This window comes from Gossypium raimondii, chromosome 2, assembly GCF_025698545.1.
Source record: "Gossypium raimondii isolate GPD5lz chromosome 2, ASM2569854v1, whole genome shotgun sequence".
NCBI classification, from domain to species: Eukaryota; Viridiplantae; Streptophyta; class Magnoliopsida; order Malvales; family Malvaceae; genus Gossypium; species Gossypium raimondii.
In genome coordinates, this window is record NC_068566.1 from 5,805,696 (window position 1) to 5,872,023 (window position 66,328).

The 66,328-nt window shown below is 32.3% G+C and overlaps 4 protein-coding genes across 6 annotated transcripts; 3 read left to right on the top strand and 1 right to left on the bottom strand.

The window, feature by feature from the left end:
• Positions 1-10,449: 10,449 nt before the first annotated feature.
• Positions 10,450-11,492, bottom strand: LOC105787852 (heavy metal-associated isoprenylated plant protein 23). Its single transcript, XM_012614420.2, has 2 exons — positions 11,170-11,492; positions 10,450-11,077 (listed from the first exon to the last, which is right to left on the bottom strand). Exons 1-2 carry the CDS (start codon positions 11,327-11,329, stop codon positions 10,776-10,778), a joined length of 462 nt encoding a protein of 153 aa, XP_012469874.1. The 5' UTR covers positions 11,330-11,492; the 3' UTR covers positions 10,450-10,775.
• A 7,868-nt stretch (positions 11,493-19,360) lies between these two features.
• Positions 19,361-24,090, top strand: LOC105787853 (uncharacterized). Its single transcript, XM_012614421.2, has 9 exons — positions 19,361-19,634; positions 19,737-19,765; positions 19,881-19,927; positions 20,719-20,784; positions 21,542-21,582; positions 21,985-22,121; positions 23,090-23,180; positions 23,353-23,424; positions 23,526-24,090. The coding sequence occupies exons 1-9, from the start codon at positions 19,555-19,557 to the stop codon at positions 23,761-23,763; spliced, it is 801 nt and encodes a 266-aa protein (XP_012469875.1). The 5' UTR covers positions 19,361-19,554; the 3' UTR covers positions 23,764-24,090.
• A 9,577-nt stretch (positions 24,091-33,667) lies between these two features.
• LOC105784983 (uncharacterized) lies at positions 33,668-37,965 on the top strand. 2 transcript variants are annotated; one of them, XM_052625241.1, is made up of 5 exons: positions 33,668-34,032; positions 34,599-35,978; positions 36,510-36,683; positions 36,799-36,950; positions 37,086-37,965. In XM_052625241.1, the coding sequence occupies exons 2-5, from the start codon at positions 34,628-34,630 to the stop codon at positions 37,542-37,544; spliced, it is 2,136 nt and encodes a 711-aa protein (XP_052481201.1). In that variant the 5' UTR covers positions 33,668-34,032; positions 34,599-34,627; the 3' UTR covers positions 37,545-37,965. The 2 variants fall into 2 exon arrangements, with proteins under 2 accessions (XP_052481201.1, XP_052481198.1); XM_052625238.1 differs by having other exon boundaries at positions 33,669-34,032; positions 36,510-36,704.
• A 1,369-nt stretch (positions 37,966-39,334) lies between these two features.
• Positions 39,335-43,680, top strand: LOC105787854 (uncharacterized). 2 transcript variants are annotated; one of them, XM_052625244.1, is made up of 5 exons: positions 39,335-39,697; positions 40,344-41,674; positions 42,230-42,442; positions 42,535-42,686; positions 42,822-43,680. In XM_052625244.1, exons 2-5 carry the CDS (start codon positions 40,372-40,374, stop codon positions 43,290-43,292), a joined length of 2,139 nt encoding a protein of 712 aa, XP_052481204.1. In that variant the 5' UTR covers positions 39,335-39,697; positions 40,344-40,371; the 3' UTR covers positions 43,293-43,680. The 2 variants fall into 2 exon arrangements, with proteins under 2 accessions (XP_052481204.1, XP_052481202.1); XM_052625242.1 differs by having other exon boundaries at positions 39,336-39,697; positions 40,341-41,674.
• Positions 43,681-66,328: the final 22,648 nt, after the last annotated feature.

Consider the following 66,328-nt stretch of genomic DNA (forward strand, 5'->3'; position numbering starts at 1 on the left):
ACTAAGACATTAATTAATCTACTAGGTACCAATTTTGGGCATTACGAGGGTGCTAATCCTTCCTTGTACGTAACCGAATCCCGAACCTGTTTTTTTTTAATTTTGTGGACCAAGATCGTTGTTTTAATAAAATCAAATCGTTTAAAACAACCACTTTTCGAGGTGATCCGATCACTCCTCATCAAAAAGGATTGGTGGCGACTCCCGTTTTCGTTTTCGTTTTCAAAATCCAAGTCGACTCCGTTTTAAAAAATATGGTGTCACCAGTCCTATTTCTAGGATTGCATGTAACTCCACTCAATTACGCTAGATCTACTCTTAAACAGGGACTATTCCTCCTCTTATTCAAACACATCAAACATGGATCAATAGTCTAGAAATATTAAACCAAGAATTAAGCACACGTGATTGAGAACAAGATCTAAGTCTTTATTGCATAAAAATAGAAATCAAATAACAAAATCAATCATAGGGTTCATCTCCCCATGGTATTTAGAAAATTAGTTCATGCTAGCAAATAAAAACATCCCAAAAATAGTATAACTACAAGAAACAAAGAAATTCATAAGAATCTCCAAAGAAATCAAAAGGAAATCTTCAATCTTGACAGAAATCTACTTCAGAATCAGCTTTAATGGTGTTTTTCAAGTTATTTTCTTGAGTATTCTATGACAGCTCACTCCCCTCTTCTTATTTTTGTCATATATAAGTCTTAAAATACCCGAAAAACCTAAAAAACGTGTTTTCCCGATGGTTTGGAGTGCGATTCACAATTTCTACACAGTTTGACCCATGGTCGTGTGGCAGCCTGTGTGGCTCCTAAAACTTGCTCCGATTTTCTGATTTTTGCTTATTTTTTTCTCCTTTTGCTCCTAAATGCTCTCTTTAGTATAGAAACACGAATTTAAAAGATTATAGCATAAAATTCACCATTTTAAATCCAATAATCATCCAAAAACACATTAACAATGAGGCTAAAACATGTTACGTTTGGCATTTATCACTAAATTTTATAAATCTTCTAGCTATAGTTTCAACCCCAAAAAAAAAAGCAATTCCTTAGCTTCTCAATTTCACAAATCTCTTAGCTTCTCAATTTCACAAATCTTCTTTCTTTTTCTTGTTTAATCCTTATCATATCTAATCCTCAAGAGACTAAAAAAAAGAATGTAATAAAATCTGAAGTTACATTTTCAAAACATGGAAACATTCTCATTAGAAAAGCCAACGAACTCTCTATTTTCCGTGACATGGATGTTGCACTAGTCACCTTTTCTCCTACCGGTCATGTTGTTACAAAAAAATTCATCAGGAAAAAGGTAATTAAAAATTTAACATCTTTCAGGTTTTTTTTTCAAACATTATAATTTCAAAGCGCATAATTTTATCTCTACTTTTTTGTGGTCATTTTTACTAGAATCGGAGCAGTGCTTGATCGTTATATCAAGTTACTACCAAAGAAAATAAATCAGTTTGAAATTTAATTGCATTTTAACAATTTTTATTTTTTTTTTGTTTTTCACTATCATGTTGCTAATTGGTTTGAATTATGGGTATTTTTCAAAATTAATGGTGAAAACAGGCATGTAAGGTGCTTAGAGGTAACGTTTTCTAATTCTTTTATATAATTTTTTAGTTGATTTTGTGAATTTGTTGTTGATTTTTCTTGAATTTATTATTTTGATTACATCCCATGAAAGTTAAAAAAATTAGAATTGGACTACATTACTGGAGATGAAAACAAGTGGTTTCATCTCGATAATCAATTGTTTATTTTCTATCTACTTTCTCTTTTATTCAAAATTTTAAACCATTAAGTCTGAATATACTTACTTTTTATTAATTGAATAATATCCAACTAAACCAATTCACTCAACTTATAAATTTGCCATTTAAAACTCAATTTTAGATAGTCATGTTGATGAATTTGATTATCATATTTCTTATAAAAATTTCATTACTATATTATCACACTGTTTGGGTATATTTAGTTCTATATTTAACATATTTTGTTTTTTATGTATTATTACCATATTAAAAGACAAAATTGAGGGACAAATTCAGAATTCTAATATGCGTTTGTTTTAACAAACATTCTTTTCAACTATAAATAATAATTATAAAATTAATGGATGTTCACACTATTTTACAATAATGATTTACTATAATATGTTTTATAATTATAAAATTAATAAATGTTCACTCTTTTTGCAATTATACAAATAGCTGAAAAATTATCAATCAAGAAAAGGATGATGAGAAAATAAATATTTTGTAATGATCAAACTAATTTAATTATCAATTTCTTTTATCTAATTCAATAGTCAGAAAATTTAAAATAGTTTTGAAAACGTTAAATTAAAAGATTAACATTATTATTCATAAATCATAATTAACTCATAATTTTTTCTTTCATATATAATTATATAGATAATTATAAACATTAAATTTTCCTAATCACACCTTTGCATTTCATTTATATATATAATTATAAATGGGATAAAATTAAAAATATTTTCCGTATTATTAATATTCTTATTCATATATAGACCGTTAAAGTTTTTATCTAGATCTCAACTGTTAAACCGTTAAGCCGAATATACTCACTTATCATTAATTGAATAGTATTTGCCTAGATCGATTGACTCAAATTACAAATTTACCATTTTAAACTCAATTCTGTTGAAACTAAACCTTATAACTAATTTCATATGGTTTTAGTTCTACAATTATTTTCTAATTATTACTATTTTTTTCAAAGAATAAAAAATGGAATATATTATTGCATGCAACCATAAAATTTTTCAATACTAGACTAGTGATTGAACCAATTAAGCCATCGATTCATTGGTCTAATTGATTCAATCAATCAGGTGATTCAATAATATAAATCATTAAAAAATAATGATAAAAAATATTAAAACCAATTCAACCAGTTTTTACCCGATCGAACTGGTTCGTTTCGATTCTAAATTCAACTGGTCCAAAGCTTTTCTCCAAACCAATACCCTTGTTCAACCTATAAATCCAGTCTGATTTAGATAACATTGGTGACGATTTAGTCTTTGTACCTTAATCAACTATCAAAACACTAAAATATTCAGACCAAACTTTAATTCACCTATAGAATAACTCCGTAAATATTCAATAAAAATGTAATACACATGAATTCAAGTATTTGATTTGTTGGATCTAATCAAGTGTGGGTTTTAATGGTTGTGAGCCTTGAGTAGGAGGGTGAGGTCATGGGTTCGAGACCTTGAGATAACTTGTGGTAGTTTATTTTGCCTCTCACATGGGTTGGTTATTTAGTAGAAGTGGGGTTATGTAGGGATTCTGTTTAGTGTCTGGAGGTTGGATAAAGAGGGGAGTTAGGGGGTTAGTTGTTGGTTAGGATTAGATTTTTATTTTTTTTATTTCTTAATTTGAAAATAAAATAAATTTTGATATAGCCAAAAATCCCTCCCTTTTTCCTCATGTTTCTTTGTATTTCCTCAGAGTTTTTTTTTTCTTTTTCCTTTTCCATTCTACATGTGAGTTATTGAAAAGAAATTACCAAATTGGTCCTTTTCTATTATTGGTCTTAAATGCCTTACTTTTCCTTGTTCATGCTATTCAATTCGATAGAGGGGTTCGATTGTATTGATTGCTATTTGATTGGTGTAAATCTCGTTTCTCTTCCCTTGTATTCTAGAATTTTCTTCCTTGGTTTTCGAGTGTGTTGAGGTGTGGTGGGTTTTGTATCGATGTTAATCAATTGGTTGGTTTTAGGTGAAGCTCACGAAACAAACAACTTACCGGTGAATTAGGAGTTGTGCGGGTGCTGTTCACCATCAAGGGTAAGTGTTTCATGTTGTTTTGGGGGATTGTTAATGATTGAATGTAGGTTCAACTAGTGTTGTTCTTGCGAATTTGTCATTTGGATTTGTTGAGATTTTAGTTAATAATTCGTGTGAATTGTCAATATAGGTACTGGAATACTTGATTGTTGATTCTACATCTGATTTTATCAGGTGTGCAACGAGAAACCTGGAAAACAGCGAACGGCGAAAGTCAAAATTGGGGCTTGTTGATGCCACAAGGCCCTGTGCCAAGCCGTGTGGTAGCTCGTGTACAAAGCCGTGTGTGACACATTAGTCTAGGCCAATTTGGGTCATGTGGACCACACAGGCGTGTGTGGGCCATGTGCAAGGTCATGTGGGCCACACGTGTAAGGTAATTTGAGTTGTATGGGCCACACAAGATTGCGGGCCCAAAACTCAAAATTTTTCCCGAGGGAGTCCAAATCGACTATGGGCCTTCCGTGGGGTCGGTATGTGGTTATATAAGCTATAAAACATGAATTTTGTTAATCTGTTGGTATGAAACCTGGCATAATTAATGTTTAATATGTAAGAATATCCATGTCTTGTGATGTGATAATACTCTAAAATGACATACTTTTATGTGTTAATTGCATATATATTTTAAGTATGATCATACTAATTTTGGCTTATTATGGCTTTTTATCTTGTAGGGACTAAATTGAAGACAAAAGAAAATTTGGGGGCAAAAAGCGTTAATTTAAAGATAAAATGGGTCAGCATGTGAAATAGGAAAGAAGTGGTGCCGAAAATACAAAGTGTGAAAAACTTAGAGGCAAAAATTCAAAGAAGAGATTTATGAGCAGAAGACTCTATTTAAATTCGAATTTTATTTTTAGAATTATTATGATATTATTTAGATTTAATTTCAGATTATATTCTTATTTATCTTTTAGAGTTTAAATAGGAACAAATTAAGTTTTCTATGTACTATAAATAGGGAATGGACATGAATATTGACTCATCTTATCTGTAAAAAACTCCTTCCCCCAAGGCTCTTAGCCTTTTTGTTCCTTTTATTTTCTAATAAAATTTCATTCCATTAAACTTTTTTTTTTCCCGAAAAGCACGAGCCATTAAACTCATCTAGCCAAAATTTGTCAAGATTTCGCAAAAAATGGTCCATGAGGCTTAGAAACCGCACTTAGCCTTCTCAACGAGTATTCATCGTTTGTCCGCATTACTAGACTAACGCTTCCGTCCATGTCCTTCCAAAAGTGATCTTTTCATCTTGTGCAAAAGAGGCCGCTTTGTATGTTTTGAGAAGGTTACATAGTCGGTTCGTTAACTTACTGCGTCAGAGGTTATCGAGCCCAAGATACAAAACGGCGTGGCATTCGCCATTGAAAAATGGCGATCTAGTGTAAGAAGGTCCCACAAAAGTGATGGTTGGCTAGAGTCAGGTTCCTTTAAATTGTAAGTCCAAAATTCTAAGTGGAGCTGGTGGTCGTAGGCGTCCTCTTCCACTATAACTAGCTTATTCTGTCATGAGAAGGATCACCTAAAAGCCCAGGATTGAACCCAAAGAGGATCGAGATAACCGAAGGCTGGAATTCCTTAAACCGAAGAATCATTTTTCTCAATTTTGTTTCTTTTTACAATTTCAATTTCAATTTATACAATTTCAACTTGTCCATATTTTTAATTTTGTCTTTTTATTTTTCCTAAGTACGCCGTTTTTCTTGGGCACAACTATGCCCAAGATTTCGAGGAACAAGAAATTATAGCAATCCAGTCCCTGAGGATTTGACCCTACTTCTATTATACTATTTTTTTCGTTATTTCATAGGGATAGGTTATTTTTTGTGCTTTCAACGACACACCATGATGCAATATGTATGATCTATTATGTATAAAGCATGTTCTACATCTGTTATACAAGCATGTATGATATGTAATTCCAGTATCTTTTATATCTGACTATGGGATGGGACGTATGTTATGTGGAGGAAGTGTTCTGAAAGAGGCGTTATCTCGCCCATTATAATGGCAACACTGCTGCAAATATTTTGAAAAGTGTCATGTCAACACTCAGTGGTGTGTAAGGCTGGATGGGTCTTTAGTACCCTATATGGTGTGTTGGGATGGTCAAAGATGATGTGTAGCGGATGGGGGTAGGATTGTAATTTGTATATGATTCTGGTTTTGTATCAGACATTCGTCAGTATCTGTTCTACTATGTATTAAAATTGTAATTCTGTTTCTGTTAAGTTACATACTGAGTTATAAAAACTCACTCTCTGTTTGTCTGATAATTTCAGGTAACCCTCAGACTTAGGTGGGTCGGTGTGACGGGAGCTTGGTTATGTCCACAATTTCGTAAACTATGTTTGCTTAAATTTGACTTATTTAAAAATTTTGATTTAAAAGTTTTGTAAGTTTTGGACTCTCTGGACTTTTGAGAATATTTTTGGATTTGGAATTTTATTTTGGGTTTTGGCATGACATTCGATAAAATGATTTTTTGAAAAACGTCTATGTTTCTGAGATCAACTATTTTTAAGAAAACAAACTCGGTTTTCCAAAATATAACGTCTTAAGAACTTCTGCTGCAACTTATTGGATTTATTTAGAAAACGTAATCAATTAACGGTTTTTAACTATTAAGTATGACAAACATTTTCAATTAAAACGAGCTTTTAAATAGCGAAGGTTCACGATGTTTTTCAAAAAGCGAAAGTCATATTTATAACTAGTTTACGTAACATTTCCAGATTCGGCCATAATGTCTAGGCCGGGTTTGGGGTGTTACAAAAAATACTTACGAGCTCAGTTTACAGAAACAAGGTCTCGATACCTAATTTTTTTAAAACCACTGACTTTCAGTACAAACCACTTGTACTAATCATTCTATTAGTAGAATTTACTAGATCAAAATGCACTTACACACTGTGGAGGGGGCTAATAGGGGCGGCTTAAAGATGAGTTTAGGGAGGCAAGTAGGGTTGTTTTAGGGGGTTAAATCAACCAGCAAAGTGGCTGGAAATCTTTAGTAATGAGACGACACAACTGTAGTGAAATTCCAGAGAAAAGTGAAAAATTTTAGAGGAGGAAGATGAGAGGGGCGACAAGATGAGTGATTAAACAAAGGAAAGATTTGAAAAAGCCAAGAAAAAGTGATATAAATACCTAGGGTTACTAGGCTTGGACGGCACAAAAGTAGTAGAAGGAGAAAAATTAGCAAAATTTAAGCTAATTTGCAAGGGAAAAGAATCAAACTCAAGTCCTTGAGCTAATTGCACTGTCTCCTTATTTTCTTTTGACCACTAAACCAACTACTCATCCTTGAAACAGTGTTACATTTTGTAAAAAAAATTGGGATGTTACAAGCAATCTTCAAATTACTAAGCATCTCTAATCCCTTTAATTCCTTATTATTAAATTTATCAATGGCTTACGAATTAAGTGGGTATAATAGAATCGTGATGGGTCGTAACTAAATTCATTGAGAAGTTTATTAATATGACTTGCATACTCGCAATTCACTGCACTTCTTTATATATTTAATTGCATTGTTTATTTACATTGGTGCACGCACATCGAAGGGCAATCATTTTCCATAGCAATGAAGCATATCGCCATCGACCTCCACTTCGTTCATGATCAAGTACAGGACAAGTTGGTTGTAGTCAAGCACCTTCACTCCGACCAGGTCACTAACATTCTCACCAAATCATTTCCTCATACTTCCTTTGATTGCATAATCAAAAAGTTGAGTGTTGTCGATGTAATCCCCAACTTGTGGGGGTGTAAAAAGATGCATGAAGAATTGATCTTCCTCCCTTAGTTACAGCCTTATCTTTAGCATTAGTTTGATATTTTGTTTATGTTTTTTGTTCCTACTTTGTTGCCTTTATTCCATAGACATTTCCCAATGTCCCTGCTGCAATATGATGAGAGGCTATTCCTCCCAACTCGCACGCACTCCCTTTCCAAAAAAGACCAATACACCAAGGACTACACTTAGATTTATTGGATTTGTTGCTAAAATATCGGTATTAACCCTTGAATTCAAAATAAATTGAACCCAACATGATCTTGATAAATAATAGAAAATTATTTGAATTTAAAATGATTAGAACCCAAAATAATCTAAAACCATAATGACCCAACTCATAATACTTAAACCTCAAAAATAAATTATAAGAATCCAAAATAATTTGAAATTGAAATTGGGTTAAACCCAAAATAACTTGAATCCAAATTTAACTGAATAGGCATTATCCTTAAAATTTTAAATCAATTCAATAGATAAAAACTAAAGCATCCCAGAATCACCCCAACATGTTTAATTAACAATTTAGCCTAACTACCAACTTAAGCAACTCACCCACTAAAAGACATTAACAAAGGAGTCCCTCTTATGCTGGTTGGTACAATTGTGAAAACAATGACTAAAGACATTCAACTTAGGATTTATTGTTGTTATTTAGGACTAGACTTTTTTGGCCCAATTTGAGCTCATTGGTTAGAAATTTTGTATTTTTTTCTAGGATTTGGTAGTACTTTTTTTTTTCTTGTAAACTAAACCTAAAGTCACTAAGGTATTAGTAAGTTTATATTTTGATCACTCAATTTCAAAAACTTACAAAATAGTCATTAACCTATTTGAAAGTTTTCATTTAAGTTACTGGGTTGTTAAAATCATTGCTATGTGGCTTTCTTTGTTCACACCATTTACACCAATCGAAAGCTCTCATTTTTTTTCTTTTCTACAATTCAATTTTTTTATGCAACAATTTCAAACGTCACGAATTTGTGAACCAAAATCTAAACAGTTTTCTTCCACGATCTCCAACACTGATAGTCAAATCGACTTGAATCTAAGGTATGTTCTTCTACTTATCAATGGGTATTGATCTACCATACCGATTGTTGAATCGTCGCACAAAGCTCACTAGCCAGACTTTTGAAAAAAAAAACATAATAGCCCAATGACTTAAATAAAAACTTTCAAATAGTTCAATAACTTAAATGAAAACTTTCGAATAGCTCTGTGACCATTTTGTAATTTTTTGAAGTTGAATAATCCAATTTAATGACCTTAAAGGTAGTTTACCCATATTTTTCTAATGGAATTTTTTGGGGCGTAATTAACTGATCCTCCATGTCTTTTTTATGATACTTAAAGATTAATCAGTCAAAATTTATAGTTATCCCTCTTATCAATATGATCTACAAAATTTAGATCCCAATCATTTACTTAAGATGTGTTTTACTATTGGATGAAGTTAGATGAATTTTCACTATTATTTGAAAAAAGAGACCAATTATTGAAGCAGTCTAACATCAGCCTGTGTATATTGATAGACAGTTAATTTTTTTTATCTTTATAATTCAAGGGATGAGACTCAAGTCAGCATCAATAGGAAACATGTTAGGTAAATACTAGTACTAGGGCATGGTGCACATGCTACGAGTAAATGCTGGAAGAAGAAATGATATGATGGCCAGCTAGGTGGGAAATTGATCTTTTATAAGCTGCTATAAATGAACTTTTCATTATCATCAAATTAAAAGCAAATACAGTATAACTTCAATAATTCTATTCACTTAAGCCTTTCTACTCATAGGAAGAAAATAGCCAGCCTTTACGCTTCCTTTGGATCCGAGAGCGGGCTGAGCAAAACTGAAACCAAAAATTATAAAGAAAAGGAAAAAGAAAAAAGTTTGATTCTCGTATTGGTTGTGTAGGGGAAAAGAAGGCACAAGCACGTGCCTTCCTTGGGAATTTAGTTTCCTTTTCTGTTTTCGTCAAGTGGAAATGCCCTTTTCCTTTCCCTCTGCACTTCTTGCGAGCCATATTTATTTGAACATTCAATATTAATAACTAAGCGAGTTAAAATCACAAAATAAGTTTAAATTAAGTATAGTAGAAAAATTAGATTGTATTTTATTTTTTTACTTAAAAAGTAAATAAATTAGCCCCATTAAAGAGTAAATTAGTTTTTTATAAAAAAATTTCTATCTATTTTTACCATTAAAAACTGAAATGATTGACAAAATAACCAAACAGTTACATATAGCATGTCACATGTATCTCGTACTGATATATATGAACTAGTTTTTAATAGTAGAAATGGATAAAACTTTTATAAAAGAATCAAATTTATCTTTGATTTAATTATTTTTTAATAGAGAGACAAAATACAATATAACTCGTATTTTCATGTTATTTTTACCCACGAAATAATGTATGTTATTTCAATCCCTATAGAGTCCTTAGGAATGCTTGTCATGCTGCACTCAACATTCAATTTATGTCTTTTGTGTCCAATGGATAGCTTCTTAAGTGGAAGTGTAGGCATTGAAACTGGACGAACATGCAAGTTAATTGGGTGGTCCACTTGCCATGTTTCATCTGCTGACGAAACTGAAACCAACAGACAAGAAAATATATATATTTTTCAATAATATTTAACCATCATCCCAAAACAGCAGCCAGCTTGCTCCCATTTACAAAAGTTTACCTATCTCGTCCCAAACGGATATATTTCAGGCTATGTTTAAATTTTAAATTTTAAATTTTAAGAATTTTCATATATTTAGAAGGTTTTTGGAGAATTCTATCTTTATACACCTGAGCTTGCCAAGCCAAAACTAATTTCAGGGCATAAAATTCATAACATTAAATTACAGGCAGTAATAAGGACAAGAAAATAAAGCAAGGCTGCAAATACAATGGCTGTACCTCACTTCCCTAACCCACATTGACAAATTGTTATCATCATCACCCCACCCACCCAAAACTTGCTCCTTACAAGACTACAAACAAACCAGGACCATTTTGAAAATTAAAAAGAAAAAGATGAACTCCCTTTGATTAGTAATAACTCGACAATCTTGTCATAATATCTACCAGGAAATCCAACAGAGAAAACCAAAAAGAAATAGTAATATGAAATTGCAGCTTCACATGACGGAACATGCATTTGGGTTTTCATCACTGAACATGGTGATGTAAGGATCTTCATATCTAGTGACGGTAGCAGTGCTGCTTACATTGTTGTCTACTTTCCTAACATAACCAGGAGGTGCCTTCTTGTCATAAGCAGTAACAGCGTAAGGTTGAGCCACCAGATTGTAAGGAACATAAGGCCAAATCTCAGCCTTTTTCCCTGTTGACTTAGCTTTCTTCAACACTTTGTTGGCTTCAACATATCCCGTTACAGTCACCTTCTGCTGTTTCCTGTTTATGTTCACCGATTTCACTCCTGCAAAAAAAAAAAAAAACATTACATTTCAGTCCTCCACCCCCACCCCCCAAAAAGAAAGGAGATCAAAAGGAAGAAATATATGTATATACCATTCAATGAAGAGAGGGCTTTCTTGACCTTGAGTTCACAACCATCACAGTCCATCCTCACCTTCAGCTCTACTGTCTGCAATTGTTTTCTCTTCTTGTGTTTATGACCACTACTGCTCATTAAATCAGACAAATACTCCAAAGTGCCTGAAACTCCCATGTCTTTTCTTTGGTTCAATTACTAATGAAGGATGTCTGGCTTCTGCCTTTTGAAATATGAGAATTTATGTACATTTATAAGCAAAGAAGAATGAAGCTGCAAGGGAACTTCCCTGAAATATAATAATTTAAAGGGGGATTAGATTATAACATCATTTATTATTACTAGTTTTATAATGCATAAAACTCATACTTATATAAACTTTGCTGTATCTAATATTTATATATAAGAAACACATACATACACAAATTATTGGTTCTTACTTGTATATACCTTCAGTTTGATTTTTTACATTCATCAATAGTCAAAGAGAAAAAAGTTGTGGGTCCCTAGTGAAAGGAGCAGCAACAAAAGTTATTTTAGAAGGATCATTGCATGATTTTTTATTTATTTATTTTCCTGTTCATTGATATGTCTTTTAATTACTGTCAAAAGCATGATTTGTTCTTAACAAGGACACCACTTTGTGCTTAGCTTTGGAGGTAAGAAAATTTTAAGACATTTTGCAAAACTGCCCTTGGGCTGTTTGGTATTTACTAATTTTGGATAATGTTTATGGTGGTTATAATAATTGGTCGGAATTTGGATGTTTTAACAGATATAGGACAAGCAAAGACAATATGATCAATGGCTCGTGATTTGTCCCATTGAATAATATTGGTAAAACATCTCTTCGCTCTCTTTCAAAAAAATCATAGCAATTTAATTCTATCAATTTTAAAAGTGAGCAACTAAGAACAAATACTCACAATACTAATGTTTTTTCATCAATTATACATATTTGTATTGGTATAATAATAAATTTAGCCTTCAAAGTTTACATGTTCTATCAATTTGGTCTTGATTTAACAAATTTATCCTATAACATTTATATTTTTGTCAATTTAATCCTAATTTAACAAATTTAGCCCACAACATTTACACAAAATAATTAACATTAATAACTAAATTTATTATTATACCAATAAAAATATTTTAATTTTTTAGTTGCTCCTTTTTAAAAGATAAATATGGTGATGTGTGGAATATTTTAGTTCAGCATTTTGATTGATTGTTGGTCAAATGATGCTTGCTCAAGTATAGTAAAAATATAGAAAGTTATTTTGTCTAAAAAACGAGTTAGCTCAATTAGTTTGTTTATTATTATTTTTACATGAGATGCAAGATTTGATTTTTTTCTTTATAAAAGATAGATTAAATTAATGGAAATTTATAGAAGATTACACTATACTAGGAAGATCTTCATGTAGTACTTGAAGGATTTTATCCGGTGGTTGTTTGAATATATTTTTGCCAAATCATCCGCTACTTTGTTGTCCTCTTTGAACACAAGTGTTAATCATATCGTCTAATCTTACTGAATAATCCTGCGTCTGTCCAATTACTTGAATTTCTTAAATAGATTTTTTACTATATGTCTCAAAGGTCACATTCTTCATGTTAAAACTCCATGTAATTTGGAGCCTATCCAAAATATGATCGACAAACAATGCCCAATATTCCTTATGAGCCCCGCAATCCAAAATTTATCATAATCATGAATAACTCCATCCGCAACAGCATCCCTAGAATTATGACACAGAGCAATTTTTAATTGTACTAATTTTGAAAATCACAAAAGTTTTCTCTCTTCCGTAAGCATAAGTTGATAATTACAAAAGACACAATAACATAATAAATCTTTAAACGATACAAATCAAAGAAAATGAAAAAGGCCCTTTAAATTTTTAAGAAATTTAAATGAGAACAATGGTATCGCTGTCTTCAATTTATATTTCTTAAAAAAATTATATTTAAATCTTTGGACTCCGGTTTGATTTATAGACAACCCTAATTTCTTATTAATTAGAAGAGAAAGGTAATTGGTGAGGTAATAGTGGAATGTCTTCAAGGGCGAATACTGGGCAACAGGGAAACAGGTAACACGGCTGTGCTGTTAGGTGAGACCCTTAGATTTTTCTCATATAAAATAAAAATAAAGCATTGCAATGTAATGTCTCCCAACAACCAAATGATTTTGGCCTTCATAATTAGTTTTTGTCCTAATTACCAAATTTAATGCTATAAGAACCAGGCTAGGTTTAAATTAGAGACATTAAAAAATTAAATAACATAATAGTATGATTAATCATTAATCATAGACTACAAATCATGCAGCTGTCTTTGCATTGTTTCCCCACCAGTCTCTTGACAAACATAGATATATACTAATAATTAATGTTATTTATTTATTTATTTAAAACCACCCAACAAAAATCAAATAATTGATGCAATTCCATGAAAACAAAATTGATTTGCTGGCATGCAATAAAATTCACATTTCTTCCTTAATTTTGTCTTCCTTTTTTTACCTCTGACTTTCTTATTACATCAATACACCATCGTCGGTACCTAACGAAACAATTTCATCAATCCATTTTCATGCTCTCACCTTGGTCGCACAATTTGCAAAAGATGTATTGAGAAGGGCCCTTGATGATACTTATCCATCTAACACTCTTTTTATTTAGTCTCTTCAAGTTGACACACGTTACTAAATTACTTACTTTCAGAAAATCTTAGTGACGTGTTGGTGCAAAGATGATGAGAGTCATCTTCATCATTTTGCCATTTTAGAAAAGTAGCAAAATGAGGAGGGATATAACCTTCACTTTGTTATACCCCTGGCTTGAACGTGTGCAGCTTAGAAGGCACTCTTGGATGGCTCTTCATCTTATTCCATGTAGTGGTCGTCCAATTGGTCACGAATTCATGACTAGCCATCCGCTACATACTGTTTATGGGGATCACTAAAAAATAACAACCTCGTACTACGTCAGCAAAAGGAATGTCAGAGCAAGACTACACAATACTATGCTTGACAACAATAGATATATAACAAACATGTTACCTAGCCGACCACACGAGCGGGCCACCATCTCTATTGTCGATGACATGACAATATCAAACAAGGGGGCCTCCCCCTATATATACCCCAACACACGAAGAGTAAAGGATCTTCTTCTCCTCTAAGCACTCCACCTAAGAATTTAAACTTGCAGAGCTTCCCCTTTCTCAAACCTTCCTAAGTTCCTCATCTTTCAGCTCTCCACCTGTCACAAGTGAATCGACCTCCAACCAACTACCACCACTTTTTTCTTCCAATCTCCTCCTTGTTAAACACAAATATCAACATACTTTATGATGGTTAATTCTTTATTTGTTGATGAAGAATCGTTTTGCCCTCAACCGTAGTACCATATGATATATCATCAGATTATTGGGTTTACTGAGCATGTAAAGATGTATGCATTGTAAATGTATGAATTATAGATAATGTTTTTCTTTTTTGTTTTGGGTGGTTAGATTGGAATTTTATTTTATTCTTTAAGGGGAAAAGAAACAAAGAAACTTGGGGAGAGGGGAAAGAAGTAGGAAAGGATACAAAAGGAGAACCAATCATGCTATTTCCTAAATAATTATTAAAGTTGTATTTGATTTATTCTGTGAAAAATCCAAATTCTTTCCTACTTTCCCACTCAAACGCAATTAAAGATGAGTTATATAAATAGGGTGGTGGATTGAAAGCTTACAAAAAATTGAAACATAAATAACATGCACACGAGTAGCAACATCATTATCTTAAAGCACTACTTGTTTCTTTAATCTTAAAAAGACAAACTTTTCTTTGGGTTGGTTTATAATTTATATATATGCTTTAGAAAACTTGTATCCTTCTCTTTTCTTTCGTTTTATCAAATTATGGTAGCTCAGTGCACGAGCATTTGGGGTTTGGTATCACCAAATTTTTGTATTATATTTTGGATTGTTTTATTTTCTCTATTAAAAAATATTAAATTAACTCCCGTAAGAGTAAGCCAAACAGGCCCTCCGTTCAAATTGTATTGTTAAATGTATGTTTTGGTGTTTATATATAAGGTATAGTAATAAATTCATTCAACCTTTACACTTTTTTTTAAATTCAGTTTTAATGGGTCGGTATTGTTATTTTTAATAAAAATTTATAATTTTAAAATTTTATAACTTTTGTTTATAATTTTATGATTTTTAAATGATTTTTAAATTTTAAAAGGATTTAATTGACTTTTTTAATTTGTTACTAAGACCTTTTGACCTTTTAGTCTTATTAATTTCAAAAATTTATTTTACTTCCAATAAAAGAGCATGGATCAAATTAAATATATGTGTAAAGATTGAGAGCTAAATTTATTATTATACCTTATATATAAACACCAAAACATACATTTAATGGAGAGATTGTTTTGCTCCTCATCTAACTATTTTTTCAATAAAAGAGACTAAAATACAATCCGAGTTATAATATAAGAATTTTATGATACTTTTACCTGTTTTTCCTTTTAAAATTTTTATAATTTAAAAAACATTTCACTAGTCTAAGTAGCTTTTTTGGGTTTGCTTGTATATATGTTACTTGCATTTTTTGAAATTTGTAGGTGTTTATGGAATTTGTGCTAGGTAATATTTGCTGCACTTGCGGTTACAAATTTGCTTCGATTTGTGCTCCAATTTGCACCTTCAATTGCCTTTGGCGGACTGCTATCTGCTCCTAGTTGTGGTTGCCATTTTCTTCAAATTATTGCTGCCATTGATGCTATTGTATTTCCTGCCTAAACTCCTTTACTTCACTACTACCAATTATTTGCTTTAAGGTTAGTTTATTAATAGATTTTTTCTTTCTTTCTATTAAAAAGAATTGATGTTGTTATTGATTGGTTTGGTTGGATTAGAATAATTAAAGTTATTGTCGACTGAGTGTTAGTTCGGTTAGCATTGACATTGTTACCTATACAGAAAGATGTGGGTTCGAACGTGCTGAAACGTATTTATCCTCCTATTTAAGACTTGGGAGGAACTATAGTTAGTTCTAGGTTAATTTAATTTAGATTAATTATATTGTTAAGGTTTATTCTATAGGAAATACGATTTAGATTAGTCTAATGTTAGTTTTTGTAAGAAAATCAATCTTACACATCTATGTTTTGCAGATGGCTTGCTTATTTTTGTGAAAGGTAGGGTGGATTCTATTGTAGGAGTTAAGTGCTTAATAGAGCAATTTTATAAAGTTTTTCAGGATTGCAGTTAAATTCTTCAAAGAGTGAAGTGTTGGTCGGCTGGAATGGTTGATTCACAATTGCAGGAAGTTAAAGAGAGGAGTGGATTTAGCTTGGGTCAGCTACCTGTGAGATATCTTGGAGTCCTTGTTACCAGTTAATTTACGGAGAAAGCTTGTGCACCCCTTTTAGATAAAATTTCTTTCCTACGCAAGTAGAGTGCAACTTATTCAAGCTATACATTTTAATGTACAGAACTTTTGGGTTAGGCACTCTATCCTTCTCATAGCAATAATTAAGAAGACCAATCAATTGTGTCAGAAATTCTTATGGGAGAGGAATGGAGTTAATATGCATATTATGGGCCGGGCCGGGTCGGGTTAGGTTTGAAGCAAAATTTTAGGTTTGCTTTCTAGATTTGGGTTCTGCCCAAAACATGAGTTTAACATTCTGTCTAAGCTTGACTTAAATTAAAAATGCTAAATCCGAGTCCAACCCACTCGTAATAATTTTTTTAGTTTATTTTTTTATATAAAAATATATTAAAAAAATATAATATATCAAATACAATTAAAAAATTTATGCTAAAATAACACTAAGATAATTGCAACTTAGCAAGTAAATATCTTTAAAATAGTAGCAAAACAATAAAATATTATCAATATATTAATGAAATGGTAGCAGAACAATAGGAAAAAAAAGTTTAGGCTTATTCAAGTTGGGCCGGGCTCAGGCTCAGACCAAAAGCATCCTACTCGAGGCCTAACTTATTTAAAAATAAACCTTATTTTTCGTTCAAGCTTATTTTTTAAACCTGTATTTTTATTCAAACTCTCTCACTTTTCGAATAAATGGTCCAGGTCATGATCAAGTCTAGAATCAACTACTGAGTTGCTATATGGTTTGTAAACCGAAATGAGAGGGAGGTCTTGGACTTAAGGCCCTTCTAAGTTGGAATCAAGCCTGCATTATTCAACACATTTGGGCTGTTCTAATGCAAGCGAGGTCTTTGTGGAACTGCTTGGATAAGGGCATATGTCTTGAAAGGGAGGAGTTTGATGCAAATATCTTGCACGCAAAATAGTAGTTGGAGCTGGAAGAAATTAATGAAACTAAGGCACTTGGTATAGGGAATGGAAACATAGAAAGGCATTATTTAGTTGGTAAACTGAAATGAATTAAGGCCAAAAGCTAGGAAGGTTTTGTGGAGGAAGTTAATCTGGTTTCCACTTTACATCCTTAAACATTCAATGGTGGCTTGGATGACAATTCTAAATAAGTTGCCAACAAAGGATGGGCTACTTGCATGGGGCTGGACAGTTGATGATAGGTGTCAACTATGTTTTGTGAAAAAGGAGACAGAATCATCATATTTTCTTTTTTGTGTGCTTATTCAAGAACAATATGACCGATGATTTTGCAGGTGTGTTCACTTCATAGCCAAGTTATGAATTGGGATCAGGGGCTGCAATGGACTAGCACCGAACTTAAAGGAACAGCATTCTTATTTCTTAGCCATATTATTGAGATTGGCATGGTCAACATACATTAATTCAATATGGAGGGAGAGGAACCAACGACAGTTTGGAAGTGAGCAGAGATCTAAGAATGCTCTGCTTGAGGAAATTAAAAAGGTTATAAGATTGAGACTAACTGGGGTAAGAATTAGCATGAATAATCTTATTATTAGCCAGCTGTATATTGTATAAGTTTTTTTTTTTTTTCTATAGAATGCTCCGTTTGTAACATGACACTCTTTTTTGTTAATTAAAATTTCATTTAGGTACAATTTACTTAAAAATATATAGGGTAAATGTTTATAGATCATCATTGTTCTCGTAAAGAGCTAAATTTTTCAAAATGGCCAACTAAGAGTTTAACCTTTACAGAAGTAAAGTTTAGAGATTAACTTGGATAAAAAAGTTCAAGCTTTAATGTAAAACTAATTACTAAATTTAAGGACTAATTTAAATGAAAAAGTTCAAAACAAGTATCATCAAAATATGGAGTTTCAACATTTATCCACATTGACAAATATTATTTACATTGGAGTAATGTATCCCGACCAAAAGTTAAATTGTTACTAGAATGTAGAATTTTGACTAAATCTGTTCATGAGTCAAGTTACTTGTCCATACTTCCATCCAAAAAATAGGTTTGAATAAATTTTAAGTCTCGTTTTTTATATGGATTGAGCCTTGGGTAAGGATTTTTTTGGTCCGAGCCATGCCCAATCCAAAAATATTATGTTATAAAAATATTATATTAATTATATATGTTAAATAAAAATGATATATATTTATATTAAATCACTAACACAATAACAATTAAACCCATTATCCAAAACTTAAAAAAAAAAAAAAAAAAAAAAACTTACCCAGCTAAATAGTCTATCCCAAAATATAAAATTTTAAAATTATATTTAATATAGTAAAATATAAATACTTTTTAATGTGTTTGAAAAATTTTATTTTAGCATTTTTTAGTACCATCGAACAAATCCATTGACACAAATACTGCATGGGAGAAAATTGAGTTATTTGGACCCGAAGGATTGATCGGACGAACTACTAATTTTTGGATACGAGATATCCATCCTAATCGCTATGGACACATTTGCCCAATTGATATGTTTGAAGGGATCAATATTGAACTTATCGGATCCTTAGCAATTCATGCTAGGATTGGTCATTGGAGGTCTCTAAAAAGTTCATTTTATAAAATCTTTGATAAAAAAAGTTATTTATTTTTTAAAAAATATATTTTTAAAAAGCTATTTATGTTGCAAATTAAATATAAACGGATCAAATCGAGCCCAAATTTACATTTTCTAAATTGACTCAAACTTGAACAAAAATAAAAAAATTTATTTTTTGAATCAAACCGAACTCAAACTTAAAAAATTAATTTAAATACCTTCCATAACCCCAATTCAAACTTAACTCGGTCCATAAGCACCCCAAATTTTTACATATCACACCATTAGCTAGGTATCTACTGCTTTTTTTCTTTTTGGGCCGAATCGGTTTAGGAACTAGTAGGAGCCGCCGCCGCCACCGACCCGCCTAAGCAAAACACAAAAGCCCCCGTGATCACCACTCTTTCTCGTCGAATTCCAGTTATTTCAGAGCTAAAATACGAAATAGAAAGGGAATGGGTCACAACAAGCCCCGGCGTTTCAAAACCCATAACTCTCATCGGGGACAGTCTAGCAGAAACCATCAATTCCAAAGGTTCTGTTTTGTTTTTCTTTTTCAATTTCACTTTTAAACCAATCTAATTTCAAAATCAATCTTCTAAACTTTTATTTTTCCTTTATTGCTGTACTTTTCCAGGGAAGATGAATCTCTCCCACATGATCAACGTACTAATTCCATAACCATATCTTCATTTACTTCAATTGTTTTGTTTGGATATATCATGTGTTTGATGTTTTGCCACTGTTAATTGCTTTTTTTCTATTTTCCTTCTCCATGCAGCTCCCGAAGAGGAACCCAATGTTCCTAAAGTTCAACTTGCTATGTGGGTTTGTATTTTTCTCCTACTTCTTTTTTTGGTTAAATGTTATTGAAATTAATTTTTTTGGCTAGCTTTAATGGAAGTTTTTATGTTTTCGTAGAATTTGTGATAGGGAACTTTTGTTTGATCAGAATGTGTTTGATAACTCATATTATCTATTAACAGGAAATTTTCAGAAACAAGTTTTGAACGGGACTAATCAATTTAAATGCAGAACATGTTGCAGTTTTATATTTGAACTGTTTTTTTCCACTAAAGAAGGGATATTTAAATTACTCCTTTTAATTTTTATTTAGAACTATCCAAAATAATAATAATAAATTAGGTTAATAAGGTTTAAATCGTGAAATGAATAGTTTCTCATTATTAAATATTTACAGCTACAAATAGTGTAATTATATTGAGTACTTAATTTTCAGTAATATACTAAACAATTTTTATAAAACAATTTTGATACTTAAATTTTAACACTTAACTTTTCAGTTTATTAAACACACTTAAAATTTTCAGTTTATCAAAGAACATCTTATTCTTTAATATATATATATATTTTTTTTTTTGAAAAATGCCTTTTCCTTAAAAAGTGGCTTCTATGGATTGATGACTTCAAGCATATTGCTATCACAATGGTAATTGCCAGCAATGCCAAGTCATTGTCTTCTTTAGCTTTGCTTATTATTTTGAATTCGTGATCAAATCGTTCTTAAAATGGTGTTTGACAGTTGGCCTTTTGATTTTCTTTTTCTTTAATAATTGCTTGCATGGATTACCCTTATTGTTTTCTTCTTGTTGACTCAGGATTTTGGACAGTGTGATGCAAAAAGGTGCACTGGGCGCAAACTTGCAAGATTTGGGTTGTTGAAAGAAAGTATCTACTAGACTAAATTTCCCTGAAATTTAATTTTGTTATGCATGTTTGAATTTATCTTATTTATGTCACATCAAATGTGCTTTGTGCTCTGTAGACATTACAGTGCATGGCTTGTTTTGTAGTTGTTTTGCATGAGAAATGTGTCATTGTGTTGGATTCAAGACAAATTTGCGCACCATACCTAAGGTTGGAATAAGTAAGAGTGAAAGATAACTAAGAGACTTATGGGTGGAAATTGGGTATGAATAGCCTGCCAATGGGTGTCTGGTGGCAGTAAATCTTCTATTTTGAAATAAGATATGCAGAGTTTTACATGCAGAGAAGAGAGAGTGAAATTCCTAGAAAACTTCTATGGGCTTTTAGAAAGGTAAAATGGAAAAGTTAACATTGAATTTTTGAAGTTGGCTCTTGGTTCCTGGTATTAATAACGACTACTGTTTAGCATAGTCATCTGATACAAATAGATTCTGCCCTCATAAGCAATCACAAACTTAAGTTTTAGGAAATTGAAACTTCAGCTTTCACTTCCAGGGGCTTGGAAATTGGTTCTAATATTCATAAATTGTCTTGTTGAGTTTAGGATCTTGCATTATTAGCCAGTCAAATGATTTGTCAATGGTCGATTTAGAGAATGGTAGTAACTTGTGAGTGCAATTAGTTTACGTAAGATCAATCAATTGATTCAGTCATTTTGACCTTATGGTCATATTCACTTTCTACTAATCTGGAGCAATAAATGATTTCATGCAGGATTTGCGTGTAAATAGTGGTTTTGGCGGCATTGTTTTAAGGTACTTTCAATAAATCTTCTTTTTGTTTTGGGGAAAGGATGATTTGAACTCCCTTCTTTTAGTTAGCAGCATACATGCACCTATTATCGGGCCAAATGCTCAGGATGCCACGTTGAACAACTTTGACATTTGCTTTTCCTAAGTTGATGGTGTTACTCATCATCATAGAATATCACCCGATATTTGTTCTTTTGTACAAATATATTCTCATGGCTGATATGAAAATCATTCATGCATCTAAGAAAACTCCTGAGTCCAAACTAATGTTGAGAAGCAAGCTGCGAGAACCTCTTCTTCTAATTTTACCTAACAGTTTTTGCAAGCTTGTATTATCTGCTTTTTCATCCTTTGCTTCGACTTTAATAATTTTTTAATTATCTGTTTTGAACCTCTGCTGGGCAGTCCTGTTGGTAGTCAATGTGTCTCAAAAGAAGATTACAACTTAATAAAGAGGAAAGGGTTAGCTGTTGTGGATTGCTCATGGGCTCGTCTTAGTGATGTACCCTTTGTGAAGCTGCGGTGTGGTGCTCCTCGCTTGTGTATGAATATAAACTTTTCAAGTGTTTCCCATGTGAATGAACCTTCTGCGCATTTTGTCTAACATATTTGGGCATTTGGCTTCTTTTTTTTTTTTTTTTTTTTTGCCTCAACAATCTATTAGTACTTGCTTTATCCACAATTCCTCCTATAATGTCTTTCACAAATTATTGCTAGTACACAATTGTTACGCATAATGATTAAAGATGCATATGATGTCTTCACTGCTAAATTCATCAGATTTTAGTCTTTCAGTCAACATGTTGCAAACTTTTTCTTATCTCGTAGCATAATCATGACCACCTTGTGGATGATTTCAACAGTTACAAGCCCCCGGTGATATATATTCTTATCATATCAGTCCAACAAGCCAGGAGTTCTTCCGTCCTTTATTTTTATATTGAATTGTATGATTCAAATAGGCTGCCTTTATATTTGACGTGTATGCAACTTTGATGTCATTGTTGTTGCATCATTTTGAAATTTCAGTCCTTAAGATGCTTGATGATGTTTTAATAGCAGTAATATCCGGGATGCTAGTAATAGTACCTGTATGTTTTCTTCCAGTTTGATTTCAATTATGTTTGGCCCAGATGTGATACTTTCTCTCGACTTTTTATGAAATCAGATGACAGGTGTTTTTTTTTTTTGTTTTTTTTTTGTGTGTGTGTGTGGCATATTACAGTTATTACTTGTAAATGAACTCAATTACACTCCACTTACATCATATATGATGAAAAAAATTTAAATGACAATTCGAAAGTAAAACTTTTTCTTCCTACTCTTCTTGTTGTATACTTCTATATTCATCTTAATCGACTTTATACATAGAACATCTAAGTGAAAGCATATTTGCATATTGTTTGGCATATGTACATCCCCATATCCTCGTTAAGAGTGATTCATATTTTACAGGTTTTCCATAATTTTGTCCTGTTTTACAAATTTGATAAATTTCTTGGAATTGCAGTGCCATGGCTAGTGGCTGCAAACCCAGTAAATTATGGTCGACCATGTGAGCTATCATGCGTAGAAGCATTATCTGCTGCTTTACTAATATGGTACTTATTTCCCTAATCAACATATTTTTTCACAATCTAGCAGTTGTTTGGCTGAATTGAGGATATGGTTTCAATCATGTTTCTTTTTCTTCTGTATGGTACGTCACTCAGAGTCTGATATGTTAACTGAGTAAGTCTTCTGGGTTTTTGTTCCTTTGTGATGTTTCAACAGTGGGGAAGAGGAAACCGCAAATTTGCTGTTAGGCAAGTTCAAATGGGGTCATGCCTTCCTGTCCCTTAACAGGTACCTTATTATTATTGTTTTTCTAGTACAAAAAGTTTTAAATTGGTTGAAAGGTATGATCCATGTTCAAGTGGGGAAACATTCTTATTGGATTGGTGTAGGGAACTTTTGAAGGCATATTCTGAATGTGAAAATAGTGCTGACATCATATCAGTCCAAAATTCTTGGCTTTCACAACAAAGGCAAGTCCCTAAGGTTCCACCAGATGCAGCAGAAGGTGCGTCCAATGATTCAGAAGATGAGGAGGGTTCTTCCAATGATTCTGAAGATGGGCTACCTCCTCTAGAAAGGAATATGAACCATTTGAGTTTGCAGGAAAGTGATGATGAAAGTGAGTAAGTAGGATCCAGCAATAGTTTCATTCACAAGTAAGCACCATTAGTAAGTAGAAAGAAGGAAATATGTTATGGGGCCGTTTCTTATATGCTGCACATCTCTTACCCTGATTCCTTCAGACTTTCATTTCCTATAGGTGAAATGAAATATTAAATCTAATGTAGGTAGAAAATGGTTTTTCCTACTTCACAAGGATTACTATTTGACTGTTTTGTATCTGTTCGGAGGGAGGTGGGGTTGACTGGGCTTAACAGATATTACTTTCTAATTGCTTAACATCTTATTTCAATGTTTCAAAAGATTATAAATTTATTTCTCGGTTTGATCAAACGACCTGGGTGAGTAGATTGGGTTTTGAGCTTATACTGTAGTAATTGAAAATTTGTAGTAAAGATCCCTTATTATAAAAAAGGTAAATGTCATTTTATTTGACTCATTGTTAAGTTTTTCTTTTAAATTTTGGTTAGCGAGTTCAAAGTAACAATTTGGTGATTAGCATGATGGATCAATACTCATTAATAAGAAGAATATACTTTAGATTTAAGTAAATTCGACTGTCAGTTTTGGAGATCAGAGTAGAAAGATATTTAGGTTTTGGTTTGGAGGTGAAAGATATATGAATTTTGGTTTATAGGACTGTAACGTTTTAAAGTTGTTTTATATAAAAAAAAAAGAACAGTAAAAGAGAAAGGGAATGAGAGTTGCGAATTGATGTATGTGGTGTTAATATAAGTGGTCATACAATAGTGGTTTTAACAGTTTGACGATTTAGATTGAAAATTTTAAATAGTTTAATAATTATTTTGTAATTTCACTGCTAAGATTATTGTTGAGTTGGAATTTGATATATTCCTAATTAATGCTTACCAAATAGATTAAAAAATCATATATGTATGATTTATGTTTCATATTTAAGAATTAATTGTCAGTAAAAGAAAGGAGAAGTGGTAGTTGTTGGTTGAAAAGTAAATGGCACTTCCCACCTAGTGTTGCTTATAACTTCATATAAGTTTCATAATTAAAACTTAATTAATCATTGCCCCTTATAGTAATAAGATGGTGTAGTATATTATCGTCTCTCTCTTCTCCTTGAAGCTTCCACCGTTGTTATTACGTTAAAAAATTAGGTAAAAATATAGGCTGGAAATATGAGTTTGAGTAAAAAAATGAGGCCCGTTTAGAAAACAGGCCGGACTTCGGGTAAAACTTTTTTGGCTTGAGCTCGGCCCGGCTCGGCCTGAATTATATATTAAATATATATTTTTTATTTTTAATCATATATATTATATATATTTAATATGGGTCGGGCCGGGTTCGGGCTTAGCAATTTTCTTTTAGGTCGAGTTTGGACAAAATTTTAGGCCCATATTTCGGGCCGGTCTGGGCTCAGGCCTAGAAAATGGGCTTAAAATTATGTTTGGGCCGGGCCGAGTTCGGGCCAGGCCTAGAAAAAATTTTGGCCCGCGTCCTAGGCCAGGCCCGGCCTGAAATATGGGCCTGAAATTTTATCCAAGCCCAGCCCAAGAAAAAATTCCTAAGCCCGAGCCCGGCCCATTTTTTTAATAAAACCAAAAATTTATTTTAAAATAAAAAAGTATTTTAAAATTAAAAAATAAAAAATATAAATATTTATTATATATTCAATCTGGGCCCGGGCCAAAAAATTGGTGCCCGAGGCCCAATCTGTTTTCTAAACGGGCCTCGTTTTTTTGCTCAAACCCATATTTTGGGAGGGCCGTCGGGCCGGGCCGGGCCGCCTAGCCCATGATCACCTAGTAGATATATATATAAAATTATGAGTTCGGAAAAAAATTTAAATTGAAGAGAACACCTTTTGCTTTTTATCATTTTACTAAATTTATATCAGAAAGAAATTGAAGTAAAATAGAGGTTGTGATAATTAACATTTAAAAATAATTATAATTCAATTCACTATTATTAGTTAAAAGTTTGTGATAATTTTAAAATAGAGATATTAATTCTTTAGAACTCTAAGCATAACATATAGGAAAATTTTGCAATTATAATTATAATTACTAATTAAAATTTCGATATAAAAACAAGTTGCACTAAATTTTTTATTATAAAATTTGTGATTAATGTAAAATTGAGTTATTAATTGAATAGAATTTTAAGCCTTAATTATTATTAGAGTTAATTATGTTAATTAGTTATTATTTTTAATATTGCTATTTGCTTTAATTACATAAAGTAAAATTATATTGTATGTTGAACATGTTAAAATGTTTTAAATATGATTTGAATTTTTTATTATAATATTTGAATTAATGGGTTAATATATTTTAATTATATTCAAATTTTATGCTAATTACTACAATTAAAATATCATATTTAAAAATTAACAAAATATTTTTATGTGTATTAAACACATAAAATTACATTCAATATATGTTTCATTAGAAGCCGTTATTACAAAATTTCAAGTACAAAATATACAAATCCAAATAATGAACACTAAAATTAATTATTATAAAACTAGAGCAGATCGATAATCAAAATAATAATTGAACTTATTGATGCGGAAATCCCGGATCTAGACACAAGAGAAACACAAATTAGAAATAAAACGAGAATAAATAAAATTAGTTAAATAATAATAATAATAATAATAATAATAATAATAATAATAAAAGGATAGATTTGCCCTATAGAACCCTTGGTTAACTTGTAACCAAAAATGCCAATGATTGAGCGGCTCCCTACGAAACCCCTAGAAGAAGAATCTCTAGAAACACCGATGAACGGGAAAGAAATTTGAATATTTGTAACTCTGAAATACCCTCAAAAGTAACAAACTCCAAACTAAATAGCAAGAGAAGAATCACTCTACTCTCAAAAATTTGCCTCACACAAATTTGGAAGAAAACAAATACTCTCTTTTTATTCCCCACCCCCCAATGTGTAGAAAGCAAGCCTATTTATAGGCAAATTACAAGAGTATTTGAATCCTAATAAAACTCTTTAAAATTATCTAAGAAAATAAATAAATAATAACCTAAATAAAATTACTTAACTCATAAGTGATGTGTCCCAACCAATGAGAATTAAGTAAATAATAATAATAATAAGATACATAAAATATTAATCCACCAATTTATGGGCTTTCACTATTCCAAGATTGGTCCAGTGAATTGCATTCCCGTATTTGTCAACGTCACGAACATGATGAATTAAATTTGTAGCAACAAAGTCTTGGACAAAAGCATTCATCTTTGATTTTAATTGTCGTGCCTTGCTTCGAGTGATTGGACCACTAGGAAAAGCAACCCCTTGAGTGTCACCTCATTGGCTCGTATCATTCTCCCCCTCTTCAAGAAGATTCGTCCTCGAATCTGAACCTACATCAAATTCAAAATGAGAAAGATCAGAAACATTGAAAGTAGCACTAACACTATACTCACCAGAAAGATCAATGCGATAAGCATTGTCATTTATTTTCTCGAGTACTTGGAATGGTCCATCTCCTCGTGCATCAAGTTTATTCTTTCTTTTAGAAGGAAATCGTTCCTTCCTTATATGCACCCATACCCAATCTCCAGGTTCAAACAAGACTTGCTTTCGCCATTTATTAGCTCGATGTGCATTTGACTCATTCTTTTTCTCAATGGCTTTATGAGCCTTCTCATGGATCTCTTTCACTAAATCAACTTTCCTTTCACCATCTAAATTAGCAATCTCATTCAAAGGTAAAGGAAGCAAATCTAAAACAGTAAGTGGATTAAAGCCATATACAATCTCAAAAGGAGTAAAACCTGTGGAAGAATGAACAGAACGATTATAAGCAAACTCAACATAGGGTATCTATTCTTCCCAAGATTTAACATTCTTACCTATTATGGCTCTAAGCAAAGATCCCAAAAATCGATTTACCACCTCGGTTTGACCATCAATTTGAGGGTGGCATGTAGTAGAGTAAAGTAGTTTAGTACCTAACTTACCCCATAACACCTTCCAAAAGTGACTAAGAAATTTTGCATCTCTATCGGAAACGACAGTCCTTGGGATTCCATGTAATCTCACAACTTCACGGAAAAATAGATCGACAACATGGGTTGCATCATCAGTCTTATGGCATGGAATGAAATGAGCCATTTTAGAAAATCGATCCATAACCACAAAGATGCTATCTCATCCACGCTTTGTCCTTGGTAAACCTATTACAAAATCCATTGAAATGTCAGTCCAAGGTGAACTAGGAACAGGAAGATGAGTATATAGACCATGAGGCATCACAATGGATTTAGCTTGTTTACAAGTAATGCAAGTAGAGGAAATTTTCTCAACAAGTTGTCACATGTTAGGCCAATAAAAATGCTCATGTAAAACATCATAAATCTTAGTGACTCCAAAATGACCCATAAGACCACCACTATGAGCCTCTCGAACCAACAATTCTCGCATTGAACACTTTAGTAAGCATAGTCTATTATTTCGAAAAAGATAGCCATCCTACTTATAAAATTTATGAAATGCACCATGTTCACATGCGTCATAAATGCTTGCAAAATCAGAATCAGTGGCATATAAATCTTTGAGATACTAAAACCTAATAACTTAGTATGCAAAGTACTAAGTAAAGTGTACCTCCTTGATAGAGCATCAGCCACAATATTATCTTTACTTTTCTTATACCTTATAACATAAGGAAAAGATTCAATGAATTCAACCCACCTCGCATGTCGCTTGTTCAACTTACTTTGTCCCTTTAAGTGCTTAAGTGATTCATGGTCAATGTGAATCACAAACTCCTTTGGTAAAAGGTAATGTTGCCAAACTTCTAATGCCCTTACCAAGGCATACAACTCTTTATCATAGGTCTAATAGTTCAAATGTTCTCCACCAAGTTTCTCACTAAAGTAGGCTAGTGGTTTACTATCTTGCATGAGGACGGCACATATACCTACACCAGAAGCATCACATTCAATCTCAAAGGTCTTTTCAAAATTAGGTAAAACAAGAATAGGAGCATTACACAATTTATCTTTAAGTTCATTAAATGCTAATTCTTACTTATCTGTCCAATGAAAAGATACATCCTTTTTAATAAGTGCAGTCAAAGGCGAAGCAATTGTGGAAAAGTTACGAACAAATCTGTGGTAGAAACCGATTAACCCAAGGAAAGACCTTACCTTAGAAACAGTTTTAGGGATAGGCCATTCTTTAATTGTCTTTACCTTCTCCTCATCCACATAGATTCCTGTAGAACTTATCACAAAACCCCAAAAAACAAGCTTATCCATACAAAAGGTGCATTTTTCAAGATTAGCGAAGAGTCGTTCATGCCTTAACACATCCAATACTAATGTAACATGCCCAACATGATCATTCAAAGTTTTGCTATAAATCAGTATGTCATCAAAATACATAACGACAAATTTTCCTAAAAAAGGTCTAAGTATGTGGTTCATTAATCTCATGAATGTGCTAGGAGCATTAGTTAAGCCAAATGGCATGACTAACCACTCATACAGGCCATACTTAGTCTTAAAAACAGTTTTCCATTCATCACCTTGTTTCATTCTTATTTGATGGTAACCACTTCTTAAGTCAATTTTAGAGAAAATGCATGCACCATTAAGCTCATCCAACATATCATCTAATCGAGGAATTGGATATCGATACTTTACCGTAATCTTATTGACAACACGCCAATCAACACACATTCTCCAAGAACCATCTTTTTTTGAGACGAGAAGTACATGGACCGCACAAGGGCTTAGACTCTCACGAATCAACCCTTTCTTTAAGAGATCTTCAACTTGCCTTTGCAACTCCTTAGTTTCTTCAAGATTGCTTCGATAGACTGGTCTATTCGGAATACTTGAACCAGGCACAAAGTCAATTTGATGTTCAATCCCTCGTAAAGGAGGTAATCCCTTAGGCATTTCAGAAGGAAATACATCCTCAAAATCCTGCAAAAGATCAACAAAACAACTAGGCAAATGTGTATTAGGGTTAGTCAAAACAAAGTTTTCCCTAAACCTAATAATTACAAATGTTTGTTTTGTACAAAGAGCAAATTTGATATCTCAAACCTAGCGAATAAACTCACTCTCTCATCTCGTGACTTGTGTGTGCAATCACTCACCAATGTTGGGCCTTTAAGTTGGCTTTTAACACTAAGGGCCTCTTTACTCTCAAATTTTTTAATGATTTTACCTCACTTCCTTACCCATCTCACTAGCAAGTTTGAGTTGATCATTGTATACTTCTTGAGGAGGAAGTGGAGCCAAAGTAAACTTCTTTCCAAGGAACACAAAGGTATATTGGTTAAGGAAACTATCATGATTTACTCGTCGATCAAACTGCCATGGCCGTCCAAGTAATATGTGCCCAGCTTGCATTGGAACAACATCACACAAAACTTTATCAGAGTATCTACCAATGGAAAATGAAACTAAGCATTGTTTAGATACTTTTACCTCCCCACTATCATTCAGCCATTGCAAGCGGTATGGCCTTGGATGCTTCACATAAGGTAGGCCAAGTTTCTCAACAAGGGAAGAACTCACCACATTGGTGCAACTTCCACTATCGATGATCAATGAACTAGGTTGTCCACCAATCAAACATCTCGTGTGAAAAATGTTATCTCTTTGTTCGCGCTCTTCCTCTTTAAACTGGACATTTAAAGCCCTTCGAGCAACAAGTACTTTTTCACCATACTCCAAGTATTCTTCATACTCATCATGAGTATGCACATCATCAGCATCTTCCAAAGGAGGCATTTCATCTTCGTTATCAGACTCAAAATCAACCTCGCCATTTTCTCGAATCACCAATGACTTTTTATTAGGGCATTCTCGAGCATAGTGACCCCTTCCTTGGCATTTGAAGTAGGTAATATCTTTTGGCTACTTAATGGCACTAGGAGAAGTAGAAGAAGAAAATGGAGCTCGATTAGTAGAAGTAGAACCTTTAAATGAATTAGGCATACCTCTATCTTTGGAGTAAGTTCTAGGCTCATTTGGCTTGAACCGTGCATCTCTCCCATTCCAAAATCTATCATCTTATTTTTGCCAATTTCCTCTCCAAGCAAGATTAGAAACTGAACTAGCACCCCTCGGTGTCCATTTCTTTCGTAATTGCTTTTCAATGGTGAGTGCGGTTTGAAGCATCTCTTCAACATCCATGTAGTGTTGTAACTCAACTCGATTTGCAATCTCAGGCTTTAGGCCGGCAAGGAATCTAGCCATAGTCACCTCAGCCTCTTCAACAAGATTGGCTCTAATCTGAATAGTCTCCATCTTTTTGTAGTAGTCATCCACAGATCTATCTCCTTGAACAAGAAGTTTGAGTCTTTGATGGAGTTCTTGATAATAGTATGGTGGAACAAACCGTTTTCGTAAAATGCGCTTCATTTCAACCCAAGTAGTAACAAGTTGCTCTCTATAAAGAATCCTGATTTTACATAATTGATTCCACCATGTTAGTGCATAATCAATGAACTCAGCGACAACGTATGTTACCTTTTTCTCATCAGAGTAATTGTAACAAGCAAAGACTGCTTCCATCTTTTCCTCCCAATCAAGGTAAGCATCAGGATCATTCTTCCTTGAGAAAGAAGGAAATTTTGGTTTGCGGGTGTCATTGTTTCATTCCAACCTTTCTCTGGGTACATACTCGGACTCAAAGTCATCATCAAAAACATGGTCCTCCCTTCGTTTAAAAGTTCGATCTCGCGAATTTGATCGGCTTATAAAGGCTTCGTTCAACTTTTTGTAATTATCGGCAATGTATCTCTCTTGAGTTGTAAGTTTTGTATCAAGATACTCCCTTTGCTCTTGTAACATCTGGGTCATGCGATGTTCGAATTGAGTTTGCAACTTTTTCATCTCTTTTGTAACAACTCGACCAAAGGATCGTTCTCTCTTTTTTGCTCATCCTCTTCATTTTTACTAGTTTGGGATCTAGTGAGCGACATGGTATCTGTGAAAGATCAAACAAACAGGAACAAGAAATAAAAAATAATAACCTCACTCGTTAGCTCTCAAAAGAATAACTCTATGAATGATTCAAAACTTGTAAATATGTTTGGAGAAGGTTACTAATCAAGATCAAATAACGGAGGTGCAAACTTCAAAGAAACAATGAAGACCCTAATTGCTCTAAGAGGCCAATAAACTTGACGAGGCAATTTGTAATGGAGGCTACACAGATGAAGGAATTGTGCGTGCCTTTAATATCTGCTAACACAAGAAGAAACAAAGTGTTAGAAAGCATAAGAGAAACAAAAAAACATAGACCTGCAACGATCCCTAACTCTAGAGTCAAAGAAAAGCTTTAATAAGAAGAACACTTAAAAAAACTCTACCCAATTTTTTTTAAAAAGAAAACAAAAATCGGAAACGTTTGGTGTCTTAAGATTTTCAAAAATTGAAGCTTTAATTATACTTGAGTCAAGCAATGAAGAAGGAAAAGAAATTCAATTTTGGGAAAAATAAAATAAAAATAATAACAATAATAGGAAAAGAAGAAACCTATGTATGAAAGGTAGGCAACTTTTTTTTTACGGTTTTTTTTGCGCTTTTTGCTTTTTTTTAAAGAATAAGAGGAGAAAAAAAGAATCGACGAAACCGATGAGAAGTGTTTTTGGTATTTTGACTCGTTTCAGATATGATTTTAGCTTCAAAAATAACACCAAATGGCCTGAAACTGATACCAACTGATGCGGAAATCCCGAATCTAGACACAAGAGAAACACAAATTAAAAATAAAACGAGAATAAATAAAATTAGTTAAATAATAATAATAATAATAATAATAATAATAATAATAATAATAATAATAATAATAATAAAAGGATAGATTTGCCCTATGGAACCCTTGATTAACTTGTAACCAAAAACGCCAATGATTGAGCGGCTCCCTACGAAACCCCTAGAAGAAGAACCTCTAGAAACACCGATGAACGAGAAAGAAATTTAAATATTTGTAACTCCGAAATACCCTCGAAAGTAACAAACTCCAAACTAAATAGCAAGAGAAGAATCACTCTACTCTAAAAAATTTGACTCACAAAAATTTAGAAGAAAACAAATACTCTCTTTTTATTCCCCACCCCCCAATGTGTAGAAAGCAAGCCTATTTATAGGCAAATTACAAGAGTAATTGAATCCTAATAAAACTCTTTCAAATTATCTAAGAAAATAAATAAATAATAACCTAAATAAAATTACTTAACTCATAAGTGATGTGTCCCAACCAATGAGAATTAAGTAAATAATAATAATAAGATACATAAAAGATTAATCCACCAATTTATGGGCTTTCACTATTCCAAGATTGGTCCAGTGAATTGCATTTCTGTATTTGTCAACGTCACGAACATGATGAATTAAATTTGTAGCAACAAAGTCTTGGACAAAAGCATTCATCTTTGATTTTAATTATCGTGCCTTGCTTCGAGTGATTGGACCACTAGGAAAAACAACCCCTTGAGTGTCACCTCCTTGACTCGTATCACTTATATTAGAATAAATCTTGACATGGCCCACATAAGGTGGAATTTAAACTACACGGAATATTTACATATAGTAAAATTCAAATTATACAATAATAATGTAAATAATTTTCTAATTTTGGGAAAATTGAATTTCAAAATTTTAAATACCTCAATTCATCTTGGTCATTGTAACAATTTGTTAATAATTTATATGAATTTGCAAAATTAGGAGAGGCAAAAAATAAATGTGTCAAAAAGAGAAAGACAAAACTCTAAGGAGCCATTCATAAAAGCAAAAGAAGTATAAGGAAAAAAGTGCAATTTCGGGTAAAAACAAATCATCATGTGACTTAAGCATGACTGAATAGAAAGACGCTGAGGGGTAATTTAGGCATTTACTTGCCAACAAAAATCAGTATTTCTACAACAATTGCCCTTGTCTCTTTGGATTCGATAATATGAGCAGAGGCACAAGCTTTTTAAAACCCTAATTTCACCCTTGTCTTTTAGTTTCTCCCCATTTTCTCTCTCAAAATCCTAAAAGAAAAGACCAACCAGATTATATTGTATTCAAAACAGAGAAAAAAGAATCAATTGCTCATCAACCACTCTCTCATAAAAAGCGTTTTCTATTTTCCATTTACTTTTTTTTATTTTGTTTTTCCTTCTAATTTTTCCTTGTTTTCGATATAAAACTAGGGTTTGCGCTAATGGTGGGTTTTGTCTGTTGAAATTAGGGTATTTTTGGTTTTCGATTCTTCTGTAAGGGAAGTGTGGTTGTAGTGGCTTCCCAAATATATAGTCCTGTGAGTAATCTCTATTTTTTTTTCTTTCTGCATGCATTTTTCTAATGGGTGTTATTGCATTTCTAAATACGATTAATTTTTGTGCGATAGTTTCAGTTCATTAGTTTCCTGTGAAATCGGCATTTTGTCTTTGCTAGTTAAGGAAAATTTTCATTTCCGAAGATAGGATATGGAAAATTTTGGGCTGGAAATGAATATATTACTGTTTTTTATGGCTTTTTTTTTTTGCTCAGTAGCTTTTTGGGAGGAAGGGGAGTTTTCTTGTATATATATTTTGTCCAGGCAAATAAGGTAAAACCCCCCCTCATTTTGTGGTGACAGGTTTTGTGTTAACTAAATACTTTATTGCTTTCCTTTTCTATATTTTACATGAAGATTTGCTATTCTTCTGGGTTAATTTCTTGGAATTATTTTATTGGCTTTGCTGTATTTATTCAAATTGTTTAAACAGCTAGATATCATGCCTTCGGCTCCTTTATTTCTTCTAGCTTATAAGCATGATTTAACTTCATTTTATCTGTTTGGGTTTTCTAGTGAAAGACTGAGGAATTTGCGTTTTCTGGTAGGTTTTGAAGGTGAGTTTGGGTTGGAAAAGATGTCATCAAAATATCAAATACTTGACAATAGACCAATTGATCAATGGAAGGTTACAGAGTTGAAAGAAGAACTTAAGAGGCGGAAACTGATAACTCGGGGCTTGAAAGAGGAGTTGGTAAGACGTTTGGATGAGGCCGTTAGATTGGAAAGGGAAAATGCTGAAACTGAGGAAGATAACGGTTTTAATTCTGATCCCCAGCCTACAGATGAGGGAGGGATTGAAAAGGCAATGCCAGTTATTGCTGAGACAGTTAAAGATGATGTGGATCATAGTGGCAGTAGGATCAAGGAGAGTGGGGTGAAAGTTCATGTTGACATTAATGAGAGTGCAGCTGCTTTGGGTCATGAAGGAGTTCAAGGAAGCGACAGCTTGGTGGAAAAGGAGCTTGTTTCTGAAACCACCACTATTCAGACTGAGATAACGGTTACCAAGAATGTGGTATGTGAGGTACCATCTACTGAGAAAGAGAGCTCAGGACAAAATGAGAATGTGAATACTGATATCGAAGTGGAGAGTGAGGATTCTAAGCTCCAGTCTGATCCCAAGCCCAGGTTGGAGAATGTGGGTCCAAAGCCTGAGGTGAAGAATGAGGGTTCAAAGCCCGAGGTGGAGAGTGAGGGTCTAAAGGCTGAGGGGGAGAATGATGATCCAAAGGGCCAGCTGCAGTGTGTGGGTTCAAAGCCTCAGCTGGACCTTGAAGAGTCGAAGGTGCAGCTGGAGATCGAGGGTTTGAAGGCTCCCCACAAAGATGACGTGCGTGATTCGTCTGCTCCAAACATCCAGGTATCTGAGGTCAGCCCTGATTTAGGGTTTCAAGTAAAATCTGATTCTATTTCTACTGATTCTGTCTCAAATAATGAAAAGATTGAATTAAAGGATAATATACTTGCTGATAATGTCAAATTAGACCTAGATGTTGTAAAGCCAGAGATGGTGGAACCATCATCCAGCAATGTTGTCCCATTTAGTGGTGAATCACATCCAATGGATGTTGAAGATCCGCCTGAGAACAAGGCACCTGTTGATGAGAGAGATGACAAGAATGTTACAAATGTAGACATCAGTAATAAAAATGACAGTGCTGAGATGGCGTTCTCAGAAAAATTAAATTTGGATAGAAGTTCTGGTGATGACTCTATGGAGGAGGATGTGCTTGAGAGTAAACAAATTGATTCAAAATGTAGTACTGATGAAATGGGAGATAAGAGTGAGAAGAATAGAGCACCTATTGTCAAGGAGAAAAGTCCTGTTGGTGTTTTTAGAGATGATTTATCTATAGATAAAAAGGACACCTTGGTTGAGAATAAGAGCCGGTCTTTTGTTCCTGCTGAGAAAAGAAAGCTTCATGGTAAGTGAAAATGGCCTGTAATTGTTACTGTCTTTCTTTGCATGTGTGCATACTTTTACCTTACTGATAACATTCTGAAGCTAAGGTGATTGGATAGTAGTGCATGTACTTAACGGTAATTCTTAAGACAAATAATTTAAATTGGTTTTTTGAAACTTGATCTGCTTCAGTTGCACTTGTGGAATGTGATAATATTGTTTTAAATTCTTGTGTATTTGATAGTGTATTCACTATTTTTCCATGGATGGTGCATGATTTGGAAGAGCTTTACTTTAGAGTGCTGCAGCTTTGGTTTTGAAGATGATGTATATAGTTTTCGGCTAGAAATTGCTTTGTTGTTCATTTTTAATCCTTTTATTGGTTCCTGTGACTACCTGGAGCCTTAGACAACAAAATTATTGGTATTTTTAATATTGAGCTTTCTCTGTTACCAAGGGAATACATTTTAGAATTTTGATCAGTCGTGAGAATGAAATTAATAGTTCCCTTGTGGGTGAATGGTGATTGTCACCTGACGAGCTGTCTATACAGATCAGGAACCTGTTGGGAATAATGAGCTTTCTAAACGGCGCAAATGGAATTCTGACAATATAAAAGTTCCAGAACATCAAGGCAATCTTGCGCCCACCACAACACCTAAAGACACCCCTCAGCCTGCTGCTTTGAGACGTAACTTCTCTAGATCAGACTCAACGGCAAGTGAAGGTACACCAAAGGAACGAGTTGGTGAGTTGTCATCTCTCAGTCAGCTGATACGAATTGAATTCTACTGATTGTTGTTTTAACATCTGAATGGTTTACGTTTCATCTTATTTGGCAGTTCCCCCTTCACAAAATGCTCCAACCAATTCCCTCAGAATTGATCATTTTCTTCGCCCTTTTACCTTGAAAGCTGTACAAGAACTTCTAGGGAAAACTGGGACTGTAACAAGCTTCTGGATGGACCATATTAAGACCCATTGCTATGTTACAGTAAGACTTATTGCTTTGTTTCCATCTCCTCCGATGGGACTTTCGTGGTCTATGATCAATTATTCATTTTGGCTTTTTATTGTTGGACTGATTCAATATATCTAATCAGCTTTGGGAATTGCTTTATTGGTGCAGTATTCATCTGTAGAAGAAGCAATAGAGACAAGAAATGCTGTTTACAACCTTCAATGGCCACCTAATGGTGGACGCCTATTGGTGGCTGACTTTGTTGATCCCCAGAAAGTTAAAACCCGGCTTGATGCTCCACCACAGACTCCAACTACTCCTGGGACTTCTGGTTCTACTGCTCCTCAAGCTCAACCTGCTTCTCAGCCCCAGCCCTCTCCACGTCAGCAGGTTTCTAGACAGCAGCATCCACCACCTTCTGCACTTCCTCCACCGCCTTTGTCTAACCCTCCACCAGTTAGAGAACGGCTCCCTCTTCCTCCGCCACCGGCAGAGAAAGTAGATCCTCCTATTGTCACTCTGGATGATCTATTTTGGAAAACCAAAGCAATTCCTCGTATCTACTATTTGCCTTTGTCAGATGAACAAGTTGCAGCAAAGCAAGCAGCACATGGCAGAAACATCTAGCAGTAGAGCTGAGGCTATAGTTTTATCCCTGGCTGCTCTTCTGGTTTTCATATCGGTTGGTCTGTACGTTAGTTAATGGTAAGAGAACTGTCACATAATTGCATGTTTGCAGGTCTGCAGGTTTTGCTTTATAGGAAGGAATTGTTGCAGCCGTGCAGAGGGAACTTGTCCAGTGATGGGTATTGGTTTTTCTGCCGGCTACTTGTGGGCTTGAGTTCAAGTTCCATTTAGCACTAAAATCCTTCAAAACTGAGATCTCTCTGTAGTAATGGATCGATTATCCTTTGTTCTAATTTGGTTTTCCTACAGAACAATAGCCTCAACTCTTATGAACCTGATTTTGTAGAATTTAACTTTTACTCTGGATGTTAATTTTACATAGATTTGTTAAAAGGGAATGTAGGCTTACTCGTTATAAGTATGTGTAGTTTCATCCAGGGTTTTTATCATTTATTTATGTATGTGCAACGTGCTTTGAACCTGATGATTGAGGTTCTTCTCTTCATCTCATACCTTGGATTGAGCTTCGTATGAGATTAGATTTTATTTTAAGGCAAAAACCTAAAACTATTAGATGAAGATTTTTAAAGTATTAACAGTTCAAAATGTTAGTGTTTATAATTGATAAATACATTTATGAAAAAATAAATTATTAAAATTTCACAAATTATAAAAATATTTAATATGGATGTAATTATATTTATAATTATAATGGTAAATTTTGTCCCACTTTAAAGTTTTTGCACAAATAAGAGTCATATTAAATGGGCTAAATTTGATTAATATGCTGGGCTTTTTTTAATTTAGACTTTAGGTTAGTTTTAAAATTAATTATGGAAATAGGCCATTTTTAGGAGGGAGAAAGTGAAAGTGTGTTTAGCTGGGCGTGCTTTCTTTCAACGGTAAAATACAATGGTTTTTTGATCGTTGCTGCGCCAAACGATCAAAAGAAATTGTCAAAAAAAAATTTAAAATCTCCCAACAATAAATTTTTTTTAACTTATAAATACCTCCCAATTTTCATTTTTTTCATTCACATTCTTCTCTCAATTCTCTCAAGCTTCTTATTCAATATTTATTTATATTTTCATTTAAAATATTATTTTTTAATTATATTGAATTTTATTCATTCGGGTCAATTTCTTGAAAATGGACACCTCTCTAATTTGCTTCGACGACAACCATATTTTTACTGCCCAATTAGCAATGGTAAGACGAAATTTAAAATTTCATTTTTTTAATTATGTTAATATTTTTTTTATAAGTCTAAATATTTTTTTTATGTTATAAATAGACGGGGAGCCTCCGATCCCTGAAATTTATGGATACCGGTAAGAGGTCGGATTCTTGCATGCGTCTCTCATGCAAGGGGCCTACTATCTGTGCAGAAAATGCACCCAGTTGGACAAGTTTTCACTTTCTCTTTCCTAAAAACGATATATTTTCTTAATTAATTTTAAATAGATCTAAAGGTCAAATTGAAAAAAAACCTGGGCATATTAATCAAATTTAGCCTATTAAATGTCATTTTAAATATTTTACATATATTTTAAATATTGATAATGTTGTTTTAAAAGAAATTGAGTTATTACTTTTTTTTTTAATTATACATAAAATTTAAAGTATTTACCAAAAAAGTAGATCCATTTTATAATTTTGAAATCCTTTATGCCACCTCAATTATGATGAAAAAACGATCAAGAAGGGCAATTTAGGCATTTGAATAAAACCAAAATGGGTTTTTCTAGAACAATTGGTCTCTGCCTTTTTGGATTCGATAATACGACAGAGGCAAATGGTTTTTTTAAAACCCTAATTTCACCATTGTTTCAATTTTCTCCCCATTTTCTCTCTCAAAATCCTAAAAAGAAAAGAACAACCAGGTTATATTATATTCACAACAGCCAAAAAATAAAAATCAATTGCTCATCCACCGCTCTCATAAAATTCATTTTCTATTTTCCATTTACTTTTTTTTTATTTTGTTTTTTCTTCTAATTTTTCCTTATTTTCGATAACTTTCTCTTTGTTGAAAACTAGGGTTTGCGCTAATGGTGGGTTTTGTCTGTTGAAATTAGGGTAGTTTTGGGATAAAATTTCAATTCTCCTGTAAGGGAAGTGTGGTTGTAGTGGCTTCCCAAATATATAGGCCTGTGAGTAATCTCTATTTCTTTCCTCTCTGCATGCATTTTTAATGGGTGTTATTACAATTTTTTTTTATAAATACGATTAGTTTTGGGTGCGATTGTTTCAGTTCATTAGTTTCTTGTTAAATCGGCATTTCGTTTCTTGCTGGTTATGAATTTATTTTTCATTACCGAAGCTAGGATAAAGAAAAAATTTGGGCTGGAAATGTATTTACTGTTTTTTATGCCTTATTTTGTTCGTATTTGTGCTTTTTGGGAGAAAGGGGAGCTTTCTTGTATATATTCTTTGTCCAGGCACATAAGGGGTTTTTTTTAAACCCTCGTTTTGTGGTGTCAGGTTTTGTGTTAACTAAATACTTCATTGCTTTCCTTTTCTATATTTTACATGAAGATTTGCTATTCTTCTGGGTTAATTTCCTGGAATTATTTTATTGGCTTTGCTGCATTTATTCAAATTGTTTAAACAGCTATATATCATTCCTTCAGCTCCTTTATTTCTTCTACCTTATAAGCACGATTTAACTTTATTTTGCAGTATAACATGCTTTCTTTGGTCTTGTTGGCGCTTTCTTTCTACTGCACATGTTTTACTAGAATCTTTTTTGTTTGGCTTTTTTGGTGAATGACTGAGAAATGTGACCTTTTCTAGTAGGTTTGAAGGTGAGTTTGGGTTGGAAAAGATGTCATCAAAATATCAAATACTTGACAATAGACCAATTGATCAATGGAAGGTTACAGAGTTGAAAGAAGAACTTAAGAGGCGGAAACTGACAACTCGGGGCTTGAAAGAGGAGTTGGTAAGACGTTTGGATGAGGCCGTTAGATTGGAAAGGGAAAATGGTGAAACTGAGGAAGATAATGGTTTTAATTCTGATCCCCAGCCTACAGATGAGCGAGGGATTGAAAAGGCAATTCCAGTTATTGTTGAGACAGTTAAAGATGATGTGGATCATAGTGGCCGTGAGATTGAGAAGGAGAGTGGGGTGAAGGTTCATGTTGACATTAATGAGAGTGCAGCTGCTTTGGGTCATGAAGGAGTTCAAGGAAGCGACAGCTTGGTGGAAAAGGAGCTTGTTTCTGAAACCACCACTATTCAGACTGAGATAACGGTTACCAAGAATGTGGTATGTGAGGTACCATCTACTGAGAAAGAGAGCTCAGGGCAAAATGAGAATGTGAATACTGATATCAAAGTGGAGGGTGAGGATCCTAAGCTCCAGTTCGAGACTGATGATCCAAAGCCTGAGGTGGAGAATGATGATCCAAAGGGCGAACTGCAGGGTTCAAATCCTCAGCTGGAGAGTGATGATTCAAAGCCTCAGCTGGACATTGAAGATTCGAAGGTGCAGCTGGAGAACGAGGGTTTGAAGGTTCCACACGAGGATGATGTGCATGATTCTTCTGCTCCGAACATCCAGGTATCTGAGGTCAGCCCTGATTTAGGGTTGCAAGTAAAATCTGATTCTATATCTACTGATTCTGTCTCAAATAATGAAAAGATTGAATTAAAGGATAATATACTTGCTGATAATGTCAAATTAGACTTAGATGTTGTAAAGCCAGAGATGGTGGAACCATCATCCAGTAATGTTGTCCCAATTAGTGGTGAATCACATCCAATGGATGTTGAAGATCCACCTGAGAACAAGGCACCTGTTGATGAGAGAGATGGCAAGAATGTCACAAATGTAGACTTGGGTAATAAAAATGACAGTGCTGAGACGACCTACTCGGAAAAATTAAATTTGGATAGAAGTTCTGGTGATGACTCTATGGAGGAGGATATGCTTGAGAGTAAACAAATTGATTCAAAATGTAGTACTGATGAAATGGGAGATAAGAGTGAGAATAATGGAGCACCTATTATCAAGGAGAAAATTCCTCTTGGTGATGTAAGAGATGATTTATCTGTTAATAAAAAGGACACCTTGGTTGAGAATAAGAGCCGGTCTTTTGTTCCTGCTGAGAAAAGAAAGCTTCATGGTAAGTGACAACGGCCTGCAATTGTTACTGCCTTTCTTTGCATGTGTGCTTACTTTTACCTTACTGATAGCATTTTGAAGCTAAGGTGATTGGATAGTAGTGCTTGTACTTAATGGACATTCTTAAGACAGATAACTTAAGGTGGCTTTTTGAAACATGATCTGCTTAAGTTGCAGTTCTGGAAGGTGATAATCTTGTTTTTAAGTTTTTATCTATTTGATAGTTTATACACTATTTTAGTTTTTTTTTTCCATGGATGGTGCATGCTTTACATGTTCTAAAAGAGCTTTACGGGTTAGAGTGCTGCATCTTTGGTTTGAAGTTAATGTATATAGTTTTTGGCTAGAAATTGCTGTGATGTTCCTTCTTAGTACTTTTATTGGTTCCTATGACTGCCTGGAGCCTTAGAAACAAAATTATAGGTATATCTAATATTGAGCTTTCTCTGTAATCAAGGGAGTTCATTTTAAAAATTTGATCAGACATGAGAATGAAATTAATGTAGTTTCCTACTGGGTTAATGGGCAATTCTCACCTGATGAGCTGTCTTTACAGATCAGGAACCTGTTGGTAACAATGAGCTTGCAAAACGGCGCAAATGGAATTCTGACAAATGGAATTCTGACAATATAGAAGTTCCAGAACATCAAGGCTCTAATCTTACACCCATCAGCACACCTAAAGACACCCCTCAGCCTGCTGCTTTGAGACGTAACTTCTCTAAATCAGACTCAACAGCAAGTGAAGGTGCACCAAAGGAACGAGTTGGTGAGTTGTCATCTCTCAGTCAGCTGATACGAATTGAATTCTTCTGATTGTTGTTTTAACATCTAATTTTCTGTTTCATCTTTATTTGGCAGTTCCCCCTTCTCAAAATGCTCCTACCACATCCCTCAGAATTGATCATTTTCTTCGCCCTTTTACCTTGAAAGCTGCACAAGAACTTCTAGGGAAAACTGGGACTGTAACTAGCTTCTGGATGGACCACATTAAGACCCATTGCTATGTTACAGTAAGACTTATTGCTTTGTTTCCATCTCCTCCGATGGGACTTTCATGGTCTATGATCAAATACTCATTTTGGCTTTTTATTGTTGGGCTGATTCAATATATCTAATCAACTTTGGGAATTGCTTTATTGGTGCAGTATTCATCTGTAGAAGAAGCAATAGAGACACGAAATGCTGTTTATAACCTGCAATGGCCACCTAATGGTGGGCGTCTATTGGTGGCTGACTTTGTTGATCCCCAGGAAGTTAAAACTCGGCTTGATGCTCCACCACGGACTCCAACTACTCCTGGGACTTCTGGTTCTACTGCTCCTCAAGCTCAACCTGCTTCTCAGCCCCAGCCCTCTTCGCGTCAGCAGGTTTCTAGGCAGCAGTTTCCACCACCTTCTGCACTTCTTCCTCCACCACCGCCTTTGCCTAACCCTCCACCAGTTAGAGAACGTCTCCCTCTTCCGCCACCACCTCCAGAGAAACCAGATCCTCCTATTGTTACTCTGGATGATCTATTTTGGAAAACCAAAGCAACTCCTCGCATCTACTATTTGCCTTTGTCAGATGAGCAAGTTGCAGCCAAGCAAGCAGCACATGGCGGAAACATCAAGCTGTAGAGATCAGGCTATAATTTATCCCTGGCTGCTCTTCCGGTTTTCTTATCGGTTGGTCTGTATGTTAGATAATGGTAAGAAAACTGTCACATAATTGCATGTTTGCAGGTCTGCAGGTTTTGCTTTATTGGAAGGAATAGTTCCAGCCATGCAGGGGGGAGTCCAGTGATGGCTATTGGTTTTCTGACAGCTACTTTGGGCTTGAGTTCAATTTTCATTTAGCACTAGAATCCTTCAAACGTAGAGCTCTCTTTAGTTATGGATTGATTCGCCTTTGTTCTAATTTGGTTTTCCTACAGAACAATAGCCTCAACTTTTATGAACCTGATTTGGTAGAATCTTACTCACTCTGGATGTTGTTTTTTTAATAGATTTGTCAAAAGGTTATTTAGACTCCCTGGTATCATGTTATTGAACTCGTTATATGTATGTGTAGGTTTTATCGTTCTGCTCTTCTAAACTTGATGAAAGAATGACTCATGAGTAATAACAGAGATTCTTCTCTCCATCTCATAATTTTCATGTTTTCACTTTTGAATCACCATTGTTATAGATGAGTTTGTAAAGAGTGGGGGGTCAGAGCATGAGGCAGGGATGAAGAGTCCATTGCCTAGAGGTTGTGAAAAAGAGTTGATAAAGATCCTGGAAGGTTGTTATTGGTATCAGAATGGGGTTATTGCTTGCACAAAACTCTGTTCGTATTGGAATGGTTAGGATGAGGTGACTTAAGAAGTGATGAGGTTTGAAATTTTTATACATAATTCAGAAAACAAGGAACGTGATTGATAGATGTTGAATGCGTTGAAGGGATGTTAATGCTATATGGATGCTGTCCTTGGGATTAAACTAAAATTTCTAAATATTCAATATGTATTTGAATTCTAATAAAAATAAAATTTTAATTTGCTTCACATAAGGGATTTTATTTAGGGTTGGTTTAGATGGGCAATTGGTTGCGGTGTATTGTGTTTAGTTTATTTTTTTGTCTTGTGTTACAGTGTTGTTATAGTATTTAATCTTATTGTGATCGCTATTTTTACACTAACCGTAGGTAAACGCATTGTCCATTCAAGTTCACTCTTAATCTTTCACTTTTAACTTAACATACAATTCTAAAGAATTTATTTCATTACAAGGTTATAATTATAAATTATTTTATTTTAATAATTACATGTAGGGGTGAGCGAAAATCGGTCACTCGAAAAAAAAATTCAAATTTTAATTTAATTGAATTAAGTTATTTGGTTTTTTAGAGTTCGGGTTTAGTTGAATTTTACAATTTGAATAAATCAAATAACATATTTGTGTAAATATTTTTTTTGGTCTCTGTTGAAAATGAACAAATTGGTGTAGATAACTTATTGGAGTTGATTGGTCGTTGATCGATGTTGACCGGTCACGTGACACTATTAGAATACATTACGTATCTTTTTTTTGTTGTAATAATATATATTATATTGATAAAAAATATATAAAAAATATATAATATATAAAAATTTTAAAAATATTTTTTATAAAATTTTAAAATATATAATTTAAATTTTGAAAATCAAAATAATATATAAAAATTAAAAATGTTATAAAAGTTAAAAGAAAACTTGAAATTTAAATACTTTTTAGAATTTTAGAATTATATATTTCAGATTTTTATAAAAAATTATTTTTAATTTTTTAAAATATAATTTTTATAATTTTACAATTTTTTATTTTTATAATAACATAATTGATTTCAACTAATTTATTTTAAATTATCGTATTCTTTTTGTAAGCCTAAAAGAAATGAGATATATGATAATATTTTTTCTTTGAAAGTTTACAAGTATAAATACAATACAAGCAAAGTATAATCATAATAACATGTTGGAGCAATTAAGTAGAACCAAAGTAATATAAATCACAAGCAACTTAAGAATCGGAATTATTTGAGCTAAAATCGACACATCAAACTAAAATTTATATATGACAACACCACATTATGAGATTAGAAACCCACAATAATAATTACGCATAATAATTTTTAAATATTAAAACGCAAATACTCAAGACTTCAACTTTTACTATCAATATCAAGACCTCATCAAGAAAGGATGATAATATTTCAACTTTGTTTATGAAATTAAAAAAAATAAAGTGATGGACATAATGAAAATTAAGGTGCATTGATATCTCCCGAACCCTGGTTTTCACTGACGCTAACGCTAGCAGAGTCGGGCACAGCCGGGCCAGGGTGAACCTTACTCCTCCCAACAACAACCGTACAAGGTTGAGGCTTTGTCGACTCTTCAATGCCTCTGCTTGCTTTCTCCTCTTCCGTTCTCTTCATCTTCTCCTTCTGCCGCTTCTGCATCACATAAACCTCAGCACAGCTCGCTCCTACGGAAGACATTCTTAACTAATATCGCCCTTCACTATGATACACGATAATGCATGTGATTTGGGAGATGAAGATGTAGGAGACTTGGGGAATATATAGAGGGGGTGGGGGTGTAAGAGGGGTGAGCTAGCCATCACTAATTCACTATTAATTTAAGCTCATGGCATTGCTGAAAAATATAGAAATTAATAAAATATAATAAATATGAATTTTGAGGTAAAAGATTGCCCCTGCCGGATTGCATTTCTTCTTTGAATAAATTAGTCTTGTAGCCGAAAAATTGGCATTTCTGTTAAAAGTTACATCTAAGTGAAAGGATTATGAAGGTCATTGTACTAAGAGTCCGATTGTACTTTTCTCTCTTACTCAAAAAATAAAAGGTAAATTAATTCGTTTACATTAAATTAACGAGCAAACATATCCTTTAATTAAAATTTCATTTATTTCTACTATTAAGTTACACATGGTTGATGGAGCAACCTTACAGCAACATAGTAGTATGCCATATGTATGTTGATGTCACATTTATCACGTAAACAAAAATTTTAAAATTAAAAAATCCTAAAAATAAAAAATTTTAATAACTATTTAAAAAATCGTGTTTAAGATGAACTGAACAAAATTATAGAAAATTCTAAAAAACTATTAAAATTATTTAAAAATATTAAAAATAACATTCAAAATGAACTTGGACAACATAACAATCATTTATCTAGATTCACTCTAGATTAGTTTCTTAAAATTGTAATAATTTTTAAATAATTTTCTATAATTATTTAAAAAATCACATTAGCATGTGATTCCTTGAGGAGTGGTTTTTTAAAATAATTACTAAAAATTTTATTCATTTTTATGATTTTTAAAAAATAAATATTACTACATCAACATGAGGTACATGTTGTACGCCATATGCCACTGTCTGGTTGTTTTGTTAGCCCCGTCAACACTTAATAGTAGAAATGCATGGAGGTTTTAATAGAATGATCAGTTTACTCTTTGATCTAACATACATGGACTAATTTGTGCATTTTTTAGTAGAGGGGGCAAAATGCAATTCGATGCTTAGTATATGGGCCTCCATGATTCTTTTACCTAATCCTACTCATCCTTTAATTCCATATAGCTTATAAAGCCAAATCATCACCTAAGAGCACAAATAGATGGAATATTTGGCAAAAGTATCAATTTGCACTCTCTCTTTCTTTCTTTTTTTTAGCATTTAGAGATTAATTTACCTATTTTTTTGTGTAGAAGAGACAAAAATACTAACCCCTAATATAAGGATACCAAATTTTCAATTTTTATATACGAGACAATCATAATCTAGTTGCTTCATTTTTCTTAACAAAAATACTAACTATTCAATAGGTTTAGGATTAGTAGAACACAAGTATTTGTATTTTTTTTGGTGTATAACTACAAAGGGAAAGCGTGGAGAAAGGTAGGGGTAAACTATAAAAATAGTCACTTTTGTTTGCCTTAGATTACATTTTAGTCACTTATGTTTGAAATGTTATGTTTTGGTCACTTGCATTATCGTTTTGTTACAAAGTAGCCACTCTACAATTAAGCTCCGTTATGTCTCTAATAGGGGTCCTACGTGGCAGTCCAAATGAGTTTTAAATGCCAACTTGGATGTCCTGCATGGTAGTCCAAATTAAATTTATTTAATTAAAAGCCTATATTCATCCCAGCAATTGGACATCCAAGTTGTCATTTAAAACCCATTTAGACTGCCACGTAGGACTGTAGTAGGGAAGTAACTAAGTTTAATAGTAAAGTGACTACTTTGTAACAAAACAATAACATAAATGATTAAAACGTAATATTTCAAATATAAGTGACTAAAATGTAATCTAAAATAAATAAAAATGATTATTTTTGTAGTTTAGCTGAAAATGATGGGTAAGCTTGACCCCGACCCTTTGAATTAAGTTAATTGACGATAAGGAAAAGAAAAGGACGTGGAAGAAGTGGATGTTACAGGAATATATATATATATATATATATATATATATATACGTGAATGATGGGTTTTGCTTTTGGAGTGGCCAATAAAACTTAGTGCCCAAATCGAGAGTCGGTTGCCCACTGTGATGATACAGAATTTATGCAAAGTGACATTGTTGAGTATGAATGTGGTGCTGCGTTGACTGTGTTAGATCGTTGATAGTGGGTGTGCTTTGTGTGTGGAGTATTGTTTTGGAAGGTTAGGGATATTGGGACTGAGTCTGTGGATGGTAATCGGAAGAATAAAAAAGCATTAATACATTGTTTGATTGCTAGTGATTGGTAGTATAATATCATAATCAAAACTTTTAGTATCAACACAATATACACTCACGATTTGGATTAAACAATATTATGTAAACACGTATTCATTTACTTAAAAATCTAAAATTAAATGTTTGTTATATTCGGTATTTTAAATTCAAATCTTAGTATTATTAATTTATAAAAAAACATTTGCATAATAACATAATTTATTTTGTACATAAATAAATTTATATCCGATTAACTTGTAATACTAATTATAATAAAATTGTGCTTAAAATATTGCCCCATTTGTGAGCATGGCGCATGCACCTTTCATGATTCATGCCGTAGTAGTAAATAATCCAAATCTAAAAATAATTTAATTACAATTTTAGAATGAGTCTATTTAATATCCATGAAGAGTTTTAGTTTGAAAAGCAAAATCTTGATATAAAGATAATTCATCAGATGTTAAGGTTAAAGTTTTAGATGTTCTGCAATTCCAAGTTTAAGTCTAAACTTTTGATAATTTTAAAATAGAGTTTTTACTTGAATCTAACTTTAAGCATCAAATAAAGGTAAATGCTATTATAATCATAATTTAAATTGCAATTATTAGTTAAAATCGGTTTTAAAAAGAAGTGATAATTTTATTATTTTAAAATAGAGTTATTACTTGAATAGAATTTTAAGCATCTTAATTATCACTTAATTGACTAATTAAATCTTGTTTTGAATAATGTTACGTACTTTGCATTAATTACATAAATTAAAATTATATTGTATGTTGAATATGTTAATGTTTTAATTATGATTTGAAAACTTTCTACTATAATATTTAAATTGATAAGTTAATATATTTTAATTATATTTAATAATTTAAAAATGAATTTTAATTTACCTTAATTATTGCAATTAAATATATAATGGTTAAAAATTGATTAATTATTAAAACCATAAAATCACATGTCATGAAAAGCTAATATATATAAAAGCACGAGTTTGGAGGAATTTTTAACTAACGAGAATACCCTTTATTGTTAATTATATTACTAAATTAACATTAGAATAATAAGTTATTAATATTATTATGTGGTGATAATAATAAAAGTAATATTAATTAAATATTAATTAATATGATAGTATATTAATATGAAATTAAGTAATTTTCTATATCTTCTAAAAGTTGTTGAAAAACAAAATATATTATTAATGAAGAAAATTAAAATCTATAAAATCCTATAATCGGATAAGTTCAAAATAATAAAAATCCAAAATTTTTAATTAGCTAAATATAATTATATATATATGATTTTATTTTAAATATGCTAATAATTTATAATGTTAAAATTACGTTTTATAATCAATAAAATTAAACATTAACATTATATATAAAAAGATAATATCAAGACATGGGTAATTTAATCTGTAATGTGTAGATTTATTTGTTTTTAATTTACATGTCAAAAATAAAAAATAAAAATATTTAGATTTAAATTAAATATTAAATTTTTATAAATTAATTGTATATAAAATTATTTGCATGCAGAAGTGCAAACGCTTCCATTATCCAAAACAAATAATCAAATTCAGAGGTCTGACTTGAGAATATTAAAATTAATTAAAGAAATTATTTTAATAAAATAAAGCTACTGTTATGGCCAATTATTAGGTTGGTAGGCTACATTTATTGTCAGCATTTACACCTCTGAGACGCCCGACCCTACTCACCTAACCAACAATATCAGCTCTCCGGTGTCTATACTTTGATGGAATATGATGCTAAAAAGCAGGCCATGCATGAAACTCACCTCAATGCATTTTACTATTTGATTGCAATTTATTAATCAGAAATAGTTGCATTCAAATCTTGGAGGCTACTTTATTAGAAAAGGTGGCTGCAAACTTCAAAGGTGAATGTTGGTGCAATATTCTGACTACACCGCCATCCAATTTGCAGATACATAAATATAGTTAGATAAGGGTTGTGCAGATCATCTTGCCAATTTAGTACTAAAAAAGAAAAACAAGTTGTTAAGCAACTCACATAATAAATCTATATTAAATTTTAAATTAAAACTTTTTTCTTATCATTAACCCAAAAGTTTATTACTTAGAACTAAATCTTGGGGCCTAGTAAAATTTTCAAAATATTTACGAGTTTAGAAATTGGGGATCAATTAAAATTTTCAAATATTTTAAATGAGCTTAATTAAGATTTTAAAACAAATTAAAAGGTATAATGAGAATTTTCAAAAACTTGATGGGTCTAATTAAAATTTTCTAAAAACTCCAAGGGATACATGAAGTTTTTCAAAAATTTTGGGGGTTTAAATAAAATTTTTTAAAAATTTCAAGGGAAAAATCATAATTTTCCAAAAAAAAATTTGGGGTGGGGGGGAAGGCGACCTAAGCACTTTAAACAGTCCGCCTCTGCCACAAATATATTAAATAAGACCAAGAATACAAATTTAGTATTTCAATAATTTAATAAAATTATTGATTGTATATTTATATAACCAGTAAAATTATAAGGAACGCATTTAGTATAATGGAAAGTTATCACTTTCTATAAAATTTAATTGGTTAATATGTGATTCTAATGTTTAGTATGTAAAAGTTAAATTACTGCCCTGGTGAGTTACTTTCTCACAAGTAATGAAAAGTGATTCATTTGATAATAGGTGAGAAAGTTACTTTCTCATGGAAAGTAAAAAGAATTTGTTAGAGTAAAATTAGTCTCTCTTTTGTGTGTGTGTTTAGGATAAAATTCAAAATGAATGTATTTTTTGTTATAAATATATATTTTTTAAATTATACTTTTCATGGATATCAAATTTTAGCATCAAGATAATTTCAAGTCATATCGCTATATATGAATACACTTGAATTTATCCTGTAATGTACCGAGTAAAATTTACTTCACAATCTTGACATAATTTACAAGTTATTTTTAATTGTATTCATGTAATGGATTCCACCAAAACGTGAGCAAATAATATTTATAGATTATTTCAAATAATTGTTAATAGTAAAGATTACGAAAATATTATTATTAAATATTTTTTAATTTATAATATATATAAGCACGAGTTTGAAAAAAATTTGAATCGATCAGAATATTTTTATTTTTTATCATATTACTAAATATAATTATAATTTAATTCATATACATTATAGTTACAATTTAAAATTGTAAACATATAAATATTATTATAAAGTTATGGTAGTTTAGAAGGTGCGATAAGTTATATATATATATATTAGTTTAAACATCTCTAAGATACATTTTAGTTTAATATTACAAATTATAAACATATCTAAATATTAGTAGTAAGTTTTATTTTAGATTTATTACTCATAAAGTAGAATGCTACTTCAATTAAATAACAATTGTAATACTCAATTTATGCCCGGCCCACCTACATTGCAAAAAAACCAAATAAATAGAATAAATGTCCCATTACAAATTGATAACCCAAATCAATTAACCTAGCCCACTAAGACCCACTAACTTAACCCTAGCTCAATTACAGAGGCCTAACAATTAGCCTAAACCAAAAGTTGAAACCCTAGCCTTCAACAGTTTTCAGCTTCAGCCGTCGCCTTCCCTCTACAGTTTTTGATTTATACTATATAGTTTAGTCTGGTTTCATTTTGGTTCATGGTCAAACGGCAACGTTTTCGATTTGAATTCTTGAACTTATGCGATTAATTGTTGCTTTAGTCCTCAGGCTTTCGAATGATTGTAAATTTAGTCTTTTAAGTGCTGTAATTTCGATTTAATTATTTCTTTTTTTAATTTTTATTCTTATTAATCATAATATTCTGTTAAATTTTATAAATACGATTTGTTGGTTTAAAATTAGCTTAGTATCTATTTTAATATGTTTATTTATGGTAAATTTTAAATATTAGGATTAACATTGTTTTCAAATATTTTTATTATAATTTTAAGGTACAACACAACGTTATTTAAAATTATTATTAACATATTTAGAGTTTATTAACATTGTTTTAAAATTTATCCTTTTATTTTTAAACTTTATATCATTATACGTTTCATTATCTATATGTAAAATGTTTTTTTATAATAATTTGACATATTTTGAACATATTTTAATAACTCATTTTGTGTTATAACTTAATTTTCTTTTGATATAATGTTTTGAATCCTACTATATGTGCTATTAAATTATTTTAAAATATATATATTATTATTTTGATGTTTGATATTATTATGATTATAAATTTCAAGTATTTTTATATCTAGATATGTATTTAAGTCAATTTTAGTTATATATAATTTACTTCTTTCAAAACCTATCTAGGTGATTATTTTTAAATCATATATGTATTAAAACTTTTACATGGTTATTTTATATGTGTAAATGAATAAATGTATTGCTTGTTTCAAATTTATTTTACGTATTATTATTCCATAATGTTATTCTTTTGTTTCAAGTTTATTTTGAGTTCATGTGTAAATGTTTCAACTTAATAATGTTGTTGTATTTAATTCATTTGATATTTGACAATTAGGATTGATATTTGCATAATATGATAAAAATTGTTGTAGCCATTTTGTTTGAATCTAGATTATGAATTGTATATTTTACATTATGTATTACTATGCAATCGGGTTTCATTTGTAAAAATTGTATTTTATTAAAGCACTACAATCATGCTATTTCATAATCTTCAAAAGAAAGGCTTGGTGTTCATCGTTTTCAATAGAATTGTGTCCTAACTTACTAGGTTTCGATTCTTTTCCATGAATTTAGATGGCCAAGTGATTATTTTGTTAAAATAATACAATTTCAAAATAAATTTTGAGATTTCAAGATGTCGGATCCTAACTTACTGGATATGACATTTTGTTATCTCGATTTTAAAATAAAGGCAATATTTGATGCTTAAGAACTTTGGAAAATTAAACCCTAACTTTTTGGGTTTTAATTTGCCGCTTGACCTAAATAATCAGATACCCTTCTCAAAATGCATAGGTTTTAAAAGTCAAGAGATAAACTTAATTTTGAGGATTTAAAATGTCGCGCTCTAACTTACTGAGTGTGACGATTTATTTCTTTGAAATAAGTGAATCTCATCTCCCAATTCATTTTACTCAAGTTTTCTTTTCAAAGGATCATATTTTAAAATCTTTTCAAAATTTCGACATTAAGACATTAAACAATCGATTTGGTACCAGTTTTGGGCGTTACGAGGGTGCTAATCCTTCCTCGTGCGTAACCGACTCCCGAACCTATTTTCTCGAAATTCGCAGACTAAAAAATCATTTTTAATGGTGAACCGGTCACACCTTAACAAAAGATCGGTGGCGACTCCCATTCCTATTTTTAAAAGTCGATCCCCGTTTTTCAAACTTGAAAATGGTTTCGACAACAATAATTACAAATTGTATTCACATTTAAATTTTATTATAAGATTAAGCATGACATTTTGATATAATTATAATTTAATTTAAAACTATTAATTCACATTTAAATATAAAGTAGTAGCAAATTGTATTTTCAATTATTTTATATATTATGTGACGAATTATTATTAAAAATAATATATGGTACGTTTTGTAAATTTTGTGTATGCACCGTAATTTTTTTATGATATTTAATTACTTTATAAATTAATTATAATTATAATTATAATTTTATAATTGTTTAGGTAATTTATAACTCTAGCACAATTCAACTATTATTTTGTAAATTAATTTGAATATATGAGAAGTAGATGAGTTGAATAGGAGGTAAGTTTAAAAATCTATTTATTATATTTTGATAAATATTTTTCATAAAATATTATTTAATTTAAATGTTGTTTGCATTAAATATGTTATGTATTTTTATCTTTTATTTTAAAAATAAACGCATATACTACGTGCAATTGGTCTGCCATAATTTGATAAGTTAAATTAGACTCTCTAGAACACTTGATGAGTTTGTTCTCAAGTAATTTACGAGTCTTTTCTATTCTTTTTTGTTAATTTTTAATTTTTAGTATTTATGATCGTTCTCCTTAGTTTTGGTCTTTTTGAAACCCAAATTGGCAAAATGGTGTTATTAGGAGTCTATAGTGTAATTGAGTTTGTGTAGGGAGACGACGACGACCAACCTTGAGGAGAACCGCATCTGATGTGGGTGTCATGACACTGAGCCTCTATTACCTCAAGGGTATAAGACTTCAACGAGAAATCAACTTGGAGCAGTATGCCAAGGGTGTTGCGACATTAAGCGTGTTGTGTCACGACACCAAGCCTCCAAGGTCGCGATACCACTGCTGATTGTTGAAGTGAAGAAGCCAGGACTACTGCTGAGGATATCGCAACACCAACCAGTTAGTGTTGCAACATTGAGAACCCCTAAAGCTAAGAATGTTTTGTCACAACACCAAGCCTCCAAGGTCGCGATACCATTGCTGACTGTTGAAGTGAGGAAGCCAGGAGTACTGTTGAGAATGTCGCAACACCAATCAGTTGGTGTTGCAACATTGAGAACCCCCAAAGCTAATAGTGTTTTGTCACGACACCAAGCCTCCAAGGTCGCGGTACCACTGCTGATTGTTGAAGTGAAGAAGCCAGGACTACTGTTGAAGATGTCGGAACACCAACCAGTTAAAGTTGCAACATTGAGAACCTCCAAAGTCAAGAGTGTGCCACTATCAAGGGTGTCGTGACACCGATGCTTGATGGGGTGAAAACTATTCCAATGGTAGTTTTATGTCCAACAACACAAGCACAAATCAATCCATACACTCCAAGGGCATTTTTGTCAAGTTTTAGGTTTGAATTTTGGTTGTCTTAAAGACACTTTTCGATGTCAAACTAAAGGAGCCAACTTTATCATTTTTTTTGCTTAGTTTTTATTCTCTTCTCCAATTTTAGGTTTTAGTTATTTACCTTTCTCAACTTGGTAGTTGTCGGTAGTAGTTTTTTTTAGTTTTGCTATAGTTTTTACTTCTTTGCACTTAGATACAAAAACCTTACATTGTATTTTGATTTTCCTTTGATTCCTTTAATAGATTTCAGCTTTGTTAACTCTCAAAAATGTAAAAATCCTAACTTTAGTTGTGCTTTCTTCTTCATTGTTGTTGCTGTCATCTTCTACAAAAGGTCCATAAAGAGTCTCTAAAATTTTTTTAACCTTACTTTTTATGTTTTCTTTAATGAATCATTTGAGCGTATATTTAACAGATGTTTGTGTGTTGATGATGGGTAGTAACCAAGTCTCATGGTGGTTGGTTGATGAAAATGTTGCATAATTAGTTTTTGGGTTAGAGATTAAATTATAAAATTAGACTAAATTGCATAGAATTAAAAACCTAGAATTAATGCCTCTATGTGAACAACTAGATAGATAAGACCGAGAGGGGAGCCTATTGAAAATTAATTTGATTGTCCCGATTTAGTTTAGTAAGAGCGAGAGATAAATCAGACTAAATCGTCTAATTTGGTAAAATGGTGGCCGAAAGGTGAAATTGAACCAATTAGAAGTTTGAACCCTTTAGATCCCTAATCCAAGAATTGACTAGCAACATGGAAGTCAACTGACCACTTTAGCTCTTTGAATTGATATTTGTGCACTTTTGATTGTTTTTCAATTTAGTCCTTCTAGTAATAAAATTAATTGATAATGTTCAAATACATAAAAATTATTTTTTATTTAATAAGGGTAATTTTGTAAAATACTTAGAAAAGTGTTGAGTGTACCAAATGTGTTAATGTAATTTTATGATATTTTAATCAATGCTTTTCAACGTAAATCAAACATTATAAAATAACTTTTTAACAATTATATTCCTATCAATCATATTTCAAAACAATCATATTCTGTTGAAATCATAATACCGAATTCCCCAACTCATAAATCTATTTCTATACATGTTTGATTACTTCACTACAAATTAATTATCATAAAATCTTGATAATTTGTTGCAATATTCGAGTTAATCCAAAATTTTAAGTTAATTTTAGAGGTTTTAAATTTTGAAAATCCATCTCTTTGCATTTCATTATACGTATAAAAGGCAAATTTGATGATTTATGGCTGGTTTCCTATACATTCTTTCCATGAAAGTTTCAATCCTTAAAATGGATTTCCATTTCTTGTCAGCCACAACATTGTTATTACAATTTTCCTTTTTCAATTTTTTTGCCGAAAAGAAATAGTATTTCATTTACTCAAAATCAATTATCACCATACAAACTGAGATAACATAACACAAACTCAAGAAAATGTGTGCATTTGACGTTTGTATATTCCCCCACATGTGGTGTTGGCATGGGTTCATGAACCTAATTTGATACAGAATCTCACAAAATTAGATTTAAAATAGAAGAGAAAATAAAAATATATAGAAAGAAAAAAAACCATAAATTACTCGTATGAAACCCTTAATTAAAAAGTTCAATGTTTGGATGAAAATTTTCCAATAAACCCTAAAATAAACCTTGATAATCCATCTCCAACTTTGTAATCAAAGACCTGAAGGTTTTACCAATTTTATATAACACTTCTAAAAACTAATTAAATATTTAGATTTACATAAATTCTCTTAATTATATATTTCTAAATAATATAAAACTCTAAATTTAACTCTAAAAAAATATCAATTATTAGTTAAAGAGACTTTCAAAGCCTTCAACTCAAAAATTCAATATTGAACTTGTCAAGAAATTTCTACTTACGCAGTCTTAACTAAAATAACCATTGTAATAGCCCATTTTTGCCCGGGCCCAAGACACCCAAACTTAACAACAAGCCTAAAATCAACAACCCAAACCCAACCAACCCAAACACAAATAACAGACCCTAAACAAAATTAAAACCCGAGCCCAAATTTTGCCCAGGCTCAAATTAAACCAGAAAAAGAGTTCACAGTCCATTACAAAAAATTAAACCCAAATACCCTAACCCAACAGGCCCAAATGGCCCAAGTACAAATAAAATAACCCTAAGCCCGATTGACAGTAGCCCAAAGCCCAAGAAATTTCAGCAAACAAAAACCCTAGGTGTGTCGCAGCTAGGTCTTCTGACCCCTAGCCGCCAGCCTGCTTGCACCGCCTCTAACACCATCGCAGCACGCCTCTGACACCTGCAAAATAGTAGACAACACGCAACAACAAAGAAGAAGACGACAAGCAAAAAAACAAATCGCAAAAGGACAAAAATAATGATAACAAATAGCCTTAGTTCGGCTATAAAAGCAAAAAAATGAAAACTTTGTACTTCTTCGGCAAGATTAATACAAAAAAAAAAAAAGATTTGAACTTTTTAAGGTGATATTTCAATTTTCTTTTCGCTTTAGATCTATTTTTTATTTCATCTACATCTACGAAAATAAAAAAAAAAGAAAAAAGAAAAGAAAAAGACTTTGATTTCAAGGTGATATTTCGTTTTTTTGTTTTAGATCTAGTGTTTTTTATTTATTTTTTATCTACGAAAATAAAAAAGGAAAAGAGACACGTACCTAATTCGCCCCGTGGCTCCGTCAACGGAAGTCCCTTCGCCGTCGTCGGAATCGGGCTTAAAAGGGGAAGGGTTTTTTTATTTTTCTTTGCTTTTTTTGGATTTTTCGTCTCAAGAAACGGACTAAGGGAGGAGAAATGACCAAAATGGTCTTTTTCCGATGAACTCCGGTAACCGCATGGGGCGGTCGACGGCGACGACGCTCGGTGCCTGCGGTGGAGCCATGGTGGTGTCCCATGGCCGGACTTCGAGAGGAAGGCTTTGAGAGGGAGAGAGTTTTCTAACATTTTTTTTTTATTTTCTAAGGCAAAAAAGAATTTTTGAAAAAAAGTTGGGTTTTATAGGTGCATGAAACGGCGCCGTTTTGCGCAAGTGCACATCGACGTCGAAACGACGTCGTTTACCTCTTTACCCGCGCGCCTGAGTCCAACCCGATGAAGGTCCCTGTTTTTTCATGCCTGATGGGTTATTCCCCTACCCAATCCTTCCGCTTTTGGGCTTCTTCTCAATCTGGTCCTGATCCTACTTTTTTTCGCCTTTTAAATTGTACCATTTAATTTCATTTCATTTTCAACTCGGTCCCTCGGTTGATCAAAGGAAATGACGCGCATAAAGTTAAGGGATATTTTCCCTTTCAATCCCCAATATTGTTAGCGCAATGCATTTTAATCCCTAACCTTTAATTCCAACCTTTTACAAATATTACTTCATTTAAATTTTTATATTTATGATTCCCTTTTTATATTTTATTTATTTTATTTTATTTTTATTATTCATATTAAAATATTTGATATTAGCTACTTTAAGTTGTTTCATATATTACCTAATTAAATTGCTTTCTACGTTATTTTATTAAATGTTTTACATGTATTATTTATTTTAGATTTTATATCATTTCCTTTAAATTGTTTTGTGCAATGTTTGTTTTAAATTGTTTGAAATTGTTTATTGCAAGCTATTATATGTTTTAGTTATGTTAAATTGTACATTATTAATTTTGAATATTTCGCATTACTCATTTTAAATCTTTATTATTTACTCTAAATTGTTGTGTTATTTTAGTTCATTCGTTTTGATTAGTAGTTAGCATTGAAGTAACGTACATCGTGCGATTATTGCTATCATGCGAGTTATGAATTGTATACTCGTATTTTCATATTGTCGTCATTCATCAATATAACCCTTTATTCACGCATTGTTTTAGACGTTACATTAATTTTTACTCAAACATGTAAAAATGAAAATTTCAAATAAGGCAATATTTTGTGTATTGGCAATTTGAGAAAATTGTATCCTAACTTACGGGGTTTCGGTCTTTCTCGTTAAAACTAATAGCAAAATACCCTTTTTAAATCTCAAAAAAAAAATGACGAAAGGAATCTCGATAAGGCAATATTTTGCGTTTAGAAATTCGAGAAATCGTGCCCTAACGTGCTGGGTTTTGATTTCTTGTTCAACCAAATAGCCAAATATCTTTTTAAAATTTCAAAGTATAGGTTTTGGGAACCATAAGGTAATTTTAGTTTCGAGGGTTTAAAATATTGTATCCTAACGTGTTGGATGTGATATTCCTTCAAAACAAAAGAATCTTAAATTCTGACCCCTGCTATTTGAGGTTTTTAAGGATCGTATTTTTAACAAAACTCTTCAAAGTTTTCAATCTTCGACATTAGAACACTAATTAATCAACTAGGTACCAAATTTTAGGCGTTACAAGGGTGCTAATCCTTCCTCGTACGTAACCGACTCTCGAACCTATTTTTCTGAATTTCATAGACCAAAAGCATTGTCTTAATAAATCTAAACTGTTAATTAAAAATAACCGTTTTACGAGGTGACCTGATCACACCTCATAAAAATGATCGGTGACGACTCCCGTTTTAATTTTCGTTTTCAAACCAAAGTCGACCCGTTTTCCAAAAAATTGGTTTCGAAAACCATAACTTGAGCTCCTAAACTTATATTGACGCATTTCATAGTGTGTTGCTAAGTTAAGAGATAGATATTCGATCCATGAAAAGACAAGACAACTTAGAAATATTTGAATCTTATCTAAAAATGTGTGACAAGTTGGTTGGTATTTTAAACTTGAATTCGAATGAGTTTACCCATCCTGAGTTTGTAACACAATTCTAGGGATACTATCCTTGGAGCTTAATGACTTGTGAGAGCACTTATTATTTTAAAAAGCTCCTCATGCCAAAAATGAAAGAGGACAAAGGAACCCTAGTCCGAGGAGGAGGAGCCATCCAACAAGTCTGAAGGTTGGAGCAAATTATAATATTTGAAATTAATATTTAAATATTTTTAAAATTGAAATTAAAATTTTATTATTAATATAATAAAATTATGCTTAATTCAAGTTAATTTTTTTATAAAAGTAAAATTACTTATAAAAGAGATTTTTTCTTTTTTGAAAAATAATTTAAGCTTTTCAAAAGAGTAAATTATTTTAGAGGAAAAAAAGTTTGTTTTCCGTCCACCTGCCGTAATTGATTTTCTATGAAACAAAGCCACCCTAAACTTGGTGTAACCATCTCGCCCATCTCGTTGGACCTTTATCAGTAAAAAGCTAGCTGCAGCGGGCAATATAATCCCACCATCCTATCCTCTTTTGTGGCTTTAGCCTATAAAAGTGATAGAAGCTTCACCAAGAACATGATCTCTTCCACTGTTCTGTTTATCTTGTTGAACACAACCTCATTTATAGCTAGCGAAATTGACCATAGAGCCATTATGCAACATAATAGCCACCACTTAAGCTATCTCAGCTCCTCAACCCAAATTCCATACAAATTCATCCCATCTAAATAATTCTTTTGGCTCCAACTTTTTGTAGCATGCTGGAAGAAACACATGTTATACTCCCTTTCACAGTAATCATAAACATTCGAAATTATTACAGACTCATAAACCTTTCAGAACAGTAAATCTCTCCTTTACCACTGTTGCTCGAGCTTGGAAGCAACTTTTTCCTACATTACAATCAGGCCATCCGAATGCTCATCTTATTAAAAAAAAATCATTTTAAAATGATAAAAGAAGAAGAGAAATTCAAATTTTGTCATGGAAAAAAAACTTAATTTGCTTTCAATATAGCTCTTCCAACTTCTTTGGAATCTTGGAATCAAATTGAATAAAAACAAAATTACTTACACTGATGGCAGCATTTAATGAAAGTTATAGACCCATTGGCTAAATCCCACTGCAAAAGTGTTCACCCTAAACACATAGATTGTCTTTGGGCTGTAAAATGTTAAATAAGGGATTGGGCCGTAGACCATGAGTCTCAAAATTCCTTTCCAAAACCTTAAAATGACATTAACCCAAGCTAACGTTTGTAAATTTGAATTTGGATTTCGAAAATACTAATAAACTATTTAAATATGAAATATTCATCATAATTTTTAAATTTATATATTTATTTAGTGATAAATTTGAAATGCTTATTTTTAATTCGAAAAGTCTATGCTTTTATACCTTTCACTTATATATATTATATTATATTCCAACTAATTTATTCATAATATATACATTTATATAATAATCAAATTAAAATATAAATTCTCATATCCATTTCCAAAATAAAGCACAATTTCGGGATTAAGATACTATTATATGCGAAATAGAGATTTTTATACTTTTCTCTTGAAAGAAGTGTTATGATAAATGTCAATAATGACGGTAGAACGATTGTAAAGAAATAAAAAATAAGAACACACAAATTTTACGTAGAAATTTTTTCTAAAAAAAACGAAGAGAAGAAATTCACTAATGTTGAAAATCGATTGATATAAGAGGAGTTTTGACTATATCTATTTAAAGGTTGAAAAACCCTGTTCTAATCAAAGTTAGATAGTAGAAGTGTAGTTTTATGCAGACTCAACTTGTGCGGTAGATATGTATGCAAGCGAGATAATTGTCTCTTCAACATAGTTGCATCTTTTTTTGGAAGACGATTGAGTCCTCCTGTCTTTTGTTCTGTTCTCAAATCCTTGAACTTATGAAGCCTTGTTTCTGTAGTGAGCCAATTTATTAACATACCACCTAGCCATTTTTTATTAACATGTTGACACCGAGCCCTTATTGCAGCTCGCGCCACCGAATCAACGACTTTATTTTTTGTACCAACAATTAAGAATTGTTTTCTCTTACTTGTTGCATCAAAAACTAAATTACAAGCTTCTAATAAAAAAAAACGAGCATTTCTAGTCAGATTTGTAATATGAATATCCTTAAGTTTAGCAGAGATATATGGCGCCATTCTAGGATTCCATTTCCTAGTACCATGACCAAAATTAACTTACGCTTCCAACATCTCTTCCAAATTTATGTTGCAATATCTTCTTTCCATTTCTCTCTCTCTCTCTCTCTCTCTCTCTCTCTCTCTCTCTCTCTCTCTCTCTCTCTCTCTCTCTCTCTCTCTTATTATCAATTACAGACACGATATAATATTATAATTATAAAAGCTTTAGAAAAATTTTGTTATGTATGTAATACCCAATTTTAGCCCGGGCCTAAATAAACAAAGGTGCCCAGTCCATTTAAAAACTTAATTCACATGGCCCAATTACAAATGTTACAAGCCCAAATTGTAACCCAATTACATTATCCTAAAACCAAATTTAACCTAGCCCAATAAACCCATCAAAGAACCCTCTTCGCATCAATGCTACAGCAACAAGTAGCCTCCCCAGTGCCGCACACGTTCTTCCTCCAGCGGTTATCGCCTCGCACAACCCACGTTCTCCAGCGCCCACACCTGCAACAAATCATGACCACGAACAAAAATGATAGCAGAAAATACAAGGGAAAAAAAGGAAAAAAAGAGAAAGTAGTTTTTGGGAGTTTTGATTCCCTTATTTCGGCTATTAAAGCCAATTGGATTTTTGGTAAATGGGGTTAGAAAATTTTTTGTACCGAAATTAAAGAGAAAATACAAAAGAGAAAAGAAATAGAAAAGAAAGTTTTTGGAAGGTGATTATTTTGTTTTTCTTCTTACTTTTATTGTTTTTTTTTTAGGTTCTTTGTTGTTTTTTTAAAAACAAATAAACGAAAAGGGAGAGAAAGGAGGCTTACCTGGTGTCGCCAGAGCGTCGTCGGAGGCCAAAGGACGGCCTAGTGGCAGTGGATCTTTGACGGCGGCGACGTGGAGGGTGCTAAGGTTGAAACCCTAGCAGAGCACCCCCTTTTTTTTTCATCTTCTCTTGTTTTAAAACAGAAAATGAAAATTTTTAAGGAAAATTTTAGATTTAATATACAATCAAAATGGCGCCGCTTAAGCCTTTAACCCGTGTGACCCGACCCGCGCATGTAGGATCCGCGCATTTCTTTCAAATGGACAATTTGCGCGATCGGTCCTCCGCTTTTATAACTTGCTTAAATTGATTCTTTCATGTTTTCTTAAATGTGGCTGCATTTTCCATTGTTTATTTTTAATTTGGTCCAGGCTCGCTGTTGTTTTGGAAGGCTTGGAATATTTCCGAATTGGTCCTCTATGTTATGCGCATTTTACAAATTTGCTCTCTGTTTAAATTTATCTTTGTTTTTTTTCCCTTCTTCAATTTTGTTTTGATTACAATTTAAATTTTAGTATTTGTTTTGCTAATTAAGTTTAATAATAGTTTGTTTTATTATTATCATTATAATTAGTATTATCATTATTATATTTACACATGCATATGCGCTTTATAATATATATGTATATATTTTAAATGTTTTATATTCATATATATATATATTATGTATATTTTATTATATTTTGTTTTCATAGCTTTTATATACATATATATATATATTATAATATTTAATATTTTTCAAATTTTATAACTTATACATATATACACGCATAGTGTTAATATATATAAATATATATTTTGAACGTTTTAAATATATATGCATATTTTATTATTATCTTATTTTCTTAGTTTATATATATATATATATATATATATACATATATATATACATTTACATTTTATAATACATATACATACTTTTATATTTTTATCTTATTTTCATAAATTTCACATACATATATATACATACATATTTTCTTAGAAATTATAATAAGTTTTTGTTTTGTTTCATATAGTTCATTCATTATTTGTTATCATTTTATATACGTATACTTATATATACATGTTTTAATATATGCATATATATTTTAAAAATTTATTTATATATTATACTTATATATATATATACATATTTTGTACATACGTATACATATAATTTAAATTAAAATATTTGTTTCATATTACATCAACATTTTAACATCTTTTAGAAAATATATATTTTTGATTTCACAAAACTTTAAAATCATTTTCTTTTGATTCAAAGGCTTGTAAAATAAAAGTGATATTCAATATTCGGGATTTTCGTGGAAATCGAGCCCTAACGTATTGGGTTCCTATTTTCTTTATTAATCCTAAATAATCGAGAATTTTCTTTTTCAAAACGCATAAATAAAAATTATTTTCGAGAATTCAATATGTTATGTCCTAACGCATTGGGCATGACATATAGCTTTCTCGAAATGAAGATTTTCTTTTAGATTTTAAAACGATATTCAAAGTTCGGGAATTTTGAGAAATTGTACCCTAACGTATTGGGTTTCGATTTCTTTATCTAACTTGAACATTTGATTATCCGTTTCAGATTTCAACATTAGAGTTTAACAAAAATCTTTTTAACCTTCGACATTAAGACATTAAACAATCAATTTGTTACCGATTTTTGGGCGTTTCGAGGGTGCTAACCCTTCCTCATGCGTAACTGACTCCCGAACCCGTTTTCTCAAATTTCGTGGACCAAATTTATTTTTAAGGTGGACCGATTACACCTAAATCATGGATCGGTGGCGACTCCAATTTTTGTTTTTTTAAAAGTCGACAACTAAATTTTTGTTTTCAAAAAAATAGTTTCGATAGCTTGGCGACTCCGCTGGGGACCTAGAGAGTCGAGCCATAAAATTGATTATTTTGTGTCTTCTTGTCGAAAATTAATGTTGTTTTAGCAATGATTTCCCCTTTTGCATTTATTGGTTTCCATTGTTATGTATTTGCTTAATTGGTCTAAGTCTGTTAGTTTATTTGCATTTTGCATTTCATGGTCAATTTTACCCCTCTAAGTGGGAGTGAGAAGCTGCTCCTTCGTGAGGTTTTCACCTCCGTACAGGATAGTGGATCACTTTCGGGATACATCCGTACCTATATATTCGTGAGATTTTCATCTCCGTGCAGCCATAGGGAAATGTATTCACTTGAACCGAACTCGGGCCATATGAGCCTATAATGGGTGAGGACCAAGGAATCTGATGGTTCGGGTACCCTTGCTTTAGAAGCCAAACCACATATAGTGAACCTTAGGAACTTGCCTTAGGTAGAACTATGCCAAACTCCTAGAGGTCACCCGAGTAGGTACTCTATTTATTTTCTTGTTCGTTTTTGTTTTGTACTAACCCGTTTTATTTTGTTTTGATTATGATTGCATTGCATTTGCATCTTGGAAAAGAAATGTTGATTCAAGTTCGATTACTAACTTAGAAAGCTTGTCATGGAATACGGATTTCTTGATAAAATGAAAGATAATACAGTTGCCTGAATATATCTCGAGAAATACGAGAAGGGTGATGGAAGAGTTCATGACTTTACTTCGTGGCCCGAGGATTCAAGCTGATTATTCGAAAGCTACCGACATTCCAACTTCCTTAAAGAAGCTGATAAGCCTTACGAGGATAGGCAGACGATGGATTGCAACCAATATCAAGCAAAAAGGAGCTAGTAGTGCTGTTCATTGGAAATTTGCGAGATTTACCTTAAACATCCAGATGGAGTAAGAGGTTGATGTTTCTTGGAGTATGAGGGTGAGGCCATACATGCATCCATTTCATACATTCGCATTACATGACATCATATGCATTAAAATCCATTGAAAAAGCCTAATTGAGTAAAATTATTTCAGTTAATTTGGAAAACCAACACCCACACGGCATCCAATCAAAGACTAGGGAAATGGACCAAAGGTTGGAGAAATTAGAGCAAATGCAAGTGCGGATGTAGGAGCAATTAACCAAATTTCAGCAAGATATGAGAGATCAGTTGTTAGAATTCCAAAGAAGTATAATGTGCCAGTTAACCCAGTTATTGGCTAAAGGGTTAGAAAGAGGAAAAACCACAGTGGTCCACTTTGGGGATAATAATGAAGACCCTACATATCATTCAGGCTTCACCCCAACAGATACCCAAGCACAACCAAATGCATATCCATAAAGGGTAATTGTTAACATCCGACCCCAATATCAGACCAGCACCTCGACACCGATGAATTTCCAGACTGGCTCAGGTTCCAACTCGATGGGCAATTTAACTAATCCTGTTGTCATTGATGATCAAGCAGAAACAGAACAGGCGAGGGTGGAGTTCCCAAAACAATTCGAAGATCGTTACAAACGGAAAGGGCGAGAGTAGAACTCTCAAATCAATACTTTAAAGGCCCCAGGGAAGAAGGGGAATAAAAGGGATAATGTAGGCAGATATAACAGTGGCTACTCAAAACCAATCACTGTGGGTCGGCCAAAGACGAAGAGCACCAGCTATCAGGGCCCTTTAAAGCAAGAATCTTATACAAAGACAAATACAGAAGGGCCTCAGTTCACGCCTATACCGATGCCATATAGTGAGTTATATCAAAGCCTATTTAATGCACATGTGGTGTCTCCCTTCTATTTGAAACCAATGTTGTCCCCATTTCCTAAATGGTATAATGCTCAGTGTGAATACCATACAGGAATTGAAGGGCATTCGATAGAAAATTGCACCGCATTCAAAAAGATGGTTGAAAGACTCATTAATATAGGCGTTGTCAAATTTGATGATTCATCTAATGCAGAAAATCTGCTACCTAATCATGATTGATAATGGGGT

Coding starts and splice junctions, on each gene's coding strand:
- LOC105787853 (XM_012614421.2), top strand. CDS start 19,555: ATGGGTCACAACAAGCCCCGGCGTTTCAAAACCCATAACTCTCATCGG. Junction 19,635..19,736: donor AGAAACCATCAATTCCAAAG/GTTCTGTTTTGT, acceptor GTACTTTTCCAG/GGAAGATGAATCTCTCCCAC. Junction 19,766..19,880: donor ATCTCTCCCACATGATCAAC/GTACTAATTCCA, acceptor TTCTCCATGCAG/CTCCCGAAGAGGAACCCAAT.
- LOC105787854 (XM_052625244.1), top strand. CDS start 40,372: ATGTCATCAAAATATCAAATACTTGACAATAGACCAATTGATCAATGG. Junction 42,443..42,534: donor TGCACCAAAGGAACGAGTTG/GTGAGTTGTCAT, acceptor TTTATTTGGCAG/TTCCCCCTTCTCAAAATGCT. Junction 42,687..42,821: donor AGACCCATTGCTATGTTACA/GTAAGACTTATT, acceptor TTATTGGTGCAG/TATTCATCTGTAGAAGAAGC.
- LOC105784983 (XM_052625238.1), top strand. CDS start 34,628: ATGTCATCAAAATATCAAATACTTGACAATAGACCAATTGATCAATGG. Junction 35,979..36,509: donor TGAGAAAAGAAAGCTTCATG/GTAAGTGAAAAT, acceptor CTGTCTATACAG/ATCAGGAACCTGTTGGGAAT. Junction 36,705..36,798: donor TACACCAAAGGAACGAGTTG/GTGAGTTGTCAT, acceptor CTTATTTGGCAG/TTCCCCCTTCACAAAATGCT.
- LOC105787852 (XM_012614420.2), bottom strand. CDS start 11,329: ATGGGAGTTTCAGGCACTTTGGAGTATTTGTCTGATTTAATGAGCAGT. Junction 11,078..11,169: donor AGCCCTCTCTTCATTGAATG/GTATATACATAT, acceptor TTTTTTTTGCAG/GAGTGAAATCGGTGAACATA.